General features: G+C 42.3%; 3 protein-coding genes and 1 non-coding gene across 7 annotated transcripts; 2 read left to right on the top strand and 2 right to left on the bottom strand.

Annotated features, from left to right (window-relative positions):
- Positions 1-12,626: 12,626 nt before the first annotated feature.
- Positions 12,627-12,698, top strand: trnaw-cca (transfer RNA tryptophan (anticodon CCA)). The gene has a single exon. It is a non-coding gene; the product is annotated as a tRNA-Trp (tRNA).
- A 2,264-nt stretch (positions 12,699-14,962) lies between these two features.
- Positions 14,963-20,461, bottom strand: fhdc3 (FH2 domain containing 3; the record flags this gene model as incomplete). The annotated part of the gene is made up of 11 exons (XM_061086332.1): positions 14,963-15,988; positions 16,733-16,897; positions 16,985-17,102; positions 17,186-17,256; positions 17,332-17,439; positions 17,541-17,611; positions 17,712-17,812; positions 18,058-18,143; positions 18,370-18,472; positions 19,765-19,826; positions 20,216-20,461. Coding segments are annotated over 11 exons (2,157 nt in total), but the record flags the coding sequence as incomplete, so codon positions are not given.
- A 3,616-nt stretch (positions 20,462-24,077) lies between these two features.
- arfip2b (ADP-ribosylation factor interacting protein 2b) lies at positions 24,078-39,183 on the bottom strand. 4 transcript variants are annotated; one of them, XM_061086066.1, is made up of 11 exons: positions 38,912-39,183; positions 36,068-36,178; positions 32,688-32,744; positions 30,439-30,547; positions 29,997-30,053; positions 28,218-28,333; positions 28,046-28,123; positions 27,902-27,961; positions 27,564-27,721; positions 27,157-27,331; positions 24,078-27,024 (listed from the first exon to the last, which is right to left on the bottom strand). In XM_061086066.1, exons 2-11 carry the CDS (start codon positions 36,164-36,166, stop codon positions 26,869-26,871), a joined length of 1,065 nt encoding a protein of 354 aa, XP_060942049.1. In that variant the 5' UTR covers positions 36,167-36,178; positions 38,912-39,183; the 3' UTR covers positions 24,078-26,868. The 4 variants fall into 4 exon arrangements, with proteins under 4 accessions (XP_060942049.1, XP_060942046.1, XP_060942047.1 ...); XM_061086063.1 differs by having other exon boundaries at positions 27,902-28,123; XM_061086064.1 differs by lacking the exon at positions 29,997-30,053 and having other exon boundaries at positions 27,902-28,123.
- Positions 39,184-42,926: 3,743 nt separating this feature from the next.
- Positions 42,927-44,613, top strand: LOC133019497 (tripartite motif-containing protein 16-like). Its single transcript, XM_061086006.1, has one exon. The coding sequence runs from the start codon at positions 42,934-42,936 to the stop codon at positions 44,611-44,613; it is 1,680 nt and encodes a 559-aa protein (XP_060941989.1). The 5' UTR covers positions 42,927-42,933.
- The last annotated feature ends 14,013 nt before the right edge of the window (positions 44,614-58,626 follow it).

Below are 58,626 nucleotides of genomic sequence, written 5' to 3'. Positions count from 1 at the left end.
CCCCCCCACACACACACATACACAGACACACACACACACACAAGCAGGTCAGCCAAACACAACACTGTGTTACATAATTCATGATGTCACCTTTAAAAAAAACTCAGAATGTGGAACATATGTCTCTCTCTCTCTCTCTCTCTCTCTCTCTCTCTCTCTCTCTCTTCCACCTTCTCTCTCTCTCTCTCTCTCTCTCTCTCTCTCTCTCTCTCTCTCTCTCTCTCTCTCTCTCTCTCTCTCTCTCTCTCTCTCTCTCTCTCTCTCTCCCTCTCTCTCTCTCTGTCTGTCGAGCATCATTGCATCAAATTACACATCTACTGTGATTAAGAAAAACCCTCGCTGCTTAAAGGGGGATTATGTTTTTTATTTATGGGGGGGGATATCAAGTAGAATATCTCATTGCAGGATTTTTTTTATCCCAATCTTCCAAAAACGTCCGTCAGAGTTTAATCTGTGGCGGGAGGTGATGATTTTTCTCACATCAGTCTAGCGTTAATCTGGGCGGATTGAGTCCAGTCGTCTCTCCTCCCTCGCTTCCGGCCCTTCGCTCTCCTCCACCCCCCCCGGCACACACCTTTCCAAAAACCCATCGGCCTCAGCTCGGCCGGACAGGAAGAGGAGGATAAGAGGATGGAGACACAACCTCGGCCAATGACATCAGTTCATTTAACGAGTCACCCTCTCATGAATTTGCACTGATTTAAACAAACAAGTCCATTGCTCCCCGACTTCGTTACAAGATCTAAACGCTTGTTCCTTCCAAATGAAGTCAACTCCCACAAACACGCTGCATAGAACTCATTTATGGTGTCTTGTTTTCACGCTCTGCGGTGCGTAATCAGGGAGTTGTGTATCTGAAATGACCGATATACCAAACGCAGCGTGGGCAGGCCGCCTCTTGCCATCGCTGCAGTGAGCACTCCACAGCATAACTGGTTTATGGCGGTGGTATCTGCTGAGTCGACAGTTTTCAGCTCCTGCAGTTATTAAACGGGAGGAAGATGAAGCGCCGGTGTCAGCCACAGTGAGTCTCCAGAAAACAGTGCACATCATTAAATGACGTAGGACCAGAGATGATCAGAAAACACCAAGTAATCGCATTATTTCAGAGTTGTTTTTCTGAATTTGCTCTTTTCAGGGAAAAGTTCAAATCGGGTTATAAAGTTCTGTTTGAGGCCGTGAGAGTAACTTTATTCTGAGATGAGAGAGAAAACAAGCCGACCTCAGCGGTTGAGTCTGAGCCGAGAGCGACGACAACAACAACCAAAAGAAACGGTTCTGCCTCAGGCTCAGAAAGAGGCGGAACGACAACAGGGAGACACAACCAGAAAATCCACATCCACTTCAAACGGTGAGAACAAGAACAAAACTTCAACAGAGCCACAAAGCTCTCGTGATGTATTCTGATTATTCGAGAGTCTTAATAATGTGACAAGAAAAGTTCATAACAAAATAAAATAAACATTTATGAAGCCTAAGGAATACTTATATCTAATATCCAGACCTTACCCTAAACCAGTCCCATTCACTTTGCATATGAACCCATTAAATTGTTTCATCTATCTTAATTGGACATCCTAAGCTCATGTCCACGTACCATAACCCTATGTCCTCACTCTGTAATGTCAAACACACACACACACACACACACACACACAAACACACACACACACACAGTTCCCTCTCAGAGTTTAAACCTAAATTTGGTCCTTATAAAGATATAGAAATAAACCTAATAGATGGCGTGCATGGGCCGGCCTATACCCTCGTTAGCCGGCTCTGCAAACCTCCCTTCTCCTGCACACGCCGGCCCTAAGCCTCCACATACATATACTTCTATATATAGAGCTATCACTTCTCATCTCCTTCACACCACAGGCACGTGCTCCGAGTTGCACACACACACACACACATGCATTGTGGAGAAGAGGAGGGATCCTTGGATGACCAGCATAGTAATGACTCAGAGCCACTGGAGAAGAACCAGGATGCCAAACATTTACAGGAGCCTGTCTTCAGCTGCATAACTCTGCAATTCATGTGACGCACATCCGGGTTTGACTTGTGCACGCTCGCCCTCATCCATCTACATGTTAACACAGCACTGACACATCCTCACTGGTTTCTATCATGTGTGCAAAGTAAGGCATGGAAGATAAGGAAGTTCTGACGTAACTATTATGACGGTTTGTGTGTTAAATGAGGAAATTGTCAGCATTTGTCTGATGCTGCCAAACAACATCATTAGAGACTCATCACAAACTATTGTGGACAGGAGACGTGTTTTTGGCAGCTCACAGTAAACACAAATTACTCACTGATTGACGAGTTGAAACGAAAACGCTGCAGCAGCAGACGCCACCCGGCTGTCGTCACACCCCCACCCGCCTCGGGGAACGCAGGTGTGGGAGTGTAAATTCTACTTCACATAAATATCATTTGCTCCACTTTTTTTTTTTTTTAACAGAGCAGTGGAGGCAGAACACACACAGGCAGGTTTCAAAATCTCTCAGACATGTTTGCTGCTGAATGTGCACTGACAGTTTGTACCTTGTACACGAGTAAAGAATAATTACATGTTTTGTAATCACAGCCCCGACAAGAGTTTGAAGGTCATCGTGATATTTTAGAAAAGCTGCGAGTAAAAATAGGCCATTTCATCCTCTGTGCTGTTTATCCTCAGAGGGTCATGGGAGCTGAAGCCAGGATTCACTCAGGGGAGGTCACCAGCCAATCACAGCGCTGACACACAGAGACAAGCAGAGGTGAGGGTCCTTTAACACAGGGGGTCTTTAAAATACTCTCCAGATTCATCCCTTAAAATAATCCTGATACATTGGTATTCAGTGTGAAATACGTGGTGAGAATGTCTAATATCTTTCTAAGCCAATGTCCTCTTGTGTTCTCTTCTTGTTCTTTCACAAAACTAAGTAGACGTGTAAAAATAAATAGGGTATGTCAAATCACTCCTATGGGGACATACTGTATATGAGGAGGGTCTTTGGCTGAGGAAACACTAGGAACCTCAGATTTAACTTGCAAGTCACTGGACTGTGATGTGAGGCGATGAACCACTACATCACTGTACCGCCCAGCATGAAACACACACATATACATTATGATATAACCATGAGATATCATTTAGATTTGATCCGTTTGAATTCTCTACACCACGAACAAAACCCATCGACCCTCTCTCCTCTACTGTTCACTCTGCTGCAGACTGAACTTCATCAAGAGATTCCTGACGTGGAGAACATCAAGCAAACATCAGAACAGCAGCTCAACTCCACTGAGCCTTAAGAGAGAGAGAGAGAGAGAGAGAGAGAGAGAGAGAGAGAGAGAGAGAGAGAGAGAGAGAGAGAGAGAGAGAGAGAGAGAGAGAGAGAGAGAGAGAGAGATTTGATAGATGCAGAGTCAGTGTGCACATCAGATCATAACCTCGTCTTATATCAGATTTGGAAGAAAATAAACCTTTTAATTGAATTCTCAATATCAAACTCAATTGTCAATTGAAATTGGCATCACTTCTAAAGTGAAGATTTTACGTTTTTATAAAATTTTATTTAAATACAGTACATATTCACTAATGTGATTACTTATTATAAAAGCACCTTGATATATAAATAAAAATGATTAATGTTAATATTACATAATCACAGCTTGTAATGCTAGTTTAGACATTAGATGGAGTTGAGTTAAGAAATAAAAAGATTATAATCAACATTTCAAACGTTCAAATGTTTGAAAATATCAAAACATAACATTCAAATAAATAGATTCATTCTTCACGAGGCACAGACTCTTCTTCCTTGACGCTCTCGCTCTGAGTGAGAGCGGGCATGTGCCACAGGCTAGAGGAGCTGATCCTGAAACAATTTGTTTCTTTAAATAACTGAGGGAATAGAAGCCTCCGAGCTAAACATATATTAACATGAACTGTTCATTGGCACAACAGCTCCAGACCCTGTGTCTTCAGGAGAGTTTATCTGTTGGGGAAGTTTAGGTTTTTGTCTCGTAAAAAGGTCAAAACTTGATTTATATAAGAGCCGAACATCCAGAAACCTCACCAATCAAAACAGAAAAGAGCTCTTTGCTGTGGGGCAGACACATCACAGGAACACACAGACTCAAAGAGAGGGGGAGGATTTCTGCAGGAGGAGATAAAACACATTTTTCCTGGGACCTGGAGTTGTTTTTTCTGCCTCTCTGGTTGTGCAGAGCAGAGGAGCCTCAGGGTGAAACTCTGCTTGTTTTTTTTTTTTTAGTTTCTGTTTTATCCGCCCTTGCTGCTCATTTTAAACATAATGAAACAACAAACTCAGTGGGACCAAAAGGGCAGAAATTCATTTACTTAGGGGGATTAGAAATTCCATCATTTGTTCGTCATGCCAATAGGTCGACGGATTTATGATCTGCACGTCTGTCAACCACTGCACATGAAGGAGTGGGGGGGTGAGGCCTAAACAGCATGCCTGGTGGACAAAACAAAATAACAGATAACTCAATCCAAGGCCTGAATACTGAAGAATAAAAGCATCACAAGTGCAGGATTCTCTTTCACTGGATTCTACAAGTGCTCATCGTATCTGAAGGAATCCCACAGTAAACTGCCCACGCTGTTTGTGATGCTGCTGTGACGGCCGGGTGGAAAAGAACAGGGAAGCCTGCGAGTGTGTGTGTGATGCAGCGGGTGACGAGTCTCTGTGGGTGGGTAACCTTCCTCGCTCCTCTTCGTCCTGCACGCACAGAGGCCTTCAATTATCAGCTCGCCTGAACAGGAATGTGTCACAGGAACCGTCTGAATCAACATGTTAACGCACCTCAGCACACACAAACACACACAGACACACACAGGTGCACACTACTACAGCTGCACATCGTCACCAAAGAAGCATGTAAATGGTTTGTTTTTACCACAGAGTCACCATCGTGTTATTCTTCTCTGATTTCTATCTTTATAGGAAAGAGTAAAGCGAGGATAATACAGTTTTATAGTTGTTATTCTTATTCTTTCATCACAGTTACATCTAAACAGGCCTGTGTGGTTTCCAGTGCGTTCACGCTTCAAGAAGTAATGAACCAACACATGACTGGTTGGAGGATTAATATCAAGACAGTGACCACAGGAGCATCAGCAGTGCAGAGTTTTAACACTTGACTGAATTTGAAATAATCCGTCCTTCAGTTGGATTTATATACAACAGTGAATCTCTCCTTCTCTTCACCCTTAGATTGTAGCTTATGATGAACTGAAGCAGTTTGGGATTTATGGAATTTTTACATAATCCTATTTGGCTTCTTTTTTATCTATATATTTCTTAATATAATGCGTATATTTCATACCCTTCCTCTATTTTGTATTTCTATTCATTGACATTGTCATGGTCTCTGTATATTTCTTGTATAATTCCCCCCACAGGAATCAGTAAAGTACCTCTGATATCAAAGAACTCCCTATATCAGATATCTTCCTGACTAAAGGTTGTGTGATGAACTCAGCAGCAAAAATATTGTCAAAATAAGAAAGATAAATATGACGTATATTCAAGATTTGGCATAAACGCACAAGTTTACACAAGACAATATGCAGATTTGCATAAGAAATCAGCATTTAGCTTCATAAATGCAAAAAAACAACCTCTTTCAAGCTGAAATTAGGGGCCTTGTTGTGGTTGTATAATCTGATGTATATGAAATGCTGAAGAAAATGGAATAATATGGTCGGTGCTATTACTGAGACCCCCTGAGCAACGTGTCTAAAAATACCCGGCATGACATGAGTGCATCTCTCAGCTCAGCTGCTGAGCTTTCACCACATGGCTCCCTCCACACAATACAACGTGCACACGGCTGAATGTGCTTTGGAAACACACACTCACTGCTTTCCCACACACGTGTTCACATCTCAGTGCAAACACTCACACGCAGACTGGTTCTCTAACCAAATCCCATGTGACCTTCCCGTCAGACAGCAGAGCCTGTAGCTCGAATACAATTCAGCCAATGATGTTCTCAGCTTCAACATCTTATCTTCTGGACCAGAGGAGAAATAAAAAGTTGTTTGTACTTTAAAGCGAAACATAAAAAGCACATAAAAGTGAAAATGAAACTCTTCATATTGTCTCTCGGCTAAAACCTGGTGCAAAATATAATGCATATAGCAACCGAAACCACAATATAGAACTAAAGTCATCAATGTTTGGGAAAATGTGTCAAAACTAAAATGAGGAAAGATATATTAATAAAAAGGATAAATTAGCCATCTTGGCTTTTACAGCCGAGGTGAAAGGTTAATAACAACTCACCCGACCGGACATTTACAGAATCCCCATCATCTTTCAGAGGAGGAACCTGCATCTTTAACACTTCTCTGTTCTCATCAAAGACAGAGTTAATAAATGTTCTCATCAAAGTCAGAGTTAATAAATGTTCTCATCAAAGTCAGAGTTAAATAACATGTGCTCTGCACACGTTTCCCATCATGCCCCTCCCTCCAGCATCAAAAACATTTACACAAACATTAGCTTGACCCTGCAGAGACATTTCTGTTACCCGTGGCAACACCTGAAACACAACTGCCAGTGCTTCCAGTGTTTATCAGAGTCTTTGGTCCCGGTGCTAGATGCCACCGTGAGGTACCAGGAACCAAATGTTTCTTCTCAGCTATTTACAGAGAGGTGCAAATACAGTATCAGCTTGTTAGAGCCTGGATATCGATTTTTGCGGCCAGTGCTAATACTGAAAATAAGGAGTAAAAAATGTCCAATACCGACAGAGTGGCTGACACATATGCTGCCATGATAAAAATAAAAAACTTTTCATATCAGCAAACATAAACACAGATATTTATGTGTCTGTGAAAGGTTTCAAAATATCAATCAGGCTCCACCTCATAACAAGAAAATCCAATTAGATGCACCAGCAAACACTTTAACGACTGTGATGTATAAATAGAAATAGAAAATTGGCTCCGCATCAAGTGAGCTGATAATCTCAGAGAGTCTCTGACAGTCGGGACACAAGTGGAGCAGAAGATCCAGTAGTTTCAGTAGTTGGCCGCCGCTCAGAATATTCTCACCGTTAAGTTTACATCCCCCCCCCCCCCCAAGGCCGCTCTGGTGACATTCCTCCCATGCCAGCTGGACATTCCAGTCCCCACCTCCCCCACCGTGGCCAGAGGTGCCCCCCCCCCCCCACATCCTGACACTGAGAGACGGTAGAAAGTCAATGCATCGTTATAAGAGTTTTATGAGGGTTTGATAAATCCAGGTAATGCACTAGTCTGAAATTGTACCAAGTTTGAGAAGGTTGTCACTCAGGGGAACTCACGGTATGATACGATACATGATACATGGCCCATTATAACGATAATATCACGATTCTCCGATCATATGTTTTTGACATATTATAATCATATAACGACACATCACAATTTACAAAATGCCCCGAAAGAGCTATAGTGCAGTATTTGTATTGATTCACTGCAACTTGATGTCAGTTTCAAAGATTTTGACAACAAATTTGAAGAAATAATGTACAAAAAAGTGCATAAAGTTTTATCTTAGTCCTCATTTAGTCTTTAACAAGCAAACAGTAACTTGTCAATGTCCACATGTGCCATCATTCAAATGAAATATAGACATAAACTGGCAAAAGTCCCAAATATATATATTTAACTACAATATTGATATTTGACGTCAGCGTATTGATAATCGTATCTTGTGAGACAGGACATGATATATTGCTGTATCGATATTTTTATAAACTCTAGTAGATATTGATGCCCGCTGACATGTTTGTTTTCTATTTAGAAATAACAAACATTTTTCATTCATGTCTTCGCTGTGTTAGTAAATCTCCCATATTTGGGGCAAAAAAAGCTTTTCAAAGACATATTGAATCAAGTCACAAATTCACATTTCAAGTGAAGTTCAATATTTAAACCACCTCTCCAGCACATAGAGCAGCAGCTCATCTCTCCTCTTACCTCTGATGACACTGAGCTCAGCCTCAGAGGAGCTGTCACACACACAAGCAGAGATATGTACAGGTTCTGCTGCTCGGCACAGGCCAGCGAATGGTCTGCCGTGTAATTTTAGAAACAGGCAACACAGGGTGTATGCAGCAGTTAGATGAAGGTGAGTGAAGAGAGGAGGCATGAGAGAGAGGACAGGTTTGCATCCTCCCTGCCAAGGGGAGGAAGGTGAGGGATGGACCAGGATGAAGGAATGAGTGGCGTAGTGGGAAGGCGTTAAAGAGCGAGGGAGATTTACTTACAGCAGGTTCCTGACAGATGAGAGGAGAAGTTTTCAGAAAGCTCTCCCCCAGTGGGAGAGATATGAGTCCACAGAACCCAGCATCGCCACAGCAAGAAGCCCCTCATGCAGCAGGGGGTCCGGGGAGGCAGGCGGGGACAAGGCGTGTGTGTGTGTGTGTGTGTGTGTGTGTGTGTGTGTGGATCTGGCTTCAATTCATGTGTGTGCGTGCAAGCAGGAGGAAGAGTGAGTGAGGGAGATAGAGAGAAAGAGAGAGTGAGAGACTCTTAGGAGGCAAGAGATACAGAGAGTGTACGAGCTGAGTGGCTGCTGTGGATATGGGAGGGGGCTGGATGGTCCAATAGTGAGAGAGATGAGCAGAGCGGGGGGGATATGGCAACAAAGAGAGAACACAGGATTTCTTCTACACCCTCAACTCTCCCTCACTTATCTCGTCCCTCTCTTTTTTATAGCATTGGTGTGTGTGTGTGTGTGTGTGTAAGGAGAATGAGAAACCTCAAACTGTCAAACAGAAAACTGATGATGCTTCATCTGAGAGAGAGAGAGAGAGAGAGAGAGAGAGAGAGAGAGAGAGAGAGAGAGAGAGAGGCATATGTTTCACAGAGAAACTGCCTCCTCATAAACACAGTGCAGGTGCAGAGAAGTGATGGATGGAGAGAGTGACAAGATTAGGAGCTCAACTTTTAAAGGGGGGGGGGGTCGGGTTGTTGATGGAGAGATGAAGAAAGAAGAGAGAAAGTGAAAAGTGCAGGGACAGAGGACTGGACAGATAAGAGGGTGTTCAGGGACTCTGGGTTCAAGTTCTTCCCAAGGATAAGTGTTGTCTTGTTGTGGAGCTGTGGAGTTTATAGGATGTGTGTGTGTGTGTGTGTGTGTGTGTGTGTGTGTGTGTGTGTGTGTGTGTGTGTGTGTGTGTGCTACGTAGCACTTGTGTGCATGTGCGTGGGGGGGGGGGGGGGGGGCGGGGACCAAACCGTCTTCCCAGGATTTTGCTGCGGGAGCACCATGTTGCCATGGAGACTGCATCCAGTGCAGCAGAACACGCAGATGGCTGCTCTCTCTCTCTCTCTCTCTCTCTCTCTCTCTCTCTCTCTCTCTCTCTCTCTCTCTCTCTCTCTCTCTCTCTCTCTCTCTCTCTCTCTCTCTCTCTCTCTCTCTCTCTCTCTCTCTCTCTCTCTCTCCCCCCTCTCTCTCTCTCTCTCTGAGTCCAGTTGGCTTCTCTTCCCTGACCTGCAAATCATAGCAGCTCGTCTACACCTGCAGGTTTTAGAGAGAAGCCTGCAGGTGTAGACGGGATGTTTGACTCAGCAGAGGTTGCAGTCCATAGATCATAAATACCGCAACTGAACTACAGAGACATTTATTCCTACGTCCCAAAATCCCCACTTAAAAATCTGTCATCAGCTGTATAACTTATGATGGTGGATTGTAGATGGATGTTAAAACTGGGCTAAACCCTTTTGACTGTGGTCTGATGAGTGTTAGTTGTGGGAGAGAATTAGTCTGAGACACCCACAGTGACACTAGAGTGTGTATGTGTGTAGGGGAGGTCGTACTCATTGTTTTATTACTGTGACGTCTTTCTCAAGTTGTCCAGTAACAGCACAAAAGCACACAAACGGACACACAAGCCTTTACAATCTCAAACCAAGGACTTAAGCAAATCAATCACAAAGAAGAAAACCACAACAAGAAGACTGACCCCTGAAATCTGTGACTTTCTATCTAAGAGAGACAAACATCCTGCTGTAATCCTCACTGAAACATCAGGAAGAATATATACATATGTATGTATATATATATATATATAATAAATAATATAATATAATTATTGCTGTCAAACGATTAAAATATTTAATCGCGATTTTCTTTTTTTCAAGTTTGCTGTGAACATAGCAGTTAACGGAGTAAGAGCGAGAAGTGCACATGTTCGTGTAGAGGATAATAAAAGTTACTAAACCACGAAGAAGTTCCGTGTCCTGTGGAAGCGGGGACGCTACAATAGCTTAAAAATATATATTTTAGTTGGCGAAATATTAAAACAAAAAGCGAGGGCAGGTCAGACTGGATTCGAACACAGATACTGAAGCTGCAGCTCTGCGTTAATCTCGAGGTTAAAAAAATTGACGGCGTTAAAATGGGTTTGCGTTCACACAGTTAATAACGCGTTTAACTAACAGCACTAATTATAATATATATATATATATAAATATAAAGAACTGGATGTATACAGACATCCTTCCCATCATGTTCACCTATCCGGCCGATCAATGTGCAGCAACCAGCTCATCAGTGCCGACAGAGAACAGCATGCATCCTAATCAGATCTGCTTCAGCCAGAGCAGGAGGGACCACATCATCAGTGCTGAGAAAAACAACTTCATATCCGGGTGACTGATTATAATGTGTGTGTTTTACATTGATGGCAACAGAGTGACTGTGATTGTGAGAGAAATACACAACAAGCTGCGTTTGGACATGAGGAACTTGGAGGAACTCTGCGTTTCTACCACAGGGTCGATTCAGAGGGAATTGGAATTTGAAGAAACCGTTTCTGTTATCTTGTTGCCATTATCGTTTTTTTTGTAAAAAATCAATCAACAAAATGAGAAGACAGAACCAACAGACTGTGTGGTGTGCACTTACTCATCCATGTTGCTGCGAACAGGTTGGTCTCTCATGGAAGAGGTGATTATCCAGATGTTCCACTTCTTTCTCTAAACAGAAACAGCTGGAAATAACAAGACACATCCGTCAGAGCTAAATCAGCCGATTTACAAACTAATCCAACACGTTCATTCATAGCATGAGCAGGAAATAGGCTCCAGACCTTTTTTCACATTACCACAGATTAATTGACAGTCTGTTCTTACATCATTGCAGAGGAACCATGGACACGATCCACTGCAACATACATTCATCATAAAGTTAAATACATTTATTGCAAAGTGAATGACTCATTACTTAAAACTTCTTGAGGAACAGCTCTTATATTGTTGAGGATCCTCTCGGTTAATTTACTCTGTGTGAAAAAGCATCAATTTGGCAGAGGTGTAAAGTAACTAATTATATTTACTCACGTTACTGTAATTGATTAGTTTTGGTGTGTACTTTGTAATTTTTTGAGTAGTTTTTGAAATGGGTAATTTTACTTTCACTTAAGTAGATTTTGACTGAAGTATTGTACTTCGCTACATTGGAAATTACATCCGTTACTGAGTAAAAAAAAAACATAGTTGCAGGCAACTCTCACTGCAGTGATAGACAGTGTTGTGCATGAACGCGTTCATTCCAACAGCGAGGCACACCTGCCAATAGAGACCATTTCCGTATTTTACAGGAAGTGCCTGAAAAACTTTGATTTGTTGTGCCTTTTGTTTGCAGGGTATGAATAAATAAACAGGCTAAATTAGCAATTATAAAACAAAATACATTTATTTTAGTAATTGATACGTATGAAGTAGAGTTTAAGGCAAGGGGTAGTGATGGATAAAGTTAGGTTAAGTCTTTCATTCTCACTTACCGCCTTAAAACTATGAAATGAACTGAACTACGAACTAGTTCGGGAATTTAAATGGTGAATTATGAACGTTAATTATTAATGTTTTCTTGTATGAACTGAACTTTGAACTAGTTCATGAGATGTGTGAACTTGCACAACACTGGTGGTAGATGCTGCATAGAGTGGATGATGGAGTCGATGCAAGCCGCCGGTGCATTAACTGTTTAATGTTTGACATGTTTAATGTGATTGCACTTATATTCGTAAAGATTCTCCTTTAATAAAAAATAACTGTTTTTGGATTGGATTTGTGACCCATTGTCCTTTTTTGCACTGTATAGGAGCGGCCCCCATCAAGTTGTTGGAAGTAACTAAGTAACTTTTACTTAAAGTACATTTTAAATGAACTACTTTTTACAATTTACAATATTTCAGTACTTTTTACACCTCTGCAATTTGGCAACGAGTCTCTGTGGAACGGCTCCATCTAGTGAGTGAAGAGGACACAAGCACCCGCAGCTGTTGGCCGGAGGGAACTGAAGGGGAACATAGACTTTAAAACCCGGGCAGATAGATGAACTGCAGAGCGCAGCGCTGTGGTTTCAGCTTCTACTCTTCTTCTATCTGGAGTTTCAGAGACGCGTCTGACGTTTACGCACGTTGAGCCGTGCGTAAAAGCCAAAATTAGGTGACGGCCGTGGAAACACTCTTGGTTAGTGTCGTGCGTCAAAGCTGACGATGGACACGACAGACACATATCATATGACACAAACCATAAAGTGACGGAAAATACAGTTTTTCCCACAGTGTAATAATGTACTGTTCCATTTTATTCGTAATAACGGGACCTCGTGGCGCAACGGTAGCGCGTCTGACTCCAGATCAGAAGGTTGCGTGTTCAAATCACGTCGAGGTCAATTCTTTGGTCACCAGATCTAAATATCAACAATGAGGAAACAACAATCAACGACTTGTTCATATTTCAGCCATAGAACTGTTTATATAAAATATTATAAACGAAAATAGATCTTGTTTAACTGACCCATCCAATCATTTATGTAATGAAATATTTATTACATTTTTTTCCATGAGCATCAATTTCCTGCAACAACATGTAAGGACACTTTCTGAAGAAAAGATCCTGTGAGTCACTATGATGATTATGGTTATTATTTGAATGCATCACTTTGAACAGTTCTACATTATTTTTGAGATATCAAATCACTACTATTTTGAGGTAGTTACATCATTCAAGAGTTATTTTAAGATACTGAATTGTTATTTTGAGGTTTTTCTTATTTTAATAACTGAAATGGGAATCCATAGCCAGGAGTGTCAACGTGACTCAAGTTTAAATGTTGGCTGAAAACCTCAAATTTTAAGATGCATTTCTGGAAACAGCTCAGTGATTATGACAGGATTCTTCACGGTTTTCCTCTCCAAGCTCCGATCTGATTATAACACTTGTAAAAAGTCTCCTACCCATCGCTGCTACAGTGGATTACGTTTACAGCACAAACCGGCACAGCTGCCAGAAAGTGAGATCTCACTAGAGAGCAGAGAATTCAGCAGAACTGAGTTTGCTGAAGTTCATGGTTTTAATCTTCAAAATTAAAAGCACATTTGAAAACACAAATTAAAACATGTAAATACTGCTGATTACTACTCGGAGCAATGCTTTAACTTGTGGCTAATCTGTATCCATGCATGCAATCTTCACTCATGCTCAATATAAATCTACCTTTTTGGTCCAGCTTCCAGTTCCCCTCATTAAAACATGTCCGTGGTTGTCACTGTGCAGGTTTTCACCATGTCCACTAGTTTCCTCTGTATAATTTGAAGACACTGGTTTCCTCCTCTCTGCTCTCTCACAACACAACTTGGGAGTCTCCCTCCCTCTCTCCCACTCAGTCCAAGTTTGTCTCCCACCTCCTTTCTCTCCTCTATTCATGCCTGTTTCTCATCTTTCACTGGGACACACACACACACAGTTGATTGCCCTAGTGAGAGAGCAGCTTGGCGAGGACAGCGGGTCACCTCCATCTCCTCAGGAGCTGACTCACATGGGACGATCCTCAGCGGCACGGAACAGAACACAACAAAGAACCGATTGTGCTCGGCGGCGCTCGTTTTACATCACACAGGTCAGACGCAGTGAAAGCAGCACACTGTTAACTCTGGCTGTGGACAAGGCCTCGAACTGAGCAGCACAGGGAGAAGAGCCTGCATGTTTAAACCCAGGAGAAAATGTTTAATTGTCTTTGTCACACAGGCAAGTTCTTAAGATGCTGCCCGTATATTTTCCTGGATTCTCTCTTTTCATTATGCCCGCTGATCCAAAATGCCAGGCGACTGCGAATGTCCCCATTGAGCAGACAGCAGTGGGAGAGGGGGGGGGGTGTGGGAGGACAAGAGACGAGACGGACAGGAGCCGGCATTCAGCGCTTTGCAGCAGAGTATCATTTCACTGCGAGGGGTCAAATGAAACGGCTGGAAACAAGGGGTCGGTTGCCCAAGTAACACAAGTGAATCTTTCTTTCTGTCCAGAACCTTCAGGGAAGCTGCTGACTAAAGGTTCTGGGTTCATCAACAACAATGCATCTTATTTGCATTGTATACAAAGCCAAAGCCATTTGATCTACCTTTTCCCATCAATTCTGATCACACAATTTGCTACGAATTAGAAGTTTGAGTTATACCTGCAATCCTATAATGGATCAATTTGTCTTTGTCCCAAAATACAAGTTTTAAATGTTGAACTTTGCTGCTACCTGAACAAGTGTCCTCCAGTCAGAGGGAAAGACAGAATAAATAAGAGATGAAGTGAAAGGGCAGTAGTGGAAACTGAGCTCAACACGAGTCTGACTCACGAGGATTTCATGACACAAGTGGGTTTTCCACCTGAAAAGCAGCAGATAACACTGAAAAGTCACGTTATGATCGATGCATTTACTGTGAACAAGTGGATTAAAAAGGTTGAAATACCTTTATTACACACAAAAGGACAAGACAGGAATAGATTCCAATTTTTGAACGTTGCCCGACTTCCAAAAAATCACAACCCCTTCACAGTTTGAAGCAAGTGCTCGCTTGCCTTCCACCGAAGGTTAAAACCATGACACTGACAAAAAAACATTTAAAAACATGTAAAAAAATATTTAAAAAATCTTTGTTTCTGTCACTAAGAAAAATTTCTGGATTCTGTGAAGTTCTGATCTTCGATGTCTTCCGGTTTACTCCGGCCTCCGATGCGTCTGAAGAAGGAAATCAACCCGGAGCTTTGCCCCTCGACGTGGCTCCGCCCCTTTCCGCGATGCAGTGGGAACACTCCCGATATGTCGTCCCCTATAGTTTCTGTCCTTGACCCCGAGGAGTACGACCTCTGGAACAAGTCGCCCAGCCGGAAGCGAGCCAGTGGAGACTGCCTGGTTTCTTCCATGGAAGCCGACCTGTGGATCGGACCCTGGGACACGGCTCTCTGGGGGGGGCACTCGGGCACGGACGAAGAGCCCCCCCCGGATGGAGACGTCCGCCTGCCACCACCGGGAGGATGATCGCCTTCTTGACTCTCCCAGACTCCATCATCGTCCTCCCCAGGCGTCAGGGACAGTCTCTGTGGGCGTGCTGGTCCGTCCTGGTTTGGGATGTCTCTCTGGGAACAAGTCAAGGGGCTGAGGATGGTCCACGGCGAGCCCACGTTCCCATTGTTGGCGAAGAAGTAGTTCCTGTTCCTGGGGTGAGGGGTCCTCGGAGTAGCTGGAGTGTCCGAGCGAGGGGGGGTGCCTGAGACTCTGTCCCCGTCCAGGCTGCTCCGGCTGTTCTGGTAGTGAAGCACCTTCCGAGTTATCTCACGCATCTTCTCAGCTTCCTCTTTGTCCTCCAGCTCTGTGACTTCCTCATTCTCCTTCTGCAGTTTGGCTTGTTTCTTCTCCGGCCTCTCTTGTGTAGCACAGGGGGAAGCATCAGTTTTCCCAGGCTGAGGAATGTGGCCGGAGGGGGATCCTACGATCGGCGACAGCATGTTCCTCCTGCATCGGTCTGATCCCTTGGGGACGGTGGACAGGAGGCTGTGCAAGGCCGACTCCAGGCTGGACTCCTGGTTCCTCTCCGGTGCCGGACACGACACCGTGGAGCGGCGCTTGGCTGAGAGACGCATGCTCTCCTTCCGCTTGCGCTTCTGCTCGGCCTCCTCCCGCCCTCGGTTCTCCTGCAGGTACAGAGAGAACATATATGTAACAAAGGGCCTAACCAACCAGTGTGTGGATTACTAGCTGATTAAATATCCAGCTGTAGAACTCAGAGAAATTGCTGCTGTACAATTTCCTGCCAGTAGGTGGCTGCAGTATACCTTAAGTGTGGTTTTCCATCTTATGTTACATTAACTAGATGTTTTTATTATTCATTTCTTAGCTGCATTTCTTTTGAAAGATACATCAAATTATCCTCATTATTATTTTCATGCTACAACAAATGTGCTAGACGTTTTATTCTCTGAACGTCAGAAACAGAATTAGAAACATCAACAACTCCTGAGTCACAGTCACAAGATGCATGATGCCGTCATGGGACGCAAGATTATGATCAGTTATTTGTAACTTGTTTATTTAAAGACTAAATCATTTGTTCACAAACTGTTACCTCACCATACTACTCAGACAGTGGTGTAGGACAAATACTCTTGAAGCATGTATTAGATATATGTACACATTGTACAGCTGATTTCTTAAATATGTAATGAAACGGACACCGTTGCTATTTTGTAATATCAGGATACTGTTTTACTTTATCACTGCCCAACCCGAGGCCTCAGGATGACTGAGGTTGTTTAAAATAACTCAAACGCTCGTGTTGCTTTCAAGTCCCACTTAAAATGAAAAATCAAGAGTACAATTCTCCCCTGTGATGTGGTTTATTCCGTTTAAGCATCACTTCTTATACTTCCTGTCCTCACCTGAACGGCGGTATCGAAGCGTTTGCCGAACGAGTGGAAGATGGAGCAGCACTCCTCCAGTTTGAAGGTCGCTGGGTCTTCACAGAAATACTCAGCGACAGCGTTGCTCAGAGAAATGAGCTCCTGGACCGAGGACTCCACCTCGTCCAGCTTCACATTAGCCCTCTGAGAATAAACAACATAGGAATGGGTGTACAGAGGTATGAAGAAGAAGTATTCACACAGTCTGTGCTTTTTAAAGTCAAACTTTACCATGAAAAATGTCTCCATCTGCTGCACCAGGCCGGGCTGTCTGCTGCTGTACAGCTTCACCTCCTTGATCTTTTTCACCTCTCTCTCAAAGTCGGTGATCAACTCGTCTTTACAGATTCTGTGGGTTCAACAGATATTCACACGTTCACAAGGCGTCGGCCGAACAACTCAAAATCAGCACATCCCAGCCGACTTATTCACCTCGACGCCAAACCGATGTGTTCAATCTGGCTGGGAAATGTCAGCAACTCGGCATCGATGTCCTCTGCTTGCTGTGGGTGAAAGACACTTTACTTTTTTAATACCGTCTCCAGTGAGCATCTGTCCGTCCCAGGACTCGTCCTCACCTTGGCAACATAGTGCATGAGGTTCATGCCCGGCTTGTTGGCCTTGGTGTCTGCCAGCTTGAGCAGTGACGTCATCCTGAAGCCGATGGCGTTGGCACTGTAACCACCCTGAACAAAAACATTTAATGGGATTGTCCTTTATCAGTAGAAGAAATGCTGAGTGAGAGCAACTGAACATTAAGACCAGAAAGTGAGAGAAAAATACCAACAGCGTTCATGTAATTCCCGGCTTTCAACACCAGCCGGATGACGGAGTGGAGGTCATCACAGTCCAGCAGCTCTAGGAGGACAGAGGGGAAAAGAGAGATGAAGACAAAGAGCCTGAAAATATAAAGATAAAATGTTGTTGCAGCTTTTGGTGGACAAGTGTTACAAATTACCATTCGCTGCTTTGGTCATGACAGCGACAGAGTTCTTCACCTCCTCCATGAGAGGAAAGAATTCCTCCCTCAGCACCATCATCTTCAGGAGCTCCTCGTAGCTGCAGCAGAGACACATCAACAAAACCGAACATTAGCTGCTGTCATTTTATCAGTTTAGCGTAGAGAGATCTGGAACAGCAATAATAGCACAGGTGCAAGATAGGAGATGCAAATAACGTTATTTGTTTCTTGCAGGGAACCACTAATGGTGACAGATGAAGAAAAGCAGATATTATTTAACTTTGCACATTTTATTTGTCTTTAACTATCAAATATGTATCAAAAGTCTGAGTTATTAACGAACCCCGGGACTTTGACCAGCTGCACCATGAACTGATCAGCCACAGGTAGAACAGAGAGGTTCCCACTGAAGGACAGCAGCTGCTTCACCTGAGCAGCAACAGGACAAGACACAGAAAACAGTATAAATAATGATGTGATCAAACTAGAGTAGAGACCATGTGAAATATAATAAACACATATTCTTCCAAAATAATCACAAACAGCTTCTTAATACTGTAATTCTTGTTAAATATGAAACTCAGGTCAATAACGTTATTTACTGTATCTGTATATAACCACATAGGAAAGATGAGAAGAGTGGATGGGTCGTTACCTCACTTTCCTCTGGCAGCAGTTTACACAGCTCTTTGAGTTTCCCTGATCCGAACCTGAGCCAGTTCCCTTGACGAATGTCTTGCACCATTTCCGTCACTGGCCTGCAGCCGGGGGGATAAAGAGCAGTGTCAGACCAGCGCCACCAAAATCCCGCCATGATCGCCATAACTCATCAAACAGCATCTAAGTCGTGATAGTTCCCAGGGTTTTTAATTGGTTTATATTTATTTAAAAACTGTGAAAATCTCATTCAAAGACTCAAAAAGCTGCTGGAGACAAATGATCCGCCACAGAGAGAGAATCCTGCTGGTCTCCGTTTTTAATTTGGTGCTGCTGTTACAATGCAGACCACAAATTCATCAAGGTGGTGCATTCAAGGGCTGCTGGGAAACGAGAACAGTGAGCCCCCAATAGACATTTAGCACTTACAAAGTCAAACCCAAAGTGTAAAAACCACCAAACATTAATAAATTTACTTTAATTTAGCAGCTCTAATTACCACTGCTTAATCATAATCCTATTTATTGATATTTATAATCTGTTCTATTGTTCTACTTTCTCTTTTAATGGGATTGTTTCATCCTTATAAAGCACAACAAGAGTAGCTTTCTAAAGGTTTGTGTATTTAATATCATATATATGTTCTAATGATGAAATATGCCACGTTTCAAATCTCCGTTTTAACATTTTGTCCAGCCTGTGCTGATCTATGTTTGAGATATTCAATCAACACGTCACACATTACATCAAACTATTAACTCTGGTGTTCTACAGAGTCCTGCACATGATTTTAAATACCTCATCAAGTTCACGTTCCACAGAGAAGGAGACACAATTTGAATTTAAGTGAACGGAGCAGCTGGTATTCAAAGTGACAGCGACATCATCTTGATAAGTTAGACACACAGAAACTGGCTCCAAGGGGCAGTTCTCCAGTATCAATATATGTATATTACAACAACCTGAAAGAGGTATTAAAATCTGCACACCCAAAATACCTCATACTCTACAAAGTTCTTTTAACCCGATGAAAGGTTTAAAAGTTTTTACCAAGTCCTTTGTGGACTATCCGGCTTCTTGCAGCTCAGTGTCACGTACCAGGACAGAACTCTGTTTTCTTATCAGTCAGGTATTATTAAAATGAGTCATAAATGTTCAGATAAATGTGTTCTTCCATACACTGCTACTCAAACGACACCTAATTAACATTTGCATGTATTTGAATATGGTCCACTGAGATAAAGCGTGTGCCGGCTGGGTCGTGACCTCATGTTTGTGTTTTGGACTCTCTGATCACTACACATGTTCCTCAGAGTCTTGTCTTCTTTCTCTTCATCAATCTCATTTTTAAAGATATTTGCTTTCGGTATCATTCTCTCTTTTCTATAGTTACCTCTTGAAATGTCTCAGAAAGATCCCGATGTTCATGCTCTTCTTGGAGTCCAGGATTGTGACCTGAGGAGAGAAGGGAGAACAATTATCATTACGTATAATAAATAAAAGAAAATATTCTCCTCTGTGAACTCATCATACACTGTTTGGCTCTGCTCTATCTGGCTGGAGGGATATTTCTTTTTATTGCCTTTATTCTGTAAAGAAATTTGTGCAACACAAATAAAGTCTGATTGACTTATTGATACAAGTCACATGTTGTTAGAGGAAGTAAAAACTCTCCCAACACTATTTTACTCCAGAAGTTCCTCACTGGTATGATCACAGGTGTGGAACTTATAAAAAGCACTTCCTTTTTGAGTGTGCATCACTTCCCTAGCATGAACATTTTATTTGAGTTTCACGTCCATGGAAACGCAGCTCGATGGAAACTCCAGTGAAACCCTGGTTACCTGAGGTTCCTGTGGAAAGAGCTCCTTGCCATCGCACTTCTTCTGACCCACGAGCCTGGAGTCTCTCAGCGACGGCCGTTTGTCCACGTGACTGAACAGCTCCTCCATGCTCCGGATGTCCAGCACCAGGTCCCTCTGAGGACGCTGCGTCGTCCACACGTTCAGTTTGCCCAGGACGCGCTGGCTGGGGATGGTGTCCCAGTTCAGCTTCTTCATGGATCGTCTCTGGACGTTACGGGAGCCAAAAGAAGGGGCAGTAGGAGGAAGAGGAGGTGGAGGAGGAGGAGGAAGAGGTGGTGGAGGAGGTGGAGGAGGAGGAGGAGGAGGTGGTGGTGCAGCGGTGACACACATGGTGGGAAGCAGGGGGCAAGATGCTTGGAGATCTGGATCTTCCTGAGCATCCGGTGATAAAGGGGGAGACGTGTCTCGAGAGGAAAAGTTGGGAAGAGATGCATATTTATATAGCAGCACTCCCTCCATCTGAACCTCCAATCCAAAGATGGTGAAGGGTTGTGTCCCTCTGCCGGGCACTGTGATCTGAGGAGACACACAAGTAGAAATGAAACGTGAAACACGGAGATAGAAATTTATAATCAAATGTAAGGATTTCTTATTAATTAGTGTTGGTTTTGTACAGTTTTGTTTATGTTTTCTGGATAAACAGAGACCACTGGCTTTACCTCTGCCTCTAAATATCAACATTACACATACACAAAATATCATCAGGGTCATATTTCTGCAACTTCTGCTTAACTGAGCTTATACAACCTGTTACATTTAAGAAAATATCTTACGTCTTTGTCAAAGGTCCAAAAACTTGAATATTAAAACAAGACAAATCACATTTATCAGGTTCATAATTCGATTTGAGTTATTTTAAGTGACCTGTCAAATACCTGACCTCAGATCAGACAATGTTTGTCAATGTTGTGGCACATTTTATTTTCTCACCACACACTCAGGAATAAATTGTTTATTTCACCTTCTACTTGTCCTCTTTAAACTAAACAACAGCAAAATACTACACATATAAAATCCCCTCTCTTAGGTATTTTTTTTTTTATGCATCACACGAAACTTCTTTGAGAAAATCCCACTTTTAAATACTTCTTCCCTCTCAGGAGAAATTTAATGCCTCACATAAGTTGCATATATACTTCCTATTACTGAGTAGAGTCTAATGATGAATTCGGCGTACGTGTCATCCAACTAAGAACAACTAAACATCAGATACACACACACATCACATGAAGCTGTGGACTTGAACTGTGATAAAACTCAACAAAGTGGAATATTTCTATGTGTAATATTAAAGTTGATAAAAAGAATTGTTAGAATATGTCAAAGCCCTATAAGACAAACAAGGAATCATTGATTTTAGTTTTTTTAAACAACAGATTCTCTGTCAGGTTCTGATCAAATCATTTTAAAAACATCTCCCTGACTTTAATAAATCATCTCACACAACAAACCGGAGCTGAGGATTTGTTTTAATAAACCCTGAACTGGCCCCGGATCCGTTTCACTCACCGTGTGTTTGAAATGTTGTTAAATCCACAAATCGATCTCACTCCGGTTTCACCTCGTGTTTCTGCAGCAGTGAGTCTGGCTCACAAACAGCCGTCAGTCACAGGTGCAGGGGGCGTGTCCACCAATCAAATCACGCCAGGCTCAGTGGGTGGGAACGCCCCTTTTTGGAGATACACGAGTTTAAAACCGGGTATAATGTTATATGAATAAATGTGATGACAAATTACACATATATTTTATTGCATCAGATGTAAAGAGTTGTCATACATTCAAATATGTTTAAATTTAAAGGTATATGTCAGACATATTTGTCATATTGAGAATAACGTTGATGGTGAGACTTAATTTGAAGTGTTTAAAGTCAAACTAATTCAGAGGATTTTTTATTTACTTATGAGAAAAAGTCAAAATTCTATTAGATATATTTGTGATTAGGGATGTCCGATAATATCGGTCGGCCGATAATATCGGCCGATATTAGCCTATTTTTTTAATATCTGTTCATATCGTTATCGGATTTTCCACCGATAATGAAAACCGATTATAATGCCTGGGTTGCGCTGCTGCTTGTTGGGTCCTGACATTTACCGGCGCGCAATTGATGACATCAACAAACCGCACCTGGAACCAAAACAACAACAGAAGAGTGTGGTTAGTGTGGCTAACAGGTTGCCCGCTAGTTGCTTCACAAAATGTCTGCGGTCTGGAATATTTTAAACGTTTCACCTGCGGATAGCAGATTTGCGGTTTGTAAAGATTGTGAGGCGCATGTCATGCGAGGGGGGAGCAAGGCTTCGTCATTCAACACTTCGAATTTAATCTGTCACATTAAGAAGAACCACCCCGAGGCACACGAAGCGTTTTTGCAGCAAAGTAAGGCAAAACAACAACGAGGAAAGGACTCCCTGCAGAAAACAACGCAACTGTCGCTCAAACAGTCAGCTTCCCTGCTCTTGCCCGTGTAGCACGCAAGTACCTCACTGCACCCTGCACCAGTGTAGACAGCGAACGGCTGTTCAGTGCTGTCTCGCATGTCATCGACGAGAAGAGGAATCGTATACATTGCGACAATGCTGAGATGCTTATTTTCATTCAGAAAAATCTCCCTCTTAAACAGTAGTACGAGGATGAGAATTAGAGCACTTTAAGTCGTTGCACTCTAATTTATGTTTGCTTCTTTCAACTGAAGCTGTTTTTAGTTTTGTGCCTTTTTTATTTGCACATTTTTTGTTATTCATTATGAAAGAGAGGGCAGAAAGAAACGGTTTATATTTGTAATGATTGTTTTAGCCAAGTTATGGACAGTTACATATGGCCCATCAATCTTTCAGCATAATTTTCTGGACAAAAGGAGAACTTCGTTTACTACTCTGGAAGGTTTGAACTGAACTGTGTGCCTTTCTTGTTTTTATTGCACACCACATTAATATTACAGGTTGTGTTTTTGCTCATGTTTAGCAGGGCTGATTGAGCCCAGTTTATATTTTAAATTGACAAATACTGTATTAGTCCAAGTAATGGGCTAAGGACTGAGTCTGTCTCTAGGCTATATCTTTGCACTTTTACTTCCTTTGTGTGCACTTTACCTCATTCCAAAAGTGTTGTTTGTTGTACCTCATAGAAATTTGTTTTCAGTAGGCTGTCCTACACTACACATGTTTACTTTAAATGCTGTATGAAGTTGTACAGGACAACAATGTTGTTGTTTTGTTTTTTTACAATTTGTGAAGAAATCAGATTTGTCCTAGTTGTAATGGGCATTGTCAGGATGATCTCAGGAAAAGTATGATAATCCAATCTGTTGACAAAATGTTAATAAATATGGAACTTTTCCATAAGTTGAAGTAGTTTCCTTATTTTTTTATAGACAATGTATGGCAGAAAATAATGTGATGGGACCTAAAATTAGTCTGGGGGAAAAAACGCCTGCATATGTATATCGGTATACCATATCGGTTGAAATCGGTATCGGAAATTAAGAATTTGGAGAATATCAGCTATCGGATATCGGAAAAAAGTCAATATCGGACATCCCTATTTGTGATCAATTTAAGGTCTTTGACGATATTTTGACATCTGCTCTCACTGGAGTTGATGGACCAGAGGATTATATTTTATCCTAATTATTTAGACTTTATTTTCAAAATAGAAAATGTGTTTATGCCCAACACTAATACTGTTCCACAGATAAATGACTGTGATCAAGAAAACTTCTTAAACGCCTGTGGATGACTGGTTTTGACTATATCCAGTTGCTGTTGGAGATAAAACAGAAAGTTCACCGCGCTGCAACACAAACGAGACAAAGGACGAAACAGTAAATACAGCCAGATCATTTGAAAACGTGTATTTTTTATTTTTGTTCCCTTGGGGTGAGTTGGGACTGTTCAGGTCGGAGTGAGGAATGAAGGCAGAGTACTACATCAATCCATGACACAACTTCATTTATCAGCTTAAATACCAGTATGTGCGATCATGTACAACACACCAGCTCAACCTAAAAAAAATATTGATTGTACACAAATAAAATATCTCATTTCATAAATCTTCATTTTGAGGAATTTCAAAGGGGGCGGGTCTGGGAAACAAACGAAGAGTCACATTTTGTTAATATTGCTGAGTGACGGTCAAACAGACCAGGAGCTGGGAAACTGCAACTTTAGCCCAAAAAGTTTTTTTAAGCCACAATAAAATACACCCAGTTGACGAAATAATTCAGAAAACACAAGCAGAGAAATACATCGTAGGATCCATTCTTGATGAAATTAAATGCATTTCCCTCCATCACTTTCCTGCACCAACACTGGATCTGTCTGCCATGCAAATACCAAGGAGACAAGGAGCTGGAGGACTGGAGCCAAACACAGAATGGTACAACATTCATTGCACTGAATAATCGTCACTTGTCTTCGTTGAGGAAATTCAATTCCATCAGCTCAGAATTTCTTTTCTCTTTCGGTGTAGATTAATTCCAGATTTGGATATTCTGTGTGTTGCCGTGAACTTCATTTACTCATAAACATTAAAAGTAATTTGCACAAATAGGAAGTTCCGACAGATTAACACATATGAACATAATAAATACAGTGACATAAAACATTCTGTATTACGCAGCGATTCCTTCTCTTAACTGTCAACAATTCATGATTGTTTGCTATTATCTTACTACAGCAATGTTTTAGTCACAGGAGATAAAACGAATGAAGAATCGTTAGTGTGAAAATCATCATCTAGTTCGAGTTTCTTTTGAAATATTAGCGTTAGTGATCGTGAAGCTACAGAAATCTTCAGTGTGAAGAAAAGGTAAACAAACAGATATATATTCTGAAGGATATGATTCTAGATTAGAGCTCAACATGATGGGCTATAAAAAAAAATCTGCTAATATGAGCATTTCTTTGTTTGCTGATATTAAAACTTATTTTTCCGAATAAGTGATAATGAAAAGAACAACGCACATTTCTGATTATATTTTACGCAAAAAAAAAAAAGGTTAATTTTCAAGTTTAGGTTCAACATATTTGGTTGTAATTGTAATATAGTGTATGGTTAAGCTGTAAAATATCAAGCCTCAATTATATTTATTCATATAACAACTTTAACACAATTATCAGGTATACACAGGTGTTTTAAATGCTGGTAAACCCCTTTAATTGCCAAAAGAGGAGTTTGTCTGTTTCTTTTCCTCAGTGCGTCATGTTCTAATGTCAGTTCACCCTGGTGTCACATTTCCATCACTGCCGATCAGAGCCGATTAAAACCTGAGTCGACTGCAGAGTCATTTGAGCCGGGAGTAAATGCCGATTAAATCCATATTCATAGTGAGTGTACCAGTGGAAAATGGGCTTTAATTGAGTTTGATATCAACATCTTAGGAATCACTGCTAAGTTGTGTAAACATATATATATATTTATATAGACCCAATCAATATATTACTACTGGAAATGTTTTACTTCCTAAAAAATCTACATCGTCAGGCTCTGGCCTGGATATTAATGTAAGATCTCGTAAACTCAAAAGATAAACTTAAAAAACACAAAAGATAATCTATGTAAAACCAAAGAAAATGTACAGTCCTCCTTTTAAACAATTCAATAATGAAGTGACGCCATTAAACCTAAACAGAAACGTACGCCCATCTCTACAGGTCTCCATCAGTCACGACAACACGTCTCTCATGTCAAATTAAATACAATTATCAAAGATACTGTGTGAGTTGAATTATTTTCAGGTTAAAATGTGTAATATTTCTGATAATTACAGACTAAACACTGCAGCACTCGCAGTCTACACACCAGCACACGCTGCTCTAACGCCATCCAGTCCTGCACGCCGACCGATAATAAACTGAAATGATTAGAAAATAAAAGAGATGAAAGTCAAATTTAACAAATACTAAACTAAACCGTTTTTCCTTTTTTAGGCTACAAATGATCATATGATAATATTTCCAAAAGTGAAACAGTACTTGGTTAGAATATCTGCACATTTCCTTTCCAGTGTGACACACAAATCCCCTTCACGTGTACATTGATTTGTTTCTCATATACAAGGAGGCACACAAGGAGGAGGGGGGGGTTGGAAGAGTTTTGATGCCTTCGCGTTGTGTCGGATGATTTGAGCCGTTTCTCCTCGACTCGTCCGTCTCTGGTTCTGCGCTGCGTGACGTGGGGTTGAATTTGAACTCAGCACTTGAGGAGAACAACAATAGCCATAACAATGACTAACACAAGCGTACACGGCAAAGTAGTGTTGATAGGAGGGGGTCGAGGGAAGTGGGTAAGAGAGGGAGGAGGAGATGAACAGTTTCTCTGGGAACAGAAGCACAAGGAGAAGGTTAAAGTGAGACAAGGAAGTCGGGACGAGAGGCACTAGAAGCCCCCCCCCCCCTGACTGTTTATGAGACTGGCCGCGCTATCTCCTGCTGTTTTAAGACCATTCACCAATAATACCCTGTAATTCATCAGTCCAGTCATCCAGGCACACGCTCCTCTTCACTCTTCATCCACCCAGTTGTCTGCATGTCTCTCTCTGTAGTGGTCCTCTGTAAGTTGGGGGGTTTCAACAGGTTAACAGGTGGAGGTGGTCGATCGGAGGCTGAGTGAGGCCCAGCAGGCGCCTCTCACTGCTCCTCCAGCCAGGACGGCTGCTCGGCCCCTGGGGGTCTCAGCTTGATGTTGAACTGCTTCAGCGTTTGCTCCAGCTGCTGCTGGTTGCCAGCGAAGTACGCCGAGATGGCGTTATGAAAGAGCAGGAGCTGCTTATGCATCACTTTCACCTGAGAGACAAACACATGAGAGTTTTGGAAGTTATTTTGTGTGTGGTATACCAAAAAGAAAAGTTAATTTGGATGTTTTTTCTTTACTTTGTGGGCTGATGAACCCGATGGAGGCCTATCCCACTGACTAACCTTATTCTCCTCCAGGAACTTGAGTTTAATGATGACGTCTGAGCGGAGGCGTTCATACTTCTCCTTATGCACGTGGTACTGCTGCTGAGCCGCATCTATACGAGCCATGGCTACAGCGTCTCTGGGACCAAGACTCAGCTCCTCCAGGTCCGACCGGTAGGCATCAAACTCCAGTCTGTTCAGAGAAGCAGAGAACACGTTAAAAACACCGTTCTAAGAAAAAGAGGAAACAAAGATTAAGATTAAGAAACTCTCTGTTTGGTCATTTTATAAAAATATAATTCTTGATATTCTAGAGTTCTATTTTTCACATGTTACAGGATTATATCAATATGTGTTTCTTGTTTTGTTCAAATCTCTTTCCTCATCCTCCTCCACTTGGCTCGTAACCGGCTGCATGTCCTTACCTGGCATTTTCATACATCTTGATAGTCATCAGGGTGTCGTCCATGGTCTTGTTGACTAGTGTGTTGATGCTCGACACGAAGAAGTTAACGGCACCGAGTAGAGTCTCCCCATTCTTACACAGCAACTTCTGAGTCTCTGCGTTGTAGCCAAACTCATCCTGCAAAGAAAAACACAACTTTAACACAAACAATGGAACACAAATGGTGCTAAAAGCTGTTTGAATAAACCAAATGAATTCAATGAAGGTCAATACACCTAAACTTGTTTTATTATTAAGCCTCTAAATATTAGGACAGCTGATATAAAGAAAATACGTGATAAAATTTGGAAGCCTCACTCGTAGCTCTGGAGATTTCTGGCTGAGGTCAGCGAACGTGTCGCCCAGCGCGTGCTGCGTCTGCACCATGTTGTAGAAGTGGTTGGTCAGCGCTCGGGCCAATCGCAGCATGTTCTCATATTTCTTTTTAGTGTCTCTCAGCACCTCGATCTGGGCCTCGAGCTCCAGGTCCACAGTCCGGGACCCCCGACCGAACCGCTCCGAGATCATCTGCTTCGTGCACTGAACACCAGACACAGAAAGATCAGTCACATGAAGCGATTCACCCAGATGTTCCTCAAGGACACAGAAATATAACTCATCATGAAGCTCTGACCTTGTATGTGTTGTAACCCCACTTCTTCACTGTTTCTAGTTTCTCCACAGCCACACCGCGGCTCATCTCGTCCGCCGTCATCGACGAGCTGCTGCTGCTGTGGTGCATGTTGGGACCTGAGAAGAGAAGAGACCAAAATGAAAAAAACACAAAGAACATGGTGAACAGAATGAGACATAATGATTAACCCCAGGAAAATTAAGTGTTTAAGTGCCGTTCTGCTTTCTTACACCCAAATCCATCACCACGATCTCGTTAAGCACCATGAAACATGCAGAATTAGTAGCAAGAATATGCAGAGAATTAAAGTGGCAGGAAATACTGAGGGAAACAACCTTAATATAGTGAAACCAGCTTCTTTTTTGGTTGAAATAAAAATACACCAAACTGCTACAAAGTCACTGCTAAATGACCTGGTATATCAATAGAGGCTTTTGGATGTTTCAACATGTAACTTCACACTTTGCTTTCCTCCTCCATTACCTGGGTATGCATGTGGCGGGCCGGCTAAGTGGCAGATGACAGAACTGTTTGGGGGAACACTACCTCGCCTGGCCTTCATACGCAGGTCTGAGAGAGTAGATGGGATGGTTGTTGCATGGAAGGGTTCGGATAAATCGGGGTGTGAATCAGGGGAGGGAGTGGGATTTACATTTTTGTTTTTCAAAATAACGGGAATGTTCAGGATTACGGGTTTAAAACATGAAGTAATTAATCAAGTGGAACGAGCGAGCCAGAAATGGAAAGATAACGTAGGAGGAAGTTTGCGGGGAAGATGCAGAGAAGACGTAAGACAACAAAAGGGTGAGGAGGACGAGGAGGAACGTGTGGGAGGGAGTTGTGATAGAGAGGTGGAGGACAAAGATAGACAAGATGAAAAGACAACGTTTAGTGCATGACAATCAGTGAACAATGCAGACGAATGAGTAATGGTGAAGACGGGGGCAGTTTGAAATGCAGCGGTGTTAAACAGTGGGATGCTAAATAAACCGGATGAGTCTTCTATTAAATAATATATCAGAAATAATGGGAGGAGGCTTTTAAAATCCAAAAGTTTACTTAAGTTTGTGCAATAATATCATATTCACGGTGATAACACAAAAGAGTGAAGCCCCACTGAAGGACGAGCAAAAGAAACCAACCAGAGAGATAAGAGGAAAAACTTGTGAAGCAAAAGTTGTGTTAGAAAAATACCGACAATATCCAAGAAAAAGAGCACCAGGCAGAAATAAGTACCCTGACCTTTCTCCACCGAAAGACACAGCTTGATAAACAGGGACAGAGCAGCAGTTTCCCAGTTATCTAAAGAGACTCACTCCGTATAAAGAACTTCTTTCCAAAAACATCCATCATGTGAAATGTGGAGTTAAGAGTAAAAAGTTCTCGCTTACAAAAGCAACAGTTACTGAGAAGTCTAGATCACAGGTTCCCAAACTTTTTTTCAGACGTCAAAGTGTTTCCTGTGGTTCTGTAAATTAACCATCTGTAACTGATGCTGTCACTAATCTGCAGTATTAACCTCAGGGGTCACGTGGAGCCAGAACATCTGAAAGCTGAAGACGGTTTGCATGGCTTCTATCTTAAATTTAACCAGTATGTTTCAGCTTTTGGAACAATTATGGCCGAAATATGATTAGTTTCAGGAAATCCTCTCACGATTATCCCTGTGTGTCGTTTGGGAACCACTGGTCTAGATTCTATAAAAGTCCTGCGTCACCACAAATGGTTCTTATCACATTTTGAATGTGAGCTCTGCATTAAAAGTGTCTATGGAGCTACCTAATCCTGTAACTGGGATCCTTTTGTTAAACTCTGCATTGTAGTGCACAGCCGGCCCTGAGTGAGACAGAGAGAGAGAGAGAGAGAAAGAGAGAGAGAGTGGGCAAAAATCAGGCATGTACAGGGGACTGATATTTATAAGTGTGTGAAATTTGGTGCAGATCCAAATATGGTTCCATAAGGGGACAGTTGGCAGAGGTTTGCACTCTACTGGCTATTCCTCCTGCTGTTTCCCATACCTGCACATAGAAAAACGTGATTTGAATGAAACGGACCATTTTCAGATACAGTGAAGGAGCGAAATCAGCCCAATTTGACCACAAATCCATCACAGCCTGATTGGAGGAAGCTGATTGGAGGCCTGAGGAGTCAAACCTCTCAGAGATGAGACATAAAGCCAACAGTGGACGTCCATAGGGAAGGAGACGCAGCGGGACTCTACCTTTGATTGAGCTGGTGGGGATGATCCCCTCGGCTGTTCCTCCATACCCCCCCGACACGATGCTGGTCTCATTCAGGTTGGGACCCGACACCATCACCTGCTGCAGGTCCTGCAAAGTTTTAACGGCCACATAGAAACAATAAAAGAAGAACAAAGGGACGGGACAGGGGGGTTGGGGGGGGGGATATATAAACATTACGGTTCGAGTGTCACATTCAGTCAGTGGAGACAATGTAAGTTAGAGGCTTAGTCACTAGAGGGGGACAGACACTGCTGAGTTAATGAAGGTTAGTGAGAACAGCCTCCAGGCGTTGTCTAACTTCTTCTACTTATCTAGGTGCCAACAGGAAAAAACCACTTGTAGGAAAAGACATAAAAAACACCGATGATTAACCACACAGAGAATCTCCAGGCGTGATGCTGCTGAGAGCAAACAAGAAGACTTGTAGAGCACAGAGTCGAACCCGAGCAGTGACTTCACTGATCTCAAACTAGTTTCCCCTTCTGAAGCAATCCCCGTCCCAGGCTCCAGCGTGGCTCTGGATCACGAGGGGACCTGTGTCACCAGCCCCATGATGCAACTTGTGTGTTTTCTTTAATTAAACTCGCTGTTTTCTTTTGTCTGTCTTCCTGCTTGTTTATCGTCTGGTAAAGAGAAGAACATTCATGGGGGGGGGGGATTTATGGAAAAAAGGGATATCTGGCCCAAACAGATTTCTCACTCTGGCACAGCCGTAAGTTTCCTATAACAAATGTTCTTCTCCTGCCTGAGACACGAGGAAACAGAGCTCGATACTCCACGTGGAGCAAAGACTCATGTTGTCCAATCGGAAAATGAAATGGGAGCATTTCTGAAATCTTGGGCTGGGTCTGTGCAGTAAGAAGAAACAGAAGAAAATATCTAGAGGGGAAGTTGCCATTTCCCTGTTGTAAACAAACACGAAGAGGATTTTTTTTGTAATCTACAGCTGCTGTGATTTGTGCTGATTCAGGTCAAACGGTATCAAAAGAGGGAAATGAGCATGAAGAACTTCTACAGATGTTTAAAAGCTTTGCTTCAGGGCCTTTTGGGCTCGTTGAGACACTTGAGGAGAACTTTCACAACACAAACACAGAATTTTATAACTGAAAACAGAACTGACACATAAAAGAACAGAACATGTGAAGCCCATCAACATTACAGCATTAGGACACGATGAGTATTAGTTTGCCACCTTGTTTCAACACAAATTAAAGGGATCACACTCAGGCTCCATCCAAACTAATACGTTTTAGTTTTAAAACATATTTGAAATAATCTCCGTCCATAGCTCAGGTTTTACAAATGTCTTGCTAAGTGCAGATTTTCAACACTTCTGTTGTCTGTGTGCACATGTAGAGCAGAACGCTGGTGCTTTGTGTAGTGAGAATAAACCAGAAAAAACAACGAAGGCAGCCACATACTGATTTCCCTACATTTGGTTTGCGCTGCTGGGTCTAATTACAAGTTAGAAGCTATATTTGGAATTGCTGCACCATTCACAGACATCTGACTCGTCCAATATTATTGGACCACAGTGTTCTCTATCGCCACCTACTGGCACGGCATGCTGGTTTGTGGTAGTACTTTTTATATTGTGTAGAATGAATGTCATGTGGAGGGGAAAATATGAGTTTAAAAAATATCTGTAGCCTAGAAAAACGATTGAATGTCCGTTTTCCTTTCTCTGCACTCAAACACAACTCAAACCAAAATGGGGCCATCAGCGTTTCCAAACATCTCTTTATGAAGTGCTGGGAAACTCTGGAGTGGTTTGAATGCCACTGGACGGTAGGTGTCAATCAACAGGGATGCATTTTGTAACTAAAACGTAATGGTGTGGATGTAGCCTCACACGTCACCCAGGTAAACACACACACATACACACAGATTCTACATGTTAGCTCACTCGAGATGGTTCTGAATCTAATGAACGAATGAAGACAGATTTTCATGTTGTGTTCTAAGTGTTAGCCGTCAGCTATTTTGTTAGCACCCGTTACTTTGAGGGAGTCTCTCGAAACATGTTTGGGAGACTCCCTCCAGCTGAGGTTAGTAGGAGCACAACTCAAGCCGCACAGTGGTTTGTAATAAAAAGGAAGTTTCTGACATTTCATGAGATAAACCAATGTCGAGGCAATTTAACGCCGCCTTAAGTCAAACCACTGAGCGTTGCTACACGACGACATAACATAGCACAAACACACACACACACAAATGGCCTGCTCACCCTGGTGCCTCTGGAGCTCCCTACTTTCTCATCTAAGCTCCACTGCAGATTTGCAGCCTGCACAGAGATGGAGGAAGGGAGGAAGGGAGGGGAGGGGAGGGGAGGGGAGGGGAGGGGAGGGAAGGGAAGGGAAGGGAAGGAGGGAGGGAGAAGGTTGACAAACACAACACGAACAAAACAAAAAAAGACAACAAAAAAAGACAAAAAGAAATAAAAATCCATGTCTGAGGTCATGAAACAAGATAGAACGATGTCAAAAGAAATCCCAGAAACAAATCATTGTGATGTCCACACAGCGGGGGGGTGAGACGGAGAGCAGTGATTGGTCGGAGCAGGTTTCATCTGGCAGCGGGTTCGACCCGGCGTGCTGGAGCTCACTTCTTTCCATTTCTAATTCACTACTCACAGCTTTGCTCTGATATTCTTCCATCACTGTCTGGACAAAAGACTCCACTGAATCTAGCTCAACTCTAAATAAATCATCTATTCATGAACAGACATTAAAAGTGACATCGACATTAAATGGGAAAAATTAAATAAAGAAAAAGGAGAAACTGTGACACACTCAAATTTCAACACAAACCTCAAATCTGGGCCAAACTCCTGGTGGCACACTTTGATTGTCAGGACAGCAAATGCCAATTACAGTTGGTTGTAGGGGTGGGAATTGGCAAAAATGTGACGATTCAATAGTATTGCGATATTTGGGCCACAATTCAATAGTATTGCGATTCTGCGATATATTGCGATACTGCAATTATTGCGATTCGATTCTGCGACATATTGCGATTAATGTCCCACATATTATTCAAAGGCATTACAAAAAATGAGGAAACTAAGACTGCTCAACTCACTTCAAATGTCACATTTAATTCTGTGAACAACATTGTCTTCTACACATTAACTGAAGTGCAAAAACTTTGTCCCTGAACATTTAGGACACAGGACCTTTTGTAATTATTTTCTGAATAGGAGACCTCTCACATGAACACTGAGCTCAATCATATAAATAAGAGTAACCTAGAGCTTCAATCAAATTGAGACCTGCAAGGTCATGACCCAAAATGTTTCATTCATATGGGAATATTGGCATTTTTGTTCAGAAAAAGGAGTTGGTCAACATGCTCAGATGTTAAAGTGCTCCTCTGGGCCGTTACTATATCTCCTGCAGTGGAGAACATCCTTTAAACTCTGAAACTCTCCTCGTCATGCTTTGCCTGCCAGGGGCTGTTACATATATAATTGTAATTTTTTTTTTTTTTTTTTAAATATTGCAATACTTTGTGCTACAGTATCGATATAATCGCGGGCGCAAAATATCGCGATACTGAACATAATCGATTTTTCCCCCACCCCTAGTTGGTTGTGGTTGTAGCAGCCAATCAAAGTTACAGTGCCAATTTCTGCTGCCAACAATAACTTTTTTTTTCTAAAATCGAACCTCACGCAAAGAAAGTTTTTTTTAACTCTCGTCTCTTTCATTCAGTGTCTATCCCTTTATTTGAGAGGCCTTCCTTGTGTTGTGGCATCTGTTCAGTGTGGGAGGAAACTGACGCAACCACTGATCCCTCCCTGGACTCTGTTGACACAGCGCCTGGTCCCTAAGATGATGGAAAGTACAGCACCTTGACGTCATCCTAAAATAATCCGGCTGTGATAGTGCGGTTTGCTGGGCTTAAGAAAGAGTTTTGCCTGTTTTGGTGCAGATGTTGTACAATAAACAGAATCCTACAGCAGCTACGTGTCAATATTTCATAAAACAATCTAATTCTAACAGAACAAAGGGGGAGTATCACCTCTGAGAAACTGCGTGAAACCGTAAAACCGTCTGAAAATGCTGTTCAATTTGCTAAAAGGCAGCAGTGATCCACTCTGCCTCTGCCAGGACGGCGTTGGCAGTGGATTCTCTGTGACGCTGTCAAGCTGCCAGTCAGCGTCCAGGCTCTGATCCGAGGGTCGGGAACCTGAAAGGCTTCTGCTCAACCTCCACCTGTCAGTCTGCACCTCCACCAGCAGCAGAACCCCCTGCAGCTGTAAACCAAGTGCTGCAGAGCAGATCTCTATCTGATTTCCGAGGGCTTTCACCCAAGGACAAAGCACAGCCGGTTTCAGATTAATTGCGGGGTTGCTATGACAACTGGTTGATATCCAGCACTAAACAGTGAAGCCAGAAGAGACGCGGCCAGTAAACAGAGACTTCTTAACTGTACAAGCCGCGACAAATGGCGGAGTGGTTGCATCACAATGCAAACTTGGGTGAAGAGATATTCTTTTCTTTTACTACAAGAGCACAGTTTGGTGAGCAAATAACAATTAACTGCTGGAGCTTCCACCAGGATCTTGGGTGTTTGTATAACAAGGTGCGGCGGAGGATGTAGGAAAAAGAACAGCCAGTGACGCCTGGCTTACTCTGCATCTGACTGTTATTCCATCCTCACCGGCGAGGACACTCCTGAGGAGGGTGGAGACTAAACGTATCGGAGCCCAGAAAAGATTATTCCTCATATGAATAGTTCCAGCCTGGGGAGCAACATCCACCTGAGAATTAAGCTTCTTAGTTTAACACCTAACTCACTAGAGGTGTTTGTGCTTTTCTGCAAACACCGAACATGAGGCCACTTGAGATAATGGGAACAACTGGTTCCCAAGGAGACATCTGAACTCAGACACCTGATTTCCCACTGGGATCCCTCTCCACAGCTGTAGTTAACCAAAGCTAAGGAACACAAGGACTTCAAGTAGTGTGTGAAACTCAGGACATGATACAACACCAGTGAGAAATATGTGAATTCATAGAAAGGGACTGGAATATAAGGCAGGGTGAGATAAAAACACTAAGTGACTCACAGACTCCATTTACGACACAGTGTGAGTCCTAATGTGTTCTGTGCATTTAACACAGAGTGGTACTGCTGTGTGAAAGGAGTCAGCTGACTCGGCTTATCTTGTGATAGCCGAGAACAAAACCCAGAAACCATTATGTCAACTTCATACAACTGAAGGAACACAGTTTTCCTTCCCACCGTGATAACTCATGACACTACAGCTGGCTCATATGTGTCAGATTGATTTTCCTCATGTGCTCTAACATGAATGACCCTCAGGGAAAATACTGTCTGAATAAATCATCAAGTTAAGAAGCTTCTTAGGAGAAAGAAAACAGGTCTAATGGGGTTTTTCTCTAAGTAAATAAATAAATAAGATTCTGAGATTAGTCTTTTGTTTGCTTAAACTCTTTTTTTTAAGTGTCTCTTGTTGACCTGGGATCGATTGTGCATAAACTCACACACTTTGCACATTGATTCCTTCAGTGATAGCTTTAAACAGGTGAACAGCAGCTGTGCAGGGTGGTCTCCACACGTCCCACCTCAGTGACCCACCTGTTCCAGGCTGTCGTCTTCTGTGAGTGTCCCCGTGTCCCCGTTGCTGTTGATAGGAATCTCCATTGTGGCAGCTTTACTCATAATGCTTTCTGTCATAATGCACTGGTCCTGGGGGGGGGGAAGGGAGAGAAAGAGAGAGAGAGAGAGTGGATACAACAAACTGCTGCAGGTAAATAAAGTGAAAAAGGTGGCGATGGAAAAACAGTGAGGCTTTAACGCTGCTTTGAAGAGGAGAGACCAAAGAGCGTAGTCTAAACAGACCAATCATTGGGCAGATGGGGATTTAATTGCAGTAAACAAGCAAGGGGGGGGGGGTGGTTTTCAAAGAGCAAGGCTACCGCTCGGCAGAGGAACAACACACCGATGAAACGCCGGCCACAATGAGCCGTCTTGGAGTGGCCACTCGGTTCTGCTCTAATGAAGAGCCGCAGGTTAGCAGCAGCAGCCGAGGACCAGACACAACTAAATGTTTCATCAATACTATCTGGTCATTTCTAATAGGTCGGTTGGATTTGCCCAGATATTTAACAACATGTCTGGCGAGCTGGAGCATTGCTGCTTCTTGTGGTTTGGATTTGAGTAACAGATGCTCCGCTTAATGAATTCACTCCCACAGAAAACTAAAGAGAGGTCGATATGAGCTGAATGTGACACAGGAGGAATTCTTAGAGTTTTCACAATGCAGAGCACGATGGAGGTTAAAGATAAAGAAGTAAAGATGACACGTGGAGAAACTCTCTCAAACACAGAAGCAGTTTGCAAAGAGAGAGATTTATAAAATCTAATACTACAGCAGATGTTTTGTGGACGACAGAAAACGCCTGGAAACTGTAGATCTGTAGATTGCACATGTTTTTATCATGAAGAACAATCTGCTGTTCTGAAAATGGAACATGCTTGTTATTGCCGTTTGACGACTGGTTACAACAGTTTGTTCCCTGGTCTGTTGTCGACTGTGAGAGCTTTAAAAATCACTGCACTCATCAGGACAGGATTGGGAATGACTCTTCTCGTCCTGCAGGTGGGAAACTAAACAGTGAGGTCTGGTCTGGAGGGTAAAATAAATAAATGCATCCGTGACAAAGCAGTGCTGTTTCCTCCAGCCTCTGATTATCATCTACATAAAAGAATAAATTAAATCATTTAACCAGCAGATGTGCCACCGTGTCATTATGATTACTCTGTTTTTATTTGAGGAATAAATTCCGATCGCAGGTCTTCAAGAAACATAAATTATATATCGCATTTGTTAAAAACAGGATTTGCAGGTGACAAATATGCAACATACCAGAATTTATTTGTGTATGTAGAAGGAGTGTTAGGAAAGTAAAGTAAGAGAATAAATTGCCAGCACCTGACTCACAGAAATGCAAACATATAAGACGGGTTTACGACAGTTGGGGCAGTTGCTGGCATCCCTAATTGTTACCTGGAGGGATAAGGCTTGTTTACATTTCCTCTGACCTCAGCTAAGTGTGTGTCCCTATTGGAAACGCACACGTTGCGGTGCCCTGTCCACTTCCTGATAAAATGACACGTCTCTGTTGACTCTCGACATCTTAGGGCTGTTGTCCTTCCCTTGGCCAACAACACTGAAAACACGTAAACCTCCTCGTCTGATGCAGCTCACTACCGAGCTTTACGATATTCAAATGTGCTAAACGTCCATATTAATTGAGTTAAACTGAAATGCAGCTTATTGGTTTGTCGTTGACGCTGAGTGCAGCTGTTTTTCCACAAAATTCCTGAGACCATATATCCAAATTCCAGCTGCTTTGCATAACACTGCCTCTGAAACAGGCCGGTCCAGTCCTCGGTAAGAGGGTGAACCTGGAGTCTCATCTCTGAGTGAAGTCACTGAGTCAATGTGAGAAGTGAAGGGAAGAGGCTGATTATCAACAGTCCACTATAAGTTATGTGTATTCACCATAAATATAAGATACTGTGCTGCATCAGAGGAAAAGAATAATGGGATATTACATGTTGCATCATAAAGATAATGCATCGTATAGTGAGACATTTAACTTTATAATCACAATCCTAGGTTTGGACGATAAGGCCAAACACATCACGATAAAATATCATATCAGTTAATATCGATAATCATCAAAATTAATATATCAATATTTGTTATTTTGGGTTTAAAAGGGTTTTTTGATGTCTGCTCCTGATTGTATATTAACTAAAATAAATAAATAAAATCTCCTGTTTGGACAGAGAATGACATTAACAGCTAAATATGTTTTAGATCTGATATAAATTAATAACTTGTGTTATATATCTTCAGTCTGTTTGCAAAAAAATACTAAACACTATTTGCTTCATTGCTCCTGAAACTACATTGTGATAATCCTGGATTTTATTTTACTGTCCTGCACGATCATAATAATTAACAAATCCTAATAACTGCACCTTGGTTGCACATGTAAAAGAATCATAATAAATAAATAGTATTGAACTTAAAGTGAGGTATCAGGATTGAAGGCTGGTGGGTGTCACTGCCACTGGTTCCACTGGTTCCACTGGGAGCTGACAGGTGCACCAGCACAGGTGAACTGTTATTCCCCCCCCACAGAAGGAGAAACACACCGAGGGATCCACATGGCAGCAAACACACAATATAACACAATCTCCATCTTTCTAAGAACGTGTAGATACATGTTCCTCAGGCAGGAGGAGAACCACCGGGCCCGTTCCCAGCTGTTCCCACAGCAGCTGCTGGGAAACGGGAGGATTTGCGGTTCTACGGTTTAAAGAACCAGTTGATTAACGGTAATAGAGACTTAAGGTCCTGACCCGGGAAAGAGGGACTTGTCCCCGGGGACACGCGGTTGGACTTACGGTGTCTGGCGGTGATCTGGGTCCGGTCTCTGCAGCGGAGCCGTCCGGGGGGAGGCTAGCGAGGAGGCTAGCGAGGAAGCTAACAGCGAGCTAACGGTACATCCCAGTCCGTGCGCCTCTCACAGGGGACCGACGTGCCCTCGGTCCTCAGTCCGCCACCAGAAACTAAATCAACAAATTAAATAGTTAATAGTGTTTTTTTAATAACATGGCGACAGTGGGGGTTAATTCTTAATGCGTTTGTTCCGGACGCCCCGAGAATAATCCTCTATCTTCTGTCTGTCGGAGCGGACAGGAACGTTTGACGGAACTGACGACACAGGTGGGACTCATTTAACAGACGCACTCCACCGCGAAGAACGTCTATGTCGAGGAAAATGGATCACTCCTCAAAAGAAAAGAGTATTGATCTTCACCACTGTCAAATTCATTTTTTTAGTATTTAAATGTTTTATTATTATAAAGCGGTTTTTATGATGTAAAGTGGATAATTGAAGGGAAACGATGGGGTCAAATTTAAAGCAGTTTAAAAATCAAACAACATTAGATCAACATAAAAGCAAGCGTAAGAGTACGAATGTAAGAGTTGTCGTTTAGCAACAACTGTTTTTGTAGTTGTTGTTCCAAAAACGTTCTATTATCTATTATTGTACGACTTATTCAGTGATTAAATACAACAGTTATCTCTCCCTGTCAAATAAGACCGAGAGCTCATTGAAGTCAAATGCAGTTAAATAAAGTGTGTGCGTTGAGTTTGCTTAGAACAATAACAACAACAACAACAACAACAACAACAACAACAACAAGCAACATCCATAAGTAAAGAGTTATAATTATAACAATGAATGTATAATAAATGGTCACCGAGTAAAACAACGCTGCTACTGGACCAGATGCTGTGCGGCCATCTGTCCACAAGGGGGCGCCATCATAACTTCTAATGCTCCTTATTTAAAAGGCGGAAAGGCAAGAACAGTGATTCAAACATCAATTAAAAAGTGTTGAAATGAAAGACACATCTTCTTTGTTACACTTATCTTACATTTTGTTTGTCTATTTTACCTTCAGTGATCTCAGACAAAATGTACACACAGAAGACATTTTTCAAACACACTTCAGAATTGTACCTGGAAATTGAGGCAGAGTGAGAGTTCTTCCTTTTACCTTGACATGCCACCCAGCTCTGGGAGCCTGCAGGTGACCTGTGCAGGTTTCTGCTGCTGATGGTTGAACATTAGCTCGAGTCACTCAAGTGTGACTTAGACCTTCAAATTGAAAATCCAGTCCCTATAAACCCTGAGAATACAAGGGGTAGAGATACAAACCCGATGACTTCAAGAACCGCTGCCCCCCTGTGGACGCAGCAGGAATGTCACTTTGATCAGATCAGAATCAGAAGGAAAAAGGACTTTATTTTCTTTATACTCAGTAACAAAGACATTTTAAGAAGATTCTCTCCTCAGCCAAAGACAGATTCACGACAGTTTAAAATATGGAAAATAGCATGTAAACAAGAACAGTACCATAAAACTGTGGCACTATGACCTGCAGCTTTTCAATCCCCCTACAGCTTGTCAGAAAGGTTTTTTTAACTATAACACATAGTATGAATATAATATGAATTGTTTTATGAGATAATAAAGTAATAAAAACTATAATATATAGATATATGCAATAATTGCTTTTTAACGAGATTAACACAGATCAATATCTTAGGCTGTGTGGCCATTAGAACACTTGTTAAATGATACAGCTCAAGCCAAAGTGACTGAAGTCCATCACACACCTGCAGGAGATATGAGAGGAGGAAAAGATAAGATAAAATGATGAACCTATTTGAGGGGAAAAAAATAGTGTGGAGTGTGTGTGTGTGTGTGTGTGTGTGTGTGGGATGCAGGGAGAGAGTCAAAGTGTGTTTTTATTAGCAAAGGGGAGGAAACCAATGAACATCTGCTAGAGCCAGAGCCACTTAAGGTGAACACTGTTCGCTGTTTAACCAAAACTCCAGCTGCTTGAGTCACCGCAACCTCCAAATTTGGTTCCGATTTTATAGCATCTACGACCAGCTGTAACATTACATACACATTCAAGACTGCCTTTTGGTTTCGCCTGAACACATCCAATAACAGCTTTCAGACCTACAACAGCTTTACCAATTTCTGGAGCCTTGGGTGAAACAAGGACTCCAAGAAGGTTTGTATCTGTTGTTTGTATGTCAATCTGTATATCCTGTAGATGAACCAACCTCAGATGTTCAGATGAACCCACTGTATGATATTTGCTGTGTGCTGTCTAGCTAAGCCACCATGAATGCAGTGGCAGGAATAAAATGCATACATTCCCAGACGCTGATCGATTGCCACTCTTTGGGGGGGGGGGGGGACAAAAACCGTTAAGGCTGTTGTCTGACCTTCGCAGTCTGGATGTTAAGGTTTTTGCAAGTAAATAAACACAACCAGCATTTTGAGGGTTTTTTGTGCCAAAAAAGTTGAACTACAAACACTGTACTGTGAATTTGTGTGGCACCAATAACTGCAATTTCAACTTATTTTTATCCAGATTCTGGATTGACCTTTGACCCCTGACCCCTGATCACTTAATCTTTGACTCTGGTCAAATCTAAAAGATGAACCTGCGAGTCAAGTGACATTTGTGACAAAGTCCACAGTTGTGTCAAATCTGAAAGTATAGTCTTGAGGAATTTGTAAGATATCATGGTTCCAATGCAAAAAAGAGATTGTGAGGTCCACTGACCTTGATATTTGACCTTCACTCACCAAAATCTAATCGGTTCCTATTTAAGTGGATGTTTATACAAAGTATTAAGAAATTCCCTCAAGGCATTCTTGAGATATCATGCTCACAAGAATGGGATGCAGATACAGTACGTACCTACTGATGGACAACCCATAAACATGATGCCTACACATACCCTGTGTGTGGAGGAATACAAATGTTTCACATTGTAGATCAGAGTAGCCAGGTTTTCACCCAAAAGAGCAAACTTTCAATAAATATTTAGAAAACTGACATTTGAAATTTGGAATAATGTGTTTCCATTTGCCACAACTGTTCCGTCAGGTGCAATTAAACCATCACAGAATAAGAGGGCATGATAAAGATTGTATTATTAAAAGGGTGTCAGTCAAAACCTCAAATGATACCATATGGAAAATGTGGCATTTGGTATTGTTTTAGTATCAATTTGCGGGAGGATCACATAGATCTGCTGATATAATTTGCCACTTGTTTTAATTTTGTAAATCATGATTTATTTACAGTTTCTGTTGCATTTTGTCACATTTTGTGTTCATCTATATAAACACTTCTAAGCCAAGTAAAAAAGAAACGATTGCAGTATTTTAAGTGTATTTTTTCTGTCTCCACTCTGAGGATTTTTTGCACAAATTAGAGACAGGCTCAACTTGGTTATAACTTTCTTGAGTTGACAAAATACATAAAGTTCCATATTACTGGACTAAACCTGTGACCAGGAAGTTCTCAGCAGCTTGTGAAGAACCAGCTTGAGGCAGTGGAACATTGGTGCCTTTCAGCCAAAATTCAACAGTAGAAGACAGAACAAAGGAGCCAATACCATAAAAACACGTAATAACTGAGTGGTGGAAGACTGACTGGGTGGAAATCGAGTAAGAAAACAGCATCTGCAACTTCCTGTTCCCAGCAGTGAGAAATTGGATGAATAAAATCTCAATGTAAATGAAAATTACTCCAGAATACGTAAATTCTCACCAATTTCAAATTTTATGCAAATTTTGGTAAGAATTTTAGCTTGTTAAAGCCCTCAAAAAGACAATTCATTTGCTTGAATAATAATAATAACCAGTCAGGATATGTCTGAGTCTCCTCCCTTCACAGGTGTGTCAGTGTAAGAACCAGTGAACAACAAGCTGTGAACTGTCGGAGCTGAGTCACTGCAGGGAGTGAACGAGAGAGGGAGGAGCAGAGATCTGTTTCTGTTCATAGGAAGTGAAACTGTTCTAGAGTCACTGGCAGCGGCTGAAATGGCGCAGCAAGAAAATCACCTGGACAGAGAAAGATTCTGCTGTTCGATCTGTCTGGATCCACTGAAGGATCCGGTGACTACTGGCTGTGGACACAGCTACTGTAAGAGCTGTATTAACACCCACTGGGACAAAGAGGAGGAGAGAGGAAGCTACAGCTGCCCTCAGTGTAGACAGACCTTCACACCGAGGCCTGTCCTGGGGAAAAACACCATGTTAGCTGATTCACTGGAGGAGCTGAAGAAGACTGGACTCCAAGCTGCTCCTGCTGATAACTGCTATGCTGGACCTGAAGATGTGGCCTGTGATGTCTGCACTGGGAGAAAACTGAAAGCTCTCAAGTCCTGTTTGAATTGTTTGGCCTCTTATTGTGAAAAACACCTCCAGCCTCACCTTCAGTCAGCTCCATTTAAGAAGCACAAGCTGGTGGAGCCCTCGGAGAAGCTCCAGGAGAACATCTGCTCTCGTCACGACGAGTTGATGAAGATGTTTTGCCGCACTGATCAGCAGTGTATCTGTTATCTCTGCTCTGTGGAGGAACATAAAGGCCACGACACAGTGTCAGCTGCAGCAGAAAGGACTGAGAGGCAGAGAGAGCTCGGGCTGAGGAGACAAACAATCCAGCAGAGAGTCCAGGACTCAGAGAAAGACGTGAAGCTGCTTCAACAGGAGGAGGAGGCCCTCAACGGCTCTGCTGATAAAGCAGTGGAGGACAGTGAGGAGATCTTCACTGAGCTGATCCGTCTGCTGGAGAAAAGAAGCTCTGATGTGAAGCAGCAGATCCGATCCCAGCAGGAAACTGAAGTGAGTCGAGTCAGAGAGCTTCAGGAGAGACTGGAGCAGGAGATCACTGAGCTGAAGAGGAAAGACCATGAACTGAAGCAGCTCTCAGACACAGAGGATCACAACCAGTTTCTACACAACTACCCCTCACTGTCACCACTCAGTGGATCTACACACTCATCCAGCATCAGGATCCGTCCTCTGAGGTACTTTGAGGACGTGACAGCAGCTGTGTCACAGGTCAGAGGTCGACTACAGGACATTCTGAGTGAGACAGAGACAAAGATTTTACAGATTGTGTCTCAAGTGGATGTTTTACTGCGAGAACCAGAGCCAGAGACCATAGCTGACTTCTTAAAATATTCACAGGAAATCACACTGGATCCAAACACAGCAAACAGTAATCTGTTATTATCTGAGGGACACAGAAAAGTAACATATATGGGTAAAGATCTGTCTTATTCTGATCACCCAGACAGATTCACTGGTTCTCTTCAGGTCCTGAGTAGAGAGAGTCTGACTGGACGTTGTTACTGGGAGGTGGAGATGGAGATGAAGCTGAGAGGAGTCTATGTAGCAATCACATACAAGAATATCAGCAAACCAGGAAACTCACTTGAATGTTTATTTGGATTCAATGATAAATCGTGGTCGTTATTTTGTGATAAAAACAGTTATAGCTTTTATTTCAACAACATCAAGACTCCAGTGTCAGGTCCTGTGTCCTCCAGAGTAGGAGTGTACCTGGATCACAGTGCAGGTGTTCTGTCCTTCTACAGCGTGTCTGACACCATGACTCTCCTCCACAGAGTCCAGACCATTTTCACTCAGCCTCTCTATGCTGGAGTTAGGGTTTATTATACTGAATCCACAGCTAAGTTCTGTAAACTCAAATAGACTCGAGTCATTAAAAGCAGTGATTTAGATTCTGTGTGTAAATCTTTAACTTCTTTTGTCTCCATGTTTGTTGATCAGAGTTCGTCGTGGTGACGTTTCTGCTCTGCACAGAGATCAGCTGTCAATCAAACACTGACCTTCCTTTATCACACATGTTAATTTCTCACTTTGTAAAGACAGAATTCTATAATTACACTGATATGAATGTGTTTGAAAGAACTTATGTTGCTGTTGTTTTCTAAATCAAAGTAGAAACCAGGTTGTGTGATGTTTTAGAACCTGTGTTGATCCTGATCCTCATCAATGAGCTGATTATTTGTTCTTTTCTTTTCCACATGTGAGATGGAGGTGAAACAAACTGGTTGTGTGTCCATGAACTCACTGAACAGACTTTACTGATGAAATGATCAATGACCTCAGAGCGTCAACATGTCCAACAGATCAACTACACGCTGGTTGGATTCACAGAGCATCAGTGTTATGGGATGTTTGTCCTCATTGTATTTACATATTTAGTGAACAGGCATATTGATCTGCTGCTGCGTAGGTGTTTGTTCTTTTAGATTTTCCTGATCTGAACTAGCAGTTCCATTGGAGAGTTTCCTGATCGAGTCCCTCTAAGGGTTTGTTCTGCAGCTCTCATCACATGTTTTTCTTATACCTGTGATTATACATTTAAATCTCTTACATATGTATAAAGCCATACAAATCTAATGTGTAAAGAAGCTGAAAGTTGAAATAAAGAATAAATCCAGTCTGTTCTTTTGTCTTCATTCCAGGATCTCATTCAAAGCTGATGGAGACAAAGTGAAATTACTATTATTATTGTTATTATGATTATGTCAGACTGTAGAACTTCATATTCATGTCAGACAACAGAGACTTTAACAGTTTGAGTTTTGAAAATCAACTCATACGCTGAAACTGTAAAAACCATGAAAGAAAGTATCAGTCAGAACAACAACAACTGGAAAAATCATAGATGTAAACGTGAAGGAAGATGGATCAAAATGAATCTAAGAAGAATGAATCAAACTTTAAAACCAAACAGCTTCAACTGGTTTATATTAAGAATACGACTACTACTACTACTAATAATAATAATAATGATGGTAAAAACAATTACAACAATAACAAGCAAACACAGATATATGCACGGCAATATGCTAACATGCAATACATATTTAGAAATAATATTATTTTGTCTGTTTTAGCTCCAGGTGCTGCAGCAATTACTCATTCCAGATAAAAATGTAAACAAACGAAACTGAGCCGAATACAGATGTATGAAACGACCCAGACAGTTATACAAATAGTATTACAAAGATAAATAATAATAATAATAATTAAAAATTCCTTCAGAATACGTAAATTTTCACCACTTTCTAACTTTCTGCAAATTTTGGTAAGAACTTGAGCATGTTGAAGCCCTCAAAAAGCCAATTAATTTGCCTGACTAATAATAATAACCAGTAGGTGCCATTCATTTCAAAAGCATAAGAAATATATGCTTTCGTTACATCATTCTTTAATTTCAGACCCACTCTCAGATCTCAACACTAGCTGAAGGTAATTTCAAACTAAATTAAATTCATACATAACCAGAAATACAAATAAGAGCAGAGATACAATAAAATAAAATATTAAGAATAATATACAAATAAGAGCAGAGATACAATAATATAAAATATTAAGAATAATATACAAATACAATATAGAATGAATAATAATAATAACTAAAATTTCTAGGGCTGCAAAGCAGCACTGGGTGGGCCCGAGCACATGCATTTTGAAGCGTTGCATGCTTTTTGCCTGAAAAAAAAAAAAAAATGACCGAGGAAATATTGACACATAGAGCTGTTCAGGCTTGGACTCTGATCATGAGACAGAAGTTTGGTGGTGATAGGACAATGCACAGTGGAGTTATGACAACATCGTCTCCTTTGGCGAAGGATGAACCTTCGCCGTTGACACGGTTTGAGGAAATGTCCAAGTTCTGAGAGAGAAAGAGACGTGACCTTTGCTAGACATAAAGTTTCCTTTGATCTAGGAAGACAGACACTGGTCAATGTGAACACGTTCCAGGGGTTTCGGGGGTCTCGGGGGGCACCGTTGAGCCACTTTGCAACGCCCATTGAAAATTCCTTCAGAATACGTAAAATTTCACCACTTTCTAACTTTCTGCAAATTTTGGTAAGAAGTTGAGCATGGTAAAGCCCTCAAAAAGCCAATTCATTTGCCTGAATAATAATAATAATAATAATAATAATAATAATAATAATAATAATAATAATAATAATAATAATAATATTAATCCTTACAATTTCAATAGGGCCACACCTGACCTTTGATGTCAGTGCTCGGGCCCTAATAATCCTTTACTGGGCCAACAACAACAGCAAGATTTCTCCTCTAAACACTGAAGCTTCTGCAGTCACAGTCGGAGGAGGGAGGTGGGAAGTGAAACCGAGGGAATGAGTGAACATTTGATTAATGAATAGGTGGGAAACTGTTAAAAAAAAAAATAACGAGCAGCCAAAAGAAAGTCTTTCGATTGTGGTGTAAAATTCCACATGGGAACATTTGACTCATGGTGAGTTTGAGGAGCTCGGGAACGAGTTTTCCAGCTGTTGGTTCTGTGTGTGTTTTTCTGATGCCAGTCTGAGTCACTACCTGTTGAACACGTCGCGGTGGTTTGTCCAGTTTCTTCTTTCTTTTCTATCCTATGTGAGTTAAACACAGGAATGTTTTACAGCCTGCGGACATGCGAACAGTATAATCACATAACACAACTCACCACAGCTGCTGCTACTGCAGATGTGTGTGTACACGGCTGTCCACCCAAATTATAGCCTGCAGCCACCACACTCCCCTTGGCCAATGTCTTCTAATTATGATAACGAGGCACTTTAATTATGTATTTAATTTTGAGTTATGAGATTGAGTGCATATTCTCTTATTTGTACTGCAGTTTTATCCATGAGTGAGAAGGGAAATTACTCCGTTTCCTAACCCTGAACCTAACCCCTAACCCTTGAGAAGGGGATATGAAAAGTACGTAAAACTACTTTAAATTCATATCTGGACATTCATTTTAAAAAACTAAATCGTCAAATAAAACTTATTAACCTACTTTATAAAAAGTTTGTTTGTAAGTTTGCATTTTGGACAGAAGCCATGCAACTAACGTCAGGCAATAAACATTATATCTTGTTGCAGATCTGGAACAGGAATCTATGAATGTTTGCAATTTGGTGCAGATCCAAATACAAATCTGGATCTAATGAATTTAAATGTGGTTTCATAAAGGGACTGTTGGGCCTTAGCAGAGGTATGCTACTCAGTACATATGAGAAAAATAATTAATATTTACAACAACAAAAAAAGAGATTAAAAAAAAGAAAAAGGTAATTTCTGCAATTGTTTAAACTCAAGCCTCCAGGAAAGAAAGAGGAAAAAGGAGACATGTTATAGAAGCCGTTGCATGTGCTGTAGAAACTTTAAATAACTTTAAATAAAGCTGACTTTGATTGGAAGGGATCCACTGTCCCAATTGTGTTGGACCCTTTGTTGCTGCTGTGGAAAAAGCAGAGTTTGCAGAGTGAAGCCTGAAGCTCAGAGGAGGTCAGCACATAGTTTCTTCTGCTGTTGTAGAAAGTGAAGGAGAAAGTGTCTGACCTCTGGATTAGTCAGTGACCACATGAAGCGTGTGTTGGGCTGCGGAGCCGAGTTACTGGAAGCAGAGGATGTTATTCCTCTTCTCAGTCATTAGCCTGCAGACTCACCTGTTGACTCACACAGACTAACAACACAGTCTCATGCAACTGCATCCATCACTCACGCAGACACTTTCCCCAATAAAAGTGAACATAAAACCTCAAATGAATACAAATCACATTTTTGCAGCATGCACAAGTCCCCCCTCCTCTTCCTCCCTCTTATATCTCTGAAAGAAACACTTGAAAAACAAAGCATATTCAGGTTCAATACCCCAAATCCGCCTCATGATGGCATCAAATCCCAAACTTAAAATATAGCATCACGTCCACAGACATCATGTCGAGTTCCTGCAGACTCATCCTCCAGGAGACAACTCAGATGAAATGCTGATGGAGCTTTGCACATCTGCTTGAATATCATCTGCGTGAGGAGAAACAGAAGAGATGTGTCTGCGTTGTGATGACTGCAGCATCTTCCATCATCTACAGGATGAAGAACGGCTTCTCAAACTCATCTGACGTATCCACCAGCCTTGATTGCTATAATCAGAAACTCTGCAAATAGACTGATAGTCTGTTGGAAGTGTTCACGTTGTGGGGAGACACTCCACCCTCCCTCTGACCTCACAGTGGCTGTTTGACACCGAAGATACTTGATTAGAGAGGCGGTGGACTAGTGGCAGAAACTTGGACTATGGGCAGAAAAGGTCTCTAGTTCGTCTCTGGTTCGACCCCACGGAGAAACAACAAAAAGACGAACCTGGATTGATCTTTCCAAAAATCCAAGAGGATTCTCCCTACCCTGTCTAGTGCCCCTGAGCAAGGCACCTTACTACCCCAACATCTGCTCCCCGGGCGCCGTACATGGCTGCCCACTGCTCTGTGTGTCCTGCACCAGATGGGTTAAAAGCAGAGGTTCCCCTTGCATGAGTGTGCTTGTGCATGTCTGTGCATGTGTTTGGGACAAATAAATGTATCTTAATCTTAACGCAGATGAATCCCTGAGAAACTCCCTCACGTGCACACAAGAACACTTCTCTAGTCATATCTGCTTTTAAAGATCTGTGAAGCCACTGAATTCAGGACGCTTCCAACCCTCAACAGTGACCAGCAATTTCCAACAAAGTATAATTCTGATCTGTTCTGCATCAGGAGCAAGACAAACAATGGCCTCTGCCCCAAGGTGTGCGGGGGGGGGGGCCTCTGTGGCTGTGAGCGAGCCACCGAGGGTCAACAGCACAGGTCGTTGCCATTCAAGGTTTTTCTTTTTCCTCCCAGGGTGTCGTGCTGCTGTTTTTGCAAAGCGTGTTGCGCAGATATAATATTAGCACAGGAGCTTTTCAGAGTTGTGAATTCTTTCCCTCCGTTTCCTTCAACAGACGACAGCAGTTCTGATTCCAACACTAACAGTGAAGAGGTCAACGTCTCCATCAGAATCACCCGCCAGGTTTTGGTTAATCTTCATGTTTAATTCTTGGCTGTATGTGGTTTTGATTGTGATTGACGAATATAGTATTTGCCAAAATGAATCAGAAAATGAAGAGTTTCCTCAGTTGTCATGGCGATGCAGTAGCTCATCTGTCGCCACATGACCTAAGGACGACAAATGAGCCATCGCCATGACGACAAGCTTAATTTCCTTCCTCTGGCGAAGGCCAAGGTGTGTTTAAAAGCCTGGCTCAGATAGTAAGGGAACCTTGAGTTTATCAATTTTTTTATGTCAAATCACTGTTTCCAAGGTGATGAGTGAACTTTCATTGACTAACTATATAAAAACACCTTATTGTCCAGTTATAATAATACTCAGTGTAGTACTGAGTGATCCCATTTAGCAGCCATGTGTTCATGCGTCATGCAGTAACCAGTACCACAGCAACACCAGCAGCTGAACCATGACCTGTGTAAGATGGACAGTGGGATCCACTTCCTTCCTCCGTCCGGATATGAAGTCAAACTACGTCAGATACGAACCCTATCTGACGTATTTTTATCAAATTAAAACCAAACTTAAGAGCTTTCACCTTCCTAAAATGACGGAAACCATCTTTTATTTATTTGACATGTGCTTTGACTTTTTAATTTGTCCCATTGTCCTTTCTACTAACGTGGAGGTGTAGTCTATGATCAGTACTGCATCCAGCCACCAGGGGGTGATCGGAACCCTTTGGCTTTACTTTTAAAGGAGCTGTCTAGTCTAAATGATCCTGAACGTTCAGGCCCAAACCCAAAGTTACTTTTACGTTCAAACCTCAACTGGCTGTTTAATAATAATGTTTCTTATCGAGGTCGTTACATTAAAAGTCTGAATATTGACGCAAGTTGAACGTGATATCGCTGCAGGTTATCTCTCTCTCTCTCGCTCTCTCTCTCTCTCTCTCTCTCTCTCTCTCTCTCTCTCTCTCTCTCTCTCTCTCTCTCTCTCTCTCTCTCTCTCTCTCTCTCTCTCTCTCTCTCTCTCACTGAAGAATTAGTCATCATCATATCGAGCTTTTGGAAGCATTCAATGTCCCCGTGTGGGCCAGAGATGTTATTAATGCTTCCTGAGTTTATTTTTCTTTTGAAATCAGCTACCTGGACTTGGCAGAACAAACCAAAGCTTGTTAAAAAACCACACAACCTACACTCAAGTACAGGGCTGGAGACACACACACACACACACACACACACACACACGCACACACACGTGCACACACAGATGTGGCCAAATGAGCAAGCGGTGATCACAACTGTTTGCCTGAGTTGCCCAGATCAGTGTTTTACAGCTGCATTTGTTCCTGAAGCTGCAGGTTTATGGTCACGCATTACGTCTAAACACTGCCAGATTAAAAGAAGGGGGCTTGCACGGACCCCCTCACCTCCAGGCCGCCACACACACACTCAGGCGTGAGAGGCCTGCCCACACACGCTAAGCAGGGCATCAAAGCAAACGCACAAATCCAGCCAGGAAATGGGGGGGGTCCATAGGCCTGATCGTAAAAAAGCAGAGAGAAATGCATATGAAATAAAATAAACAAGAGCTATCTCCTAGACATTTACAGCATCTGCAGTTAATCAGAGGTTAATGAGAGCAAAGATTCTTTATTGTGCCCGAGGGAAACGTCTTCAGAGACCGTGGAGGTGATTCGTCTGGAGGAGTCGTACCTGTGGGATCAGTGAGCTCACGCTGGAAGCATCTCCAGCCAGACTCAGAAGATGAAGTGGTTATCACTGTCCACGGGAATTAATGAACGACTGTACGAGATCTAAAGCATGAAGGGCTCTCATGATAATTAAATGAATGATCATTCAAATTTATGAACATACGAAAACACGTGATTCCTTTTCCACACGAGCGAGCGACAATCTCAAAATGTGGTTTCTGAAAGCAACGCACATAATATACATTTCTGCAGAACTACACACAATTCATTCATTCAAACCAGTATTTCAATGCAGTGTTTAGGAAACTAGAGGACCTCCAGTATACTGTGTATTCTGTGTAATCCCTTTTCCAAATGAGCAGCTTAAAGGCTCCACTTTGATCTTAGTTTTTTATGTCTCGGTGTGAAACAGTTCTGACGAAGCCATCACTTCTTGCAGTGAGTCCGAACGCCCCCCCCCCCCCCCACCGAAAACCCGACCTCGGGTTTCTTCAGGGGATTTGGATCTGGTTGGTTTGATGAACAGAGGAGAGCCGGGCAGCCACCTGGTGGAGCTGTGGGAGAGAGGAAACCAGCTGGAATCAAACAGGCCGCCGCAGAAAAAAAAGCAACTGGCTGAGGTTTATGAGGCCGGCACGTCCAGGCTGCTAACAATGAAAGAGGAAACACCTTTTCTCACAGACATTCCTCGCTGGGCTTTGTCTCAAACATGGGTTTTAATGATGAAACCTCAGGATTGAGCTTCATTTGCTTTCTCTCTACGCTCACTGTAAATAATAGATTTATATTTGTAACAATCCTCTTTAATTAAATCAAGCCTTATAGAAAATGATGAAACCTGATGAAACACATTTAAATCCACCAGATCCAGATTTTGATTAGGATCTGCACGGACTTGCACACACTCATCAATGCCAACCCCCCCTGGTTCTTTCCTGACCCACAACCCAAATCTGACAAAGTGTTGTGGTGAAACATTCAGAAGGTTTTGTGTAATGCTGCAAACTAATAGACAAACAGACAAACACAGATGGAATTAAAGGATAACACATTTAAATCAGACTTTTACTTGGATTCTGCACAAAATTGCAAACTCTCATTAAAGGTTCAGTGTGTAGAATTTAGTGACATCTAGTGGTGAAGCTACATGTTGCAGCTGTACACCCCTCACCCTCCTCTTCCAAACATGATTGAGAACCTGTGGTAGACTTCAATTGTCATAAAAACTTCAGATTCAGACAAAATTCCAAGAGAAGTTATTGAAAAAGTAGAAAAATGACCTAATTTGCCATGAATGATGAATGCTGTGACACAGAAATTCCCCTGATGAGGATTCATACCAACATTTAATGGCTTTTTTGACCCAAATACTGAATCGTTCCACCACATTTCATAGTAAACAAAGAAACTCATGCAGTGGTAAATATTTCTGTGGATTTTGAGGAAAGTGTCAACCACCTCTTTCCTGATATGATCCCCTCAAACACACACACACACACACACACACACACACACACACACACACACACACACACACACACACACACATAGACAGACAGTGTCCCTGGTGGTTTTGTCTGTGGTCTCAGTCTCAGCTCCTTGGTGACATTTCTATTATTCAGCCGTGTTAGAGCCATGAGGCTGACGGCGCTGCACCGAGCCCAGTCTGGTTCGGAGCTTTCCATTACGCCGGTCAGCTGGAACTGTTGGGAAATGCTTGTGGAGGAAAAAATGAGAGAGAGAGAGAGAGAGAGAGAGAGAGAGAGAGAGAGAGAGAGAGAGAGAGAGAGAGAGAGAGAGAGAGAGAGAGAGTAAAAAACAAAGTTTCAAAACAGAAATAGGACGGAGGAAAAATGGCAAAGATGTGAATCTACAATAGTCACTTGAGATACGGGGGCTTAGAGTTCATTGTGAATTTGTCACGCTGTTTTCTGCTTTGGAGGCGTCGGAACATTAAGACTGACACAACTACAACGATGACGAATAATGAAATGCATGCACGGTTACTTTTCAAGGACAAGGAGTGGTGACCAAAGTTAAAAACAGCATTCGCCCCTCTGGAATCAGCCGAATAATAAACTTCATCACACACTGCAGTCATTTGGTGTCAAACCTAAGCTGCATTAAGTAATGTCCCCGAGATGCCAAGAATCTGTCTGTTCATCAGGCCACAGCTCAATATGAGCCTCGCTGGAGTATTCGCCTCAAAGAATAAAATCCAAATTTCTGTCAGACTGACCGGTGACAGGCACAGTGTTGTTCCGGGCTCCTCAGGCAAGGTTACAACTACACACATACACACACACACACAAATAATGACGAGGATTTTCCTTTTTTTCTTTTGACTGACAGAGCGAACCACACAAGAAGTGCAATTAAATCATTATAAAAAGGGGATTAGGAGCAAGACTAAGAGCCAGAGTGTGGCGCTAGAGAGCAGACGAATAGGATCAGAACTGCAAACCGATGACAAAGGAGATGGGACAAAGAGAAGAAGAAGAAGAGGGAGCAGCTTTAGAAAAATCAAGGATACAACTTCATTAATACTTGTAAACATAAATAATGAGGAGGAATCCAACTTTCTCCTCAGACCGAAGGAACCAGCCACACAAGATGTGCCTCCCACATTTATTAAGCTGCACAGAGACATAAAAGAAAAGCAAGAAACCACAGAACAGCTGCACAGCTCTGTAATGTGTCATCTCATGCCCCCAAGAACACACCCTTTTTTCTTCTGTACCCTCCCTTCACCTCTCTCACCCCCTCCGTACCCCCCCATCCAGCCAAACAGCCGTGCAGCAGGCCAGATGTGCCGGGACATGGAGGTGCAGAAAGATCCTATCCAGCCCTCCAGAGACTCCCAGGTCCATTTGGTCCTCAGGTTTCAGACCGGGCTGTCAACCCCTGGGCCACGCTCCACATGGCCGAGGCCCGGCAGACAGGCCGCTGTCACTCGTCAGGCTCAGTGGCGGCTAACCTGAGTGATTTAGAAGGTGATTTATAGTGTGCATGCGTGTGCTATATCCTCTGACGCCTAGTTTTTCTCATCCTTTGCCATCTAGAGTGTATTTTATGCATCTATTTTTTCTTTTGCTTCTGTCACACACCCTCGTGCACATTGACATTCCTCCGGTGCATGTGTAACTCTGGAGACAAGTTGTTCTCAGCCACCCATTAAAATGACTCAGTTTGAATCTACACATTTACACAAACTCACATGAGATGGATGTAAAATAACAAACTCTACACTTCAAAAAATGTTTTAAATGCAGTCAAAGGAATATTTGTTTATCTACAAATGTTTTGACGACCGAATGCTGAAATGTGTCTGGCCAAGTTCTATAAAACTACAAATTCCTATATGCTATTACTTCTGATGAGTGCATAAAAATGTAAACTGGTTTCATGGGATTTTATTAATGTGGACTATATCCCCGCTGCATGTCTGCGTAATGGAAATTCCGTTGTGATATTGACTTTAATAATGGTATTTTTCCATGTGTGCTGCTGGGACATATCTGTTGGAGCTGGTGCAATCACTCAAAGGCCTGAATTGGTCCGTTCCTCTCGGGCTTTCTCCCCCGAAACGCGTGGAGAGAAAGATAGATGCCTCCAGTCCTCTCAAGCCATTAAGAGGGTGAGCAAACATCCCCTCGAAAGCCTTTAAAACGACAAGAGCGTCTCCCCCTCCTGCAGAAAAGCAAATAATCTCCTGTGCTCCTTCCTCATCTTTCGTCCGCTGCTCTCTCTCCCTCCTCTTAATTTTCAGCCGCGACATGTCGGAGATGATAGCGTCTGAAGTGAAAGCCAGTTGTTGACCTCTGCCTTGTAGCTGCTGCTGGAGCGATCGCAAAGAGAGAAACCGACAGCGACCGGCATTCGTCTGCAGACACAGGATGCTCTCACATCGTCCCAAGTCCAGAGAATCATTAATGAACTTTTTGAAAGAAGGAAATTGTTTTACAGGCCAAAAACGAGATATATAGAGTTCATTCAGATAGCTGTGAGCAGGGAGCAGGACCTCACATACGTTTTAAAAGAAAGGGGAAGACAAGCTCATCTCTGTAAGCAGACTCCTCCCGGGGTTTCATTTACGGAGAGCTTACAGGATTTGAGTTTGCAGGGGGCTGCAGCCACCCAAACAGCCACTTCCTATAAGCTGGTCTCATGTGGGTAAGACTCCTCATCAAAATGAACATACCTGTCAAATCTATTAAAACAGGAGTTCAACAGGGACAGAGTGAAAGGTCACGAGCGCTCTGGAGATCCTCCAGCTCCGAGCTTCTGAGTCTGCAGCATGTCACAGCGCCTCCTGGGTGATTTCCAGGTGGAGCACGTGTTTCTGACCTTGTGCTCCCTCAGCATGAAGTGAAAGTGAGCCGGGCTTGGCACAGCACGGCTGCCGCTCTCTCCCACTCGCAGATTTTTTTTACAGTTTCTCGGTTTTCCTCGTTTATCGCGTTCCCTCCAAACTCATGCCCCATGTTTCCTCCCCGGACTCCTCTTAAGAAACGCACCGAGAGAATTCCAGTAGATGAGAAATCGCTGCATTTTTGGAGCATTGCAGCTCGATGCTGACATGATGTTTGGATTGAGAGCGCCACATGTGACATCGTAGAGCGGAGAGGTTAGAGAGCTCTGTTGGTTCTCAGTGGTTTTACTTTGTGCAGACACACGGAGGATTTAGCCCAATATTCTATTTGGGAAAGCAACAGGAAAGTCAGTGAAAATGAAGTCGATTTTTTACGCGATGACATGTATTGTTTTGATAGAGCAAATATTGGAAATGCATGACATCCAGTTCCACAAATCCCTTTTATTACTTAGTATTATATCGACAAGCATTGCATATTTTGTGTGTGTTCACCCTCTATTTATTTGTTCTCTTTCTCTCTTTATGGACAATTTCTAATATACTGGATTCAATCTAACCTGCATCATCTCATGAACAACTACACTAAGGATGCATTTTGCTGACAAACAAACCAATGGACAAGGGGTTTTGTTCCGGGCTTGACGAAGGGAATCGCAAATCCAGACCCTGACCCCTGAAACTGACCCGAACAAAAACATAATTCTATTTCTAACCTTTACCCTCCAGAGTTGTCTTAAACCCCAAACTGCCCTTTGAAGAAATAAAGCTGTCAAGCAAAAGATGTCTTCACTCTCAGGGTCTGAAACTTAAACTGCTGGAGACAGAGCACAAACACACACATAACACACACACACACACACACACACACACACACACACACACACACACACACACACACACACATGGCTTCATTTGAGATTGTAGATCAGGAGAAATAATGTCCTTATTTGGTCTTGGTGTAATTTCCCTCTCGGTGCTGCTGGCTGGAGTCAATCTGTGTGTGTCGAGAGAGTTTATGAAAACCTGTGAACCAAGCAGAAGATTTGGAAGGTTTTTTTTTCTCTGCAGCCACACTGAACTGTGTACAGGCCACAGGATTACCAGGATGCTCCCAGTTGATCAAACCCGTGTTGTGAGTTCTTTGCTCTTGTTCTTGTCTTTCAAACGTTGATCACAAACCCAGCGATTTGCAAAAACCCTCACTTGTGATTTGGTGACTGTGGAATCTCGGCTCCTTCCTCCGAGGCCTCACGGAGACGGCATGTTCACCGGATCAACTGCGGAGATTAGACCAATCAAAACCCCCCCAACATTCTCTCTGAAAAATTCTGATCCCGCTGAAAGAAAAACGAGAGTTCAAGAAAACAGCCTCCACTTTCCTGTGGGCGAGAGCAGCTTATAATGGCGGCGGCTCTGAGCTTCATTGGAGCTTATTGGGAGAGCTGCTCATCTTAGCTCTGCAACTGCTGCTGAGACGCCTGAACTTCACAGTTAAGAAACGTCCTCCGCTCAGACACGCCCTCTCTAAGAGTATGTACAGTATATAGGGTAAACCAGGGAAAAAAGGGGTCTTACCATTGTATATCCATCTGTGGAGGATTAAGTATCAGTTTAATACCTTGGGCTGCTTGAAGCTCAACTGGGTTTAGACTTCCAGTGTCGAGCCACTGCAACGCAACTTTCTTATCCTGAATTAAAACCAGGATATACAACATAAACTTTGATGTCTTCTTCTCAAACCCGCTCCCTGAACTCTCTCTCCTCTCAGGCTTACTTAGGTTTGCAGAAAAAGTTTTTTTCTCCGTTGCATTTTGGCGTCTCCTCCATGCAAACAAACGTTTTAAGACTTGAACAAATGTCAAAGTGCAGATTTTTTAAGACTCCGGTTGCTGTATATCCATGTTTTCCATTTTAAAATGGAGCGTTTAGGAAACGATGACATCACACTTTACTTTACTTTCGCTTTAAAACATTAAAAATTCTAGTTACAAGTTTGCAGCAAAATTTAGCGTCACTGCAAACACATTACCACCGTTCACAGGCGTGCGCCACCTACTGGCCTGACTTGCTTATTTTGAGTAAAATGTTAGTTTAATAAAAGTTGCAGTAAGTTAGTCAAAGAGAAAAGTGTCAACGTGTCGAGAGGGAAGAAGCTAAACAGAGATTGTTTCACATTGATGACTGTCAACTGTGGAAAAGTGTTATTGCTCCACAAGCCTTATGTGTGTCGCTGCTTTTGTCTTGGGGATGTTTGTTTCCTGTGTATCCATCAATTGATATTTTGAAACTTTTGGATCCTCTTCCATTATTCCACTGCTTTGGAGTTTACATCTTTTGGGGACACAGGGACGGACACAAAGGGACGCATTAGTTAGTAATTGAGACAATATTTGCGATGGAGGAGTAACAGCCAATGTCGGTTTTCCTCTTCCCAGCTGACCAAATGTCATAAATCTGAAAACTAGGTTACGTTTTTGGAGTCTTGTGACTCACTGACTCACACTTGGCAAAGAGGTTGGAGCCAAAATAGATGCACATGTTGCCTCGGAGGTTTTTTTTGTCTTCCTTGCAATTCATGTATTTTCGGGATGGGCAGATTTGCGACCAGCTTATATTTGCATTCACACATGTGCATCTACACACCGGCACCACACAGCAGAAGCCGGCTCCACATGTTTCGTAGTAGCTCAGATTTACAACCTCCTGTCTGCCTGGTTGTATATTCCATTCTCATCCCTTCCTGCCAAGCTCAGAGATAGTTTCTTGCTCGTTCTGCTGA

The sequence above is a fragment of the Limanda limanda genome, chromosome 14 (assembly GCF_963576545.1).
Source record: "Limanda limanda chromosome 14, fLimLim1.1, whole genome shotgun sequence".
NCBI lineage: Eukaryota > Metazoa > Chordata > Actinopteri > Pleuronectiformes > Pleuronectidae > Limanda > Limanda limanda.
Note: the sequence above shows the minus strand (reverse complement) of the source record. Positions and strands in the feature narration are given on the sequence as shown.

What these genes read in the sequence shown, in the direction of transcription:
- arfip2b (XM_061086063.1), bottom strand. Translation starts at nt 36,166, where the DNA reads ATGACAGAAAGCATTATGAGTAAAGCTGCCACAATGGAGATTCCTATC. An exon ending in GGGGTTACAACACATACAAG is followed by an intron (nt 28,124 to 28,217) that starts GTCAGAGCTTCA and finishes TCTGGTGTTCAG; the next exon opens with TGCACGAAGCAGATGATCTC. An exon ending in AAGATGTATGAAAATGCCAG is followed by an intron (nt 27,332 to 27,563) that starts GTAAGGACATGC and finishes TTCTCTGAACAG; the next exon opens with ACTGGAGTTTGATGCCTACC.
- LOC133019497 (XM_061086006.1), top strand. Translation starts at nt 42,934, where the DNA reads ATGGCGCAGCAAGAAAATCACCTGGACAGAGAAAGATTCTGCTGTTCG.